The sequence below is a fragment of the Somniosus microcephalus genome, chromosome 3 (assembly GCF_052327205.1).
Source record: "Somniosus microcephalus isolate GS21.2 chromosome 3, FLI_Smic_1.0, whole genome shotgun sequence".
NCBI classification, from domain to species: Eukaryota; Metazoa; Chordata; class Chondrichthyes; order Squaliformes; family Somniosidae; genus Somniosus; species Somniosus microcephalus.
In genome coordinates this window covers 338,144,493-338,216,581 of record NC_140989.1, presented here as the reverse complement: position 1 = coordinate 338,216,581, position 72,089 = coordinate 338,144,493, and positions in this window count along the sequence as shown.

Genomic DNA, 72,089 nt, shown 5'->3' with positions numbered 1-72,089 from the left:
AGATTGCAGGAATATGGGCTCCGAGCTAACCACCCCAAATGCGAGTTTTTTAAAAAACAGATCTCATATTGTGGCCACGTTATCGATAAAGAGGGGTTACATAAGTCCCCAGAGAAGCGTGAGGCAGTAGTCAAGGCTCCAGCACCGGAAAATGTGTCACAACTGAGGTCGTTCCTCGGGCTAGTAAACTACTACCATAAGTTCTTGCCAAACTTGTCTACAATACTACACCCACTGAACACCCTACTGCAAACTGGGGTGCCATGGAAGTGGAGTGGCGAATGTAGACGAGCTTTCCAGAAGAGCAAAACACTAATCACATCGAAAGAGGTATTGGCCCATTACAAGCCGGCATTACCAATTCGGTTGGCATGTGATGCGTCACCCTACGGCATTGGAGCGGTGCTGTCGCACAAATTCTCGGACGGCTCAGAGAGGCCAATAGCCTTTGCATCACGATCACTAACCTCAACCGAGCGTAACTACGCCCAGATTGACAGGGAGGCCCTCAGCCTAGTGTGGGGAGTGAAAAAGTTCAATCACTATCTGCACGGGCAGAAATTCACCTTGCTGACTGATCACCAGCCTCTTGTCTCCATTTTTAATCTGAAGAAGGGCGTTCCGGTGATGACTGCGCAACGACTACAAAGATGGTCACTTTTTCTAGGGGCGCACCACTATGAGATTGAATATAAGGGCACGAAACAGCATGGAAATGCTGATGGGCTATCACGCCTGCCACTGCCTACTGCGGAGGAAGCACCAGCAGTGGATCCTGTCGAAATATTCCATTCGACTATAGTTGAATACCTACCGGTAACTAACGCTTGTATCGAAAAGGAAACCCGAAATGACCCGACACTGTCTCGGGTATATGATTTGACGGTGAATGGATGGCCAGCACATGGCGACTCACTGTTGCCAGCATTCTCGACAAGGAGAGAACAGCTGTCAGTGTGCCGGGGGACCTTGATGTGTGGATCCCGAGTGGTAATTCCACCCAAGTTAAGGTATAGAGTGCTCAATGAGCTTCATGAGGGTCATCTGGGAGGGGTAAAAATGAAAAGCCTAGCCAGGGCTTATGTGTGGTGGCTGGGAATCGATAAACAAATCGAGGACCTGACCAAGAGCTGCTCAGGATGCCAGAAAGTCCAAAATGCACCACCACAGGCCCCTCTACACCCATGGGAGTGGCCCTCATCTCCCTGGCAACGGGTGCATATTGATTTTGCTGGTCCATTCATGGACTCAATGTTTTTAATAGCCGTGGATGCGCACTCGAAATGGCCTGAGGTCATCAAAATGTCCTCCACCACAACGGAGAAAACTATTGCAGTCCTATGGACCATTTTTGCCAGGAATGGCTTGCCAGAACAGATTTGCTCCGACAACGGACCACAGTTTGTGTCCGAAGAGTTCTGGAGGTTCTTGAAAAAGAATGGGGTAAGGCATTACACATCTGCCCTGTATCATCCAGCCACAAATGGATTGGCTGAGAGGTTCGTACAAACCTTTAAGAAGGCAATAAAGGCTATGTACAATGACAACATTCCGCTGCAGCACAAGGTGGACAATTTCCTGTTCGCCTACCGGAATGCGACACATGCAGTCACCAACCAGGCCCCAGCCATGATGTTCTTTAACCGAAGGTTAAGATCTCGCCTGGATTTGCTCAGACCAAACGTACGAAGAGATGTTGAGAGTAAGCAATTCCAGCACATCCATGAGAAGCCAACAAGGAGCTTCAATGTAGGGCAACCAGTCTTGGCCCGCGACTACCGAACAGAAAAATGGCAGCCAGGAACGATATGCACATGGCAGGGGCCACTAATGTACACAGTGGACGTTGGGGAGAGCATCATGAGACGCCATGCTGACCAGATCCTAGAGTCACAGGAACAAGTCAACCCCATGCCTCGCCCATACGTACCTGGTGATGAACCCGACGTACAGGTCGCATCTACCCCAGAAACAGTAGCATCGGAAGCTGATGAACCAACCGACGACAGGGGGCCAGAATCACCTCCGCACCAAGAGCAAGACACTCGGGAAAGGTGCTATCCAGAAAGGATCAGGAAGCCTCCCCAAAGACTGAATATATAAATATACTATTTTCAGCTAATGTTGCATGTTAAAAGTGTTAATTGTAATTAGTTTGATATTTAATTGTTAAATGAGTGTTATGGTACTGTTAATCTAAAAGAGGAGGAATTGTAATGTATATACCTTTAAGGGGGGAACTATAATTTACAGCTCATGTATACTGCAGTACCGGCAGTGACCACACCTGTACATAGCACTGAGTAGTAATCTGTACAGATCAGTTCCAGTGTGAGCCACGTTGAGTAAACACCTGTTGTACCGTTCTCCTGCAGTCTGTGCCTTATTATACATAGACACAACAGTTGTGAAAACCACAAATCAGTGGTTTTGACCATGGTGCTGGGCAGAGTACAGATCCTCCTGCTCTGTCCAATATGCCTTAACTGAAAGCTCATCAGAGCATCCCCTGCTGAAACAGTGAGAGTTTTCCATGACAATTGTTGGTGTTCCGCACAGTCCCTTGATGATACTGATAATTTAGTGCACATTGGCACCAAAAGTTAGACTGAAAGCCTGAATCTTCGACAAGCTTGATTATGCCATGGCTAGTTCAGTTAAGCTTCTACTCAATGGTGACCCGCAGGATATTGACAGTGGGGCACTTGCCGATCATTGTGAGTACATTGCTATGTGGCGAAATAGAATTCTTTTAAACTTCAATAACCTACCACTTATGATGCTCTTTCCCAGCAATGCTCATCTTGCCAATTCATTCCATTTATTAATTATTGCATCCTCGTTAACCCTTCCACTAAATCATACGATGTAATATCCCAACAGGTTAAATACATGTACACTTGAAAATATCCTGCATTTTTGCCTTAAAAGTATCTCTCTCATTGTTTTTTTTCCGCAAGTGAATAATTTTGAAAAGATTTCACAGTCACTCTTGATGCTCTGTGCATTGAGAATAAAAAAAATCTCTTCATGTGTCAGTAGTGAGTCAGTTGCAATGGAGTTGGAACAGCTTTTGAAATAGTAATGCTTCAGTAATTGAATCCTTAAACCTTCTGAGAGCTGATTTCATTGGGTTTCCTGTGCAGTACTGGGCCACTGAGACACAGGGATTTTAAAAAGATCTACCGTAGAAACCAAATGCATAAGTGCTGCTGTCAAACTATCATAAAACACAATGCCAGGATCTTTTTTCTTTTCCTCATTAAAACTCAAAGATGCTTTCAGCCTCTTTTCATTGTCAGGCATATTTACACAGCTATTACATCACCATCAAAGTCAGTAAACACTTGAACTACAAATGTGGTTTCTGATTTCCTGCTGTTCCAGACCTGTCTCTGTACAATTCTATACAGAAGACAACTTAAGAATCTCAGAACCTGACACAATGTCTAGTGGATGCATTTTAATGAGAGTTGTGAGGAATTGACTTTAGTAACATCCCTTCTGTCTGAATGTGTGTGTTTGTAATTAAGATGAATAGCAGTTGTAATACAATATCTCAGCCACATAGACAGCATTTGGTGAAAGGTCAAGACAATCAATCAAATTTAAAAAAAAGCTCCTTGAATTTCAAACTTTTCTGACTTTAAGAACATAATTTAAGTATTAGATTGTTTAAAAAATATTTCTACTTAGCGGATGACAAATCATTGTTCTATCAAGACAAACAAAAATCTTGATTTATGATTAAGCTGAGTCATTTGTTATAGCTCAGGTCGGTTTAGAAACTGACACTTTCACTGCCTCCAGCACTTTTTAATGCAAAACTGCAAATTGAGGTACATGCACCTCTAGAAATGTGTGGGGATTGTTGTGTCATTCCAAGTGACTTGCCCCAGCTATAGTAAATGATCATCTGTGTAACAATGTTTTCTAAATGATAAAAGAACAAGTTTATAAACACAAGTCATTGTGATTTCAATGCAGCTGCTGTGCAAGAGCAGCACCACCCTTCTGATTTCTCTAACCAGTGAAAATGGCATCACTGAGGTAGGTGTATGTGTACATTTCATTGTCAATCCTGACTCAGTTGGTTGCACTCTCACCTCTGAGTCAGGTCAGAAGGTTGTGGGTTCAAGTCCCACTCCAGAGACTTGAGCACACAAATCTAGGCTGACACTCCTGTGCAGTGCTGAGGGAGTGCGGCACTGTCGGAGGTGCTGTATTTTGGATGAGACATTAAATCAAGGTCCTGTCTGCTCTCTCAGGTTGATGTAAAAGACCCCATGGCACTATTTCGAAGAAGAGCAGGGGAGTTCTCCTCAGTGTCCTGGCCAATATTTATCTCTAAATCAATATCACTAAAAGTAAATTATCTGGTCATTATCACATTGCTGTTTTTACGAGCTTGCTGTGCGCAACTTGGCTGCTTAATTGACTGCAAAGCGCTTTGGGACGTCCGGAGGTTGTGAAAGGTGCTGTATAAATGCAAGTCTTTCTTTGTTTCTTTAATTAGCAATTTTACACAACACAACTATTACACAGGCATGCACGTAAGATTGTTACATTTGTTCGCTTGAGATAACTCCACAGCTTGACTTGGTTCTCATCCTATTACATGAAATGAATGTGATACTTATACCCCGCACAGCCGGTTTATACCTCTTGCCCAAGTTCCACAAACAGGACTGCCCTGGTAGACCCATCGTTTCAGCCTGTTCTTGTCCCATGGAACTGATTTCTTCATATCTCAACTCTATTTTTACTCCATTTGTCCAGTCTCTTCCTACTTACATCCGCGAATCTTCCAACCCCCTCCATCACTTTAACAGCTTCCAGTTTCCTGGCCCTAACCGTCTCCTTCTCACCATGGACATCCAATCCCTCTACACCTCCATCCCCCACCAGGATGGTCTGAGGGCTCTTCGCTTCTTCCTTGAACAGAGGCCCAGCCAGTCCCCATCCACCACCACTCTCCTCCACCTGGCTGAACTTTGAACAACTTCTCCTTTGACCCCACTCACTTCCTCCAAATAAAAAGTGCTGCTATGGAAACCCGTATGGGTCCTAGCAACACCTGCCTTTTCGTAGGATATTTGGAACATTCTTTGTTCCAGTGCTACTGAGGTCCCCTCCCTCACTTCTCTTTCCGGTACATTGATGACTGTATTGGTGTTGTTTCCTGCTCTCGCCCCAAACTGGAAAATTTCATTAACTTTGCTTCCAATTTCCACCCTTCCCTTGCTTTCACATGGTCCATCTCTGACCCTTCCCTTTCTTTCCTAGACTTCTCTGTCTCTATTTCTGGGGATAGGCTATTGTCCAATATCCTCTATAAGCCCACTGACTCCCACAGCTCCCTTAACTACACTTCCTCCCACCCCGTTTCCTATAAGGACTCTATTCCATTCTCCCAATTTTTCTGTCTCCATCGCATCAGTTCCAACGATGCCACCTTCCATATCAGTGCTTCTTATGTCTTTCTTTTTCCTCAACCAAGGATTCCCCTCTACCGTGGTTGACAGGGCCCTTGACTGTGTCCGTTCCATTTCCCACACTTCTGCTCTCGCCCTTTCCCCTCCCTCCCAGATCCACGATAGGGTTCCCCTTGTCCTCACCTTCCACCCCACCAGCCTCCACATACAACACATCATCCTCCGCCATTTCCACCACCTCCAGCGTGATCCCACCACCAAATACATCTTCCCCTCCCTTCCCCTTTCAGCATTCCGAAGGGACATTTCCTCTATGACACCTGGTCCACTCCTCTATCACTCCCAACACCCACTTCCCTTCCCACAGCATCTACCTGTGCAAGTGCAGGTGGTGCAACACCTGCCCTTTTACCTGCTCCCTACCCACCATCCAGTGCCCCAAACACCCCTTCCAGGCGAATCAGCGATTTAATTGTACTTCTTTTGATTTGATCTCTTCTGCCTTCCACCCTATCACAGAACATTCTCTTTTGTTCTTTCCTCCCCTCCCCCCTTTCCCTGCCTCTGTACTTGCTTAAAACCTATTAAATCTCTAACCTTTTCCAGTTCTGACGAAAGATCATCAGCCTGAAATGTTGGCTGCGATTTTTCCGTTCGATGTGGGTTGGGGGCGGAACAGCTGCCTTCCGGGTTCCAGTCCCGCCCCCAACGACATCCGATGCACAGACGCGATTTTGCGTCAATTGGCCTTGTTAAGCCTGCCCTGTGGGCTTGCCGGCCAATTAAGAGGAAGCTGGTGTCAGATGATGTCAGTTGATGATGCATCATCTGCCAGTTTTCTTAAAGGGACCACACACAATTTTTTTTGACAGCTGATTTTTCAGTGTTTTACAGCATTGAAGTGACAATCACTGTACAAAGGTGAGCCCTTGCACCCAGGCTCCCAATGACTCCCTCCTTAGGCTAGAATAGGTGGCAGCTGCAGGTGAGGTTACAGAAGCGATCTGTCACTGGTGAGAGAGGTTCTCCCAATGAGGTGGGACTACACATACAATTCAAAACTTGTCAATTACAGAAAAGTCTAAATACATTAAAAATGATTTTCCCAACATTTTCTTACCTCTGAAACTCACCAGTGTACCACTGGATCCTTCACACCACTTCTACAGCTGTCATCAATGCAGAAACATTACAGTAAACCCACAGTATGCCACACTTACTTGGCATGGTGTCCGGACATCGGGAAGCCCAGAGTAGACCTCTCAAAATTGCAAAAAGCCTCTTCACTGCCTGTTAACAACCTGTTAACAAGTAGTTAAGTGTCTATAATCTTCTTCCCGCTACTAGGTGTCGGGTCCATGCACAAATCAGGGACCCGACACCTGGAAAGATTGTCTGGAGGCGGGGAGGCGGGTTGATAGCAGGTTTCCGACCCACTGTCAATCTTTGCGATTTTGCCGGATGTCCTGCCTCCAAACCCGCCCTCTGAGCGCTGGCAAATTTTGTCCGGTTAACTCTGTTTCTCTATCCAGCGATGCTGCCTGACCTGCAGAGTATTTCCAGCATTTTCTGTTTTTATTTCCGATTTCCAGCATCCGCAGTATTTTGTTTTTGTGATACGTATACAAACTGGAACAATAACAATTCTCTGTCACCATGACAACATCTCAGTCACATTCAGGAACTTGAATATTCTGCATGGAAACTTCAGTACCACGCATTGGATCCCTGCTTTCCCTCAGCTTCAAGTCCCCTTCACTCGGTGACTCCCTCTGTCTAATATTCTCTCCAGCTGAAACTGCTTCCATCAATTAATAAAAGCAAGGAAAGCGATGGAAGTACCTGGTGGCACCAAGCTGCAAGGCAGAGAACCACATAGTCCAATTAGAGCTGCAGGGCCTTATAGTAAACTCTATTGCTTGGTCACGCACAATCAGTTTTAACTCGTGTTACTATTTTAATGTTGCATATTTTCAAGATCCAGTGCTGGCAGCAAAGCTGCAGTTCAGAATTGCAAATCTTGGCCTGTGTCTTGTGATATATTCCAAAATTGACAGTAGATTACATTTTCCATCTCTCTACGTATTTTAGAAACATAGAAAAATAGGAGCAGGTGTAGGCCATTCAGCCCTTTGAGCCTGCTCTGCCATTCAATATGATCATGGCTGATCCTCTATCTCAATACCATATTCCCACTCTCTCCCCATACCTCGATGCCTTTTGTGTCTAGAAATCTATTTATCTCCTTCTTAAATATATTCAGTGACTTGGCCTCCACAGCCTTCTGTAGTAGAGAATTCCACAGGTTCACCAACCTCTGAGTGATGACATTTCTCCTCATCTCAGTCCTAAATGTCCTACCCCATATCCTGAGACTGTGACCCCTCATTCTAGAACCCCAGCCAGGGGAAACATCCTCCCTGCATCCAGTCTGTCTAGCCCTGTCAGAATTTTATACGTTTCAATGAGATCCCCTCTCATTCTTCTAAACTCTAGTGAATACAGGCCTAGTCGACCCAATCTCTTCTCATAAGACAGCCCTGCCATCCCAGGAATCAGTCTGGTGAACCTTCGCTGCACTCCCTCTATGGCAAGTATATCCTTTCTTAGGTAAGGAGACCAAAACTGCACACAGTACTCCAGGTGTGGTCTCACTGAGGCCCTGTACAACTGTAGTAAGACATCCTTGCTTCTGTACTCAAATCCTCTTGCAATGAAGGCCAACATACCATTTGCCTTCCTAACTGCTCGCTGCACCTGCATGTTTGCTTTCAGTGACTGGTGTACAAGGACACCCAGGTCCCTTTGTACATCAGCATTTCCCAATCTAGCATCATTTAAATAATACTCTACCTTTCTGTTTTTCCTACCGAAATGGATAACTTTACATTTATCCACTTAATACTGCATCTGCCATGTATTTGCCTACTCACTCAACTTGTCTAAATCACCTTGAAGCCTCTTTGCATCCTCCTCACGACTCACAATCCCACCAGCAAACTTGGAAATATTACATTTGGTTCCCTCATCCAAATCATTGAAATAGATTGTGAATAGCTGGGGCCCAAGCACTGATCCCTGCAGTACCCCACTAGTCACCGCCTACCACCCCGAAAAAGACCCATTTATTCCTACTCTCTGTTTCCTGTCTGATAACCAATTTTCAATCCATGCCAGTATATTTCCCCCAATCCCATGTGCTTTAATTTTGCACACTAACCTCTTATGTAGGACTTTATCAAAGGCCTTTTGAAAATCCAAATACACCACATCCACTGGTTCTCCCTTATCTATTCTACCAGTTACATCCTCAAAAAATTCCAGTAGGTTTGTCAAACATGATTTCCCTTTCATAAATCCATGTTGACTTTGTCTAATCCCGTTGATATTTTCTAAGTGTCCTGTTATCACATCCTTTATAATAGACTCTAGCATTTTCCCTATTACTGATGTTAGGCTAACCGGTATGTAGTTCCTTGTTTTCTCTCTCCCTCCTTTTTTAAATGGTGGGGTTACATCCTCCCATCTGCAGGAACTGTTCCATAATCTATAGAATTTTGGAAGATGACAACCAATGCATCCACTATTTCCATGGCTACCTCTTTTAGTACTCTGGGATGCAGATTATCAGGCCCTGGGAATTTATCAGCTTTCAGTCCGATTAATTTCTCCAGCACTATTTTTTTACTAATACTAATTTCCTTTAATTCCTCCTTCTCACTAGACCGTTGGTTCCCTGGCATTTCTGGGAAGTTATTTGTGTCCTCTTCCATGAAGACAGAACCAAAGTATTTGTTTAATTGCTCAGCCATTTCCTTGTTCCCCATTATAAATTCTACCGTTTCTGACTGTAAGGGACCTACATTTGTCTTCACTAATCTTTTTCTTTTTACATACTTGTAGAAGCTGTTACAATCTGCTTTAATGTTCCTTGCAAGTTTACTCTCATATTCTATTTTTCCCCTCTTAATCAATCTCTTAGTCCTTTTTTTGCTGAACTCTAAACTGTTCCCAATCCTCAGGCTTGCTACTTTTTCTGGCAACTTTATATGACTCCTCTTTGGATCTAATACTATCCTTAATTTCTTTTGTTAGCCATGGTTGGGCCGCTTTTCCTTTTGTGTTTTGCGCCAGAAAGGAATGTATAACTGTTGCAATTCATGCATTCGTTCCTTAAATGTTAGCCATTGCCTATCCATCATCATGCCTTTTGGAGAAACAGAAATTGCAGTGTGATCATTTATCAAAAAGGTAATATAATAGAATTACCAAGGTTAAACTAGGTGACGGCTGATCAGTGCGAGGATGAATGAAAACAAGAAAAAATACATCACAACGCTACTAATCCACACGTAACTAGAGCAGGTAGTGTTACAAAACAACAAGCTTTATATTTCATTTTAAACCTGATATGTAAAAGAAATTAAAAGGGGCTGAAATCAACATAAAGAAAAAATAACTTGCCATTATATAGTGATTTCACGGCCTCAGGATGTCCCAAAATATAACTTATGTGAAGGGAATATTTACCCTTGCTTGATATAGCAGAGTGATCAATCTGGAAAAAAGCTTTAAACTGCGCCAAATGCAACAAAGGGAGGAGATGTTGGTTTAAAAGCAAAATACTGCGGATGCTGAAAATCTGAAATAAAAACAGAAAATGCTGGAAATACTCAGCAGGTCAGGCAGCATCTGTGGCGAGAGAAACAGAGTTAACGGCCGGAATCTTGCTGGTGCTCAGAGGGCGGGTTCAGAGGCGGGTCCACTGTCAAAATCTAAAAGGTTGACAGCGGGTCGGGAGCCCGCTGTGAACCCGCCTCCGTGTCAGTTTCCCAACTGCCGGGTCTGCCTGCGCTTTACAGACCCGACACTAAGCGACGGGTGAGCCAATTGAAAGAGTTAAGAAGTTGCTAAAAGGTATTTAAATAGCATTTTTTTCATCAACTTACCATTTTTCCAGCTTTTTGATGAGTTTCACAGCACTCGGGATCACGTCAGGTAAGTGGGTCGGTTTTTCAATGACTCTCCATTGCTCTGAATAGGTGACAGCTTCCAAAGTGGTATAAAAGCTACCATTTCACAGCTGTTCACTTTCCAATGTTAGAAGTTTGAGCCTTCAGGATTTGGAACACACTTTTGAGCTTTATGCAGTTTGGAAGCATTTGGAGTAAACTATCCACTGTCACCTCCTTGGAACAACCTCGCTCACCATTGACAGATCGTTTCTGTCATCTCAACTTCAGCTGCCATCTATTCCCGCAGCATCGGTGCCCTTCAAAAAACTCACCTTAGTCCTCAGATTCCCACCACGATCAGCCCCAACACCAACATGACCAGGCACACCAACATCACCAAGCACACCAGCAGCACCAACAACAACACCAACCTTCTCCACAATCACCTGATGCTGCACAGGACACAGGACATCAGCACCCAGCCACATTGCTGCCTGGGAGACCAGAGATATACACCCTGGCTGCCACTTGATGTGCCAGGTTAGCACCACCCCAAACCAGCACCATAAAGCATCCCTGCAATGCCCAAGCCACTCCTTTCACACTCATCACCATTGCGTGGGGTGCCCTTATGTCTCACCATTCACTACAACACACTGAGCCACTTCCAAAGGTGCACACAAATCTATCCAAGAAGGCAAAGAATACAAAATAAAGATTTCAATGTTTGACAGCACATTAACAGAAACTCTACATGAACATTGGCTAAAAGATCCAAGTGCCTACCCTTGTGTATTGTTAGTTGGTATGATTGGACAAGGATGAGGGTGAGTGTGAGGGGTGGCTAGTGAGATGGGGATGTGATAATGTAGATAGGGATGGATTCTTGGAGGTGCAAGGTAAGTTGGTGTGAGTGAGGATGTGCAGGTGTAGGGTAGGGAAGGCAGAGTGATGGGGATGTGATGAGTGGCACAGCAGGATGAGGTTGAGTGTGGCTTTGCAGTAACGTTTCATGATCTACTGAAATCATTGAAAGGTTTGTGCCACTGCAGCCTGGTCCTCCTGACGATATCCATGTTGGTGTCCTCCTCTGCAATATGCAACCAGGCTGTGTTGGTGTCCTGGGAAGATGTCTTCCGCCCATGGGAGGGGCCCTGCATACTGTGACTCCCTCCATAAGCATATGGAGGGAGTCATGGGAGAGCCTGGGTGCAGCCGTGCACCTCTGTGCAGTGCTTGTCAATGTTTGCAGCACCTCAATGCTGTAGAACACTGAAGGCATAACTGTCAAAATCAATGTGGACATGGTCCCTTTAAGGAAACTGGCTGGTGACGCGTCATCAAATGAGGTCATCAGACACGCTTCCTTTTAATTGGCCGAGAACATTGCAGGGCGGGCTTAGCAGGCCCAATCTGGGCAAAATCACTTCAACAGAGTGCAATTGAACCGGGAGCGGGGTCGCAGTCCGCCACCTACCTCGGCCACACTTACCCCGCCTCGGTAGGTAAAATCGCGGCTAACGTTTCAGTTCGATGACCTTTCACCAGAACTGGAAAAAGTTAGAGATGCAACAGATTTTTAAGCAAGTGCAGGGGCAGGGAAAGGGGGGAGGGGAGGAAAGAACAAAAGGGAAGGTCTGTGATAGGGTGGAATGCAGGAGAGATTAAAAGACAAAAGGGAAGATGGTGCAAAGCAAAAGGAGATGGTAATGGGACAAGTTAAGAAACAAAAGATGAGTCTAGATGAGGTGTAAATGGCAGAATCATCAACAGCTGTCATGTGAAAAAAAAATAGGGGCAGAGGTTATGGTCTGAAATTGTTGAACTCAATGTTGAGTCCCGAAGGCTGTAAAGTGCCGAATCGAAAGATGAGGTGCTGTTCCTCGAGCTTACGTTGAGCTTCATTGGAACAATGTAAGAGGCCGAGGATGGAGAGGTTAGGGTGGGAGTGGAGCAGAGAATTAAAGTGACAGGCGACCAGAAGCTCAGATTCACGCTTATGGACTGAACAGAGGTGTTCTGCAAAGCGGTCACCCAACCTGCGTTTGATCTCCCCAATGTAGAGGAGACCGCATCGTGAGCAGCGAATACAGTATACTAAATTGCAAGAAGTACAAGTAAATCGCTGTTTCACCTGGAAGGGGTGTTTGGGGCCCTGGACGGTGGGAAGGGAGGAGATAAAAAGGCAGGTGTTGCATCTATGTTGGTTAATTGGCTTGTGTCACAAATGATGCTGGAGAAATAATAGTCTGGTAGAGATGCTGATGAATGCAGGCAGTGTTTGAGACAAAAAATAGAGAGACATAGAATGTGTAAGACAGGTGGGGGTTATTATTGGTTAAAGAAAGGGTGATGTTCAGACAGTGAGAAGATGGTGGAGCGATATGGAGAAGCATATCTGTGAAAGCGTGAATGGGATGTGACACTGGTAGAGAAATAGGCAATCAAATGATCGTGTGACCCAGGAATCATAACGCAGAACCTGCAATGCACATACCATGCAGTGTAAACTCATGCTTCCACATGCAGTCACCTCTCTTTACAAAAGGTGAACTGAAAAGTGCTCTAGTGAGGCAACACAATTTTAAATCCACAAACATTTCAACATAAAATACATGAATGAACAGAATACAGTTTTCACAGCGAAATCCAACAACAAAAACCTGCATTTATATAGCACCTTTAATATAGAAGAGGCATCCCTGGGTGCTTCACCGAGGAGTAATCAGCATAAATGGATGCAGAGCCAAAGAAAGACATATTAAGAGGAGTGATAGAGAAGGCAATGGCGGGGTGAAAGGAAGGGGTATGCACAATAGATCACAATTGAAAGAATGAAGAGTTCTGGGGGAAATATAGGGCTGGAGGAGATAGGGAGCAGCAAGGCAATGAAGGGTTTTAAACACAGGGATGAGAATTTTAAATTGGAGGCACTGAGTGACTGAGAGCCAATGTAGATCAGCAAGGAATTAGGTGATGGGTGAGCTAGACTTAGCGTGGAATAGGATATATGCAGCAGAGAGGATGAGCTGAAGTTTACGGAGGGTGGAGGAGGGAAGGCTGGCCAGGTGAGCATCGGAATATTCGCGTCTAGCGATGACCGAGGGTTTCAGCAGCAGAGGTGGGGTGGAGGCAGGCAATGTTACATAGGTGGAGTTAGGCAGGCTTTTTGATAGAAAGGATATGGGTTTGGAATCTCAGCAAGAATATAAATTTCTGGCGTTGGCTGATAATTATGGCTTTGGTCTTCCCAAGGTTTAACTGTAATAAATTATAGCTCATTAAAGACTAGATATCAAAAGAGCAATTTCCTAATGCTCTTCATTCCATGTAAAATAATAAAAATGCCCACTGATCCTAAGCTAGTCTTCTGCTGTTGCAAGCAAAACATGTTCACATTTTCTAGTAGGTATCTGTGTATGTGAAAGAGAGTGAAAGAAAGAGAAAGCGTGTTCTCTGAGCCCTTCCTTAACTCTACCCGTGTGGAAGAAGTCCGCCAAGCTTCCAATCAAAGTTACCATTCCAACCAACATTTCTTCCCTTTGATATGGGAACCTCCAGCAGCTGAGTGTTTGCGGACAAAATGCCTTTCCTGGTTCAATTATCTCACAATGAGTATTCCACCTACACAAACTGGCAACAAAAATGTTGATGGCCAAGGACGTGTTCTCAAATGATTTGACCAAATGACTTCTGGGGTCCTTCCTCCTGTCTCAAAACTACAGTACAGGAAACTCTCGATTTACCGGCACCCAAACAACCGGAAATCTCGGTTAACCGGCAAAATTCAGGAGTAGGTTCAGTTAAGTTTTTCTTCATATTAGTGGCCGTTTCTTGACTCTTGGCTGTGTAATCGGGGGTTCCTGCACTTGTTGCTAAGCAACAGCGATGCTTGGTCTGTGGCCGGGGTTCCTGCAGCTGTTGCTAAGCAACAGGGAAGCCTGGATTTGTTGCTGTGTACGGAGCTCTCGTACCTTTTAACTATAACTCTCTGTAATCCGGACTTTTTGATAAACCGGCACCACGCCGGTCCCGTCGGTGCCGGATAAAAAAGAGTTTCCTGTAACATGCAAAAATAAATAGCTTTATGGCTAGCCAATCTCTCTTTGGGTAATCCATTAAATACTTCAAATCAGTCTTGTCCAACTAAAGTTAATATATAAGAAATATCATAAGTTGACAAAATTCTGTTCTGGCAATGTCGGTTAAACCCAAAATGCTCCAAATTGTAGCCCATCATTTTTTTTAAAAACAAATACACGTTAAAATTGGAAACCCTGGCATTTTAAAACATCAGAAATTAATTTTTTTCTGCTCAGATTTACAGAAAAAGTTAATTTGCAACATGTCTCATCTCTTCAAAGTTCTCATCACTACACACTTCTTCAACTCCACCCACCCTCTCCGTCCCTTCACCTTTCCCATCAACTCCTTTCTTCTATCTGTTAACACTGTCTCCTTTGCTATATAAAAAATATTTTATTTGATGTTCTTCAACCTTTAAAAAATGAAGCAATCAACAGAATTCTGCACTTTATCGACAGCACATCACCTGTGTCACTTACTGTCTGAATTATACTTGTTTACACAAATAATCACAGAAAATCTGCTTGATTTATTATTTTCAGGCTCTGCCTTCTGTTCAATTATTAATCTTTGGCTAGAATTTACACATCAACAATATTTACTGCAGCAAATTACATCTACTGTTGTGTTGTGTATCATGACATCTTGTTACCATCCAGGAGTCATGGGCTTTTAATGAGTGATCAGAACTAATTCACATTAAGTTTGCAGTCAATGTTTATTATTTTCAATTATTCTGTACATTGGCATGCAGGAGAAATTGTCAACTGCTGTGCATATTTGAATATGGTGTGGAGATGCCGGAGTTGGACTGGGGTGGACAAATGTAAGAAGTCACACAGCACCAGGTTATAGTCCAACAGCTTTATTTGAAATCACAAGCTTTCGGAGCGCTGCTCCTTCGTCAGGTGAAGTGGAGAAATGCATAAAGACACAGCTTATATAGTCAGAGAATAATGTCAGATGTTTACAGGTAATCTTGCCAACTGCCATTTATCACACCTCGGCAGAGAGATAATCACAGCAATCAAAGGTGTGAATGGTGTCCAAACAGGTCAGTCAGGGAAACATTACATCAAAGAACAATGAGGTGGGGTCACAAGGGATCAAATATTGCAGATGCTGGGGTCTGTATGAAAAACAAAAAAAAAAACAAAAAACATTTTTTTTGCTGGAAATCACAGCAGGTCCGGCCGCATCTGTGTAGAGAGAACAAGCCAATGTCGACTCAAGTCTGGATGACCCTGTGTCAGGGGGGGTTACATGTAGCGTGACATGAACCCAAGATCTCGGTTGAGGCCGTCCTCATGGCTGCGGAACTTGGCTATCAGTTTCTGCTCGACGATTTTGCGTTGTCGTGTGTCCCGAAGGCCACCTTGGAGAATGCTTACCCGAAGAACGTAGGCTGAATGTGCTTGACTGCTGAAGTGTTCCCCGACTGGGAGGGAACACTCCTGCCTGGTGATTGTTGCGCGGTGTCCGTTCATCCGTTGTCGCAGTGTCTGCATGGTCTCGCCGATGTACCATGCTCCGGGGCATCCTTTCCTGCAACGTATGAGGTAGACAACGTTGGCCGAGTCACATGAGTATGTACCATGTACCTGGTGGGTGGTGTCCTCACGTGTGATGATGGTATCTGTGTTGATGATCTGGCATGTCTTGCAGAGGTTGCTGTGGCAGGGTTGTGTGGTGTCGTGGTCGCTGTTCTCCTGAAAGCTGGGTAATTTGCTGCGAACGATGGTCTGTTTGAGGTTAGGCGGCTGTTTGAAAGCGAGCAGTGGAGGCGTGGGGATGGCCTTAGCGAGGTGTTCGTCGTCATCGATGACATGTTGAAGGCTGCGAAGAACATGGCGTAGTTTCTCCGCTCCGGGGAAGTACTGGACGACGAAGGGTACTCTGTTGGTTGTGTCCTGTGTTTGTCTTCTGAGGAGGTCGGTGCGATTTTTCGCTGTGGCCCGTCGGAACTGTCGATCGACGAGTCGAGCGTCATATCTTGTTCTTACAAGGGCGTCTTTCAGTGTCTGTAGGTGTCCATCGCGTTCCTCCTCGTCTGAGCAGATCCTGTGTATTCGCAGGGCTTGTCCATAGGGGATGGCTTCTTTAACGTGGTTAGGGTGGAAGCTGGAGAAGTGAAGCATCGTGAGGTTGTCCGTGGGCTTGTGGTAGAGTGAAGTGCTGAGGTGTCCGTCTTTGATGGAGATTCGTGTGTCCAAGAATGAAACCGATTCTGAGGAGTAGTCCATGGTGAGTTTGATGGTGGGATGCAGCTCGTTGATGTTATCGTGTAGTCTTTTCAGTGATTCTTCGCTGTGGGTCCATAGGAAGAAAATGTCGTCGATGTATCTGGTGTATAGCGTTGGTTGGAGATCCTGTGCAGCGAAGAAGTCTTGCTCGAACTTGTGCATGGACATGTTTGCGCATTGGGGTGCGAATTTGGTCCCCATGGCTGTTCCGTGTGTTTGGGTAAAGAACTGGTTGTCGAAGGTGAAGACATTGTGGTCAAGGATGAAGCAGATGAGTTGTAAGATGGCGTCTGGAGATTGGCTGTTGTTGGTGTTGAGTACTGAGGCTGTCGCAGTGATGCCATCATCGTGGGGGATACTGGTGTAGAGTGCCGAGACGTCCATCGTGGCGAGGAGTGTTCCTGGTTCAACTGGTCTGTTGGTGCTGAGTTTCTGTAAGAAGTCTGTAGTGTCGCGACAGAAGCTGGTGGTTCCCTGTACGATGGGTTTCAGGATGCCCTCGACATATCCAGAGAGGTTCTCACACAGGGTTCCGTTGCCTGATGCGATAGGACGTCCGGGTGTGTTGGCTTTGTGTATCTTTGGGAGGCAGTAGAAGTCTCCCACACGGGGAGTACGTGGGATGAGAACATGTAGGATGCTTTGAAGGTCTGGTTAGAAGGTCTTGATCAGTCTGTTGAGTTGGCGGGTGTGTTCTTTGGTCGGATCTGCGGGTAACTGTCTGTAGTGTTCCTGGTTGTCCAGTTGTCGGTATACTTCTTTGCAATAGTCCGTTCTGTTCTGTATGACGATGGCGCCTCCTTTGCTGGTTTGATGATGATGTTGCGGTTGGTCTTGAGAGCGTGGATGGTGTTGCGTTGTGCTCGGGTGACATTCTGGACTGTCTTGTGAGTGCGGCTGATGAATCTGGCGTTGATGCATCTCCTGACAGTTTGAGCATACATGTCAAGCTTAGGGCAGCGACCCTCCGGAGGGGTCCAATTTGACTCTTTCTTCTTCGGTTGTTGCACTGCGGATCCCTCTGTCTGCTGTTCCAGATCATTGATTGTCTCATTGGGTTCACTGCTGACATCTTGGGATTTGTGGAAGAATTCCCGGAGCCTCATTCTCCTGATGAATTCCTCTGTGTCTGCCGCGAGACCGATGGGGTCCATTTTGGTGGTGGGGCAGAAATTGAGCCCTCGGCTGAGAACTTCAATTTCGTCTGGTTGAAAGGTGTGGTCGGACAGGTTGATGATGGATTTCCCTGTGGTTTCAACCGTGGTACCGGGGGAGGCTTGGTTGCTGCTGCTGGTGATGCCGAGTTTCTCAAGCTTCCTGTTCTTGGTGTGCATGTAGGTAGCGTAGTTCCGTTGCCTTGTTTGTTTGGCGGTGTCTCGTAGCTGGTCTGCTGTGTCCTGAGCACAGGCTGAGAACATGGACTCCATCTCGGTTTCGAGGTTGCGGCGTCTGCTGTAGAGCTGGTGTACGAGGTGATTGAGGAGTGTGCGAGAGGTACGACGGCAGAGTCTCTCAGCGTAGTCTGTGTTGTAGGTCGACTTGAGTGGGTTCGTGATCTGTAGTCCTTTCGGGATCTTGTCTGCTTTCTTGCATCTCTGTAGAAACTTGATGTCTGTGTCGATATGCGCGATCTTCTTGGAGATCCTCTCCACTTTGAGCCGGCAGTTTGTGGTGTCGATAGTAGCCATGGTGTGGAGATGCCGGAGTTGGGCTGGGGTGGACAAATGTAAGAAGTCACACAACACCAGGTTATAGTCCAACAGCTTTATTTGAAATCACAAGCTTTCGGAGCGCTGCTCCTTCGTCAGGTGAAGTGGAGAAATGCATAAAGACACAGCTTATATAGTCAGAGAATAATGTCAGATGTTTACAGGTAATCTTGCCAACTGCCATTTATCACACCTCGGCAGAGAGATAATCACAGCAATCAAAGGTGTGAATGGTGTCCAAACAGGTCAGTCAGGGAAACATTACATCAAAGAACAATGAGGTGGGGTCACAAGGGGTCAAAAGACTACACGATAACATCAACGAGTTCCATCCCACCATCAAACTCACCATGGACTACTCCTCAGAATCAGTTTCACTCTTGGACACACGAATCTCCATCAAAGACGGACACCTCAGCACTTCACTCTACCGCAAGCCCACGGACAACCTCACGATGCTTCACTTCTCCAGCTTCCACCCTAACCACGTTAAAGAAGCCATCCCCTATGGACAAGCCCTGCGAATACATAGGATCTGCTCAGACGAGGAGGAACGCGATGGACACCTACAGACACTGAAAGACGCCCTTGTAAGAACGGGATATGACGCTCGACTCGTCGATCAACAGTTCCGACGGGCCACAGCGAAAAATCGCACCGACCTCCTCAGAAGACAAACACGGGACACAACCAACAGTACTTCCCCGGAGCGGAGAAACTACACCATGTTCTTCGCAGCCTTCAACATGTCATCAATGACGACGAACACCTCGCTAAGGCCATCTCCACGCCTCCACTACTCGCTTTCAAACAGCCGCCTAACCTCAAACAGACCATCGTTCGCAGCAAATTACCCAGCTTTCAGGAGAACAGCGACCACGGCACCACACAACCCTGCCACAGCAACCTCTGCAAGACATGCCGGATCATCAACACAGATACCATCATCACACGTGAGGACACCACCCACCAGGTACATGGTACATACTCATGTGACTCGGCCAACGTTGTCTACCTCATACGTTGCAGGAAAGGATGCCCCGGAGCATGGTACATCGGCGAGACCATGCAGACACTGCGACAATGGATGAACGGACACCGCGCAACAATCACCAGGCAGGAGTGTTCCCACCCAGTCGGGGAACACTTCAGCAGTCAAGGACATTCAGCCTACGATCTTCGGGTAAGCATTCTCCAAGGCGGCCTTCGAGACACACGACAACGCAAAATCGTCGAGCAGAAACTGATAGCCAAGTTCCGCACCCATGAGGACGGCCTCAACCGAGATCTTGGGTTCATGTCACGCTACATGTAACCCCACCTGACGCAGGGTCATCCAGACTCGAGTCGACATTGGCTTGTTCTCTCTACACAGATGCGGCCGGACCTGCTGTGATTTCCAGCAAAAAAAAATGTTTTTTGTCTGTTTTTTTGTTTTTCATACAGACCCCAGCATCTGCAATATTTGACCCCTTGTGACCCCACCTCATTGTTCTTTGATGTAATGTTTCCCTGACTGACCTGTTTGGACACCATTCACACCTTTGATTGCTGTGATTAACTCTCTGCCGAGGTGTGATAAATGGCAGTTGGCAAGATTACCTGTAAACATCTGACATTATTCTCTGACTATATAAGCTGTGTCTTTATGCATTTCTCCACTTCACCTGACGAAGGAGCAGCGCTCCGAAAGCTTGTGATTTCAAATAAAGCTGTTGGACTATAACCTGGTGTTGTGTGACTTCTTATATTTTAATATAACAGTTTCTGTTGTCCATTTTAAAAGATCTTTTGGAAAGTGGTGCTGGCCTTAGGCAGCCTGGAGGCACCAAATTTTGGTACACATTCATATTGTATAGAGTTGGTAACATGCATCCTAACTCCTCCCCAAAACAGTGGCTAAGTAGGTTAATCCATAGTTTTAGTCAGGCTACTTGGGGAGGCATGGAGCGAAACTTTCTCAGAAAGAGAGAGAAATTAGAGGGTTAGCCAAGTCAAGCTATTCTTGTGCACCGTACATCGTAGAAGAATCATAGAAATTTACAGCACAGAAGGAGGCCATTTGGCCCATCTTGTCCGTGCCGGCTGACAAAGAGCTATCCACCCTAATCCCACTTTCCAGCACTTGGTCCGTTGCCTTGTAGGTTATGGCATTTCCAGTGCATATCAATTAAATGTGATGAGGGTCTCTGCCTCTTCAATGCTTTCAGGCAGTGAGTTCCAGACCCCCACCATCCTCTGGGTGAAACAATTTCTACTCAAATCCTCTTAACTTCCGACCAATTACTTTAAACCTATGCCCCCTGGTTATTGATCCTTCTGCTAAGGGAAATAGCTCCTTCCTATCCACTCTATCTAGGCCCCTCATAACTTTATACACCTCAATTTAGTCTCCCCTCAGTCTCCTCTGTTCCAAAGAAAACAACCCCAGCCTATTCAATCTTTTCTCATAGCTAAAATTCCCCAGCCCAGGCAACATCCTTGTAAATCTCCTCTGCACCCCCTCTAGTGCAATAAAATCCTTCCTGTAATGTGGTGACCAGAACTGCACGCAGTATTCTAGCTGCGGCCTAACTAGTGTTTTATACAGTTGAAGCATAACCTCCCTGCTCTTGTATTCTATGCCTCAGCTAATAAAGGCAAGTATTCCATATGCCTTCTTAACCACCTTATCTACCTGGCCTATACCACAAAAAGCAAAGGACCCAGTACTGGAAACAGCCTTCCAGTCACAAAATGGCTCATTCAAGAGCAGGTGCTCGAAACAAGTCACCTGGCTGTTCTCTCAGTGCGGAAATGGGACAGAGCAGAGTTTTGAGGGGATTAAGGGGGTGGAGAAGTAAATATGTATAGTTTCTATTTAGTATAAAATCCAAAGGGATAAAGTGTAGCTACTTAAAGAGACACTGTCATCTGACAAGGAAGACAATTCATAGAACACACAAAAATAGTGTTTCTTGTCAAAGCTTTTACAAATAGAGTAAATATTATTGAACTTGCAACAGTGCCATCACTCACTGAAGCCATTTTAGTCCCAAAAGTAAATAAAATGGCATAAAATATCATCCAGACACATTAGATAATGTTATGCTAGTCAAATCAGTATGTAAGTCACCATCATAAATTTACTAAGTTTATTGTGAGAATAACTATAGCTAGAAATGACATCTAGTGATTCAATAATGCAATTTGATATTCATTAGTGGATTACAATGCAATGTCTGATTAATTAACAGATGAGGACCACTGCAATGCAACTGCAGACATGTGGGGTAATGCAAGTCTCTTCCCTCATAGACTGTTAAGGGTTCCGGTGAAATGAGTTTGGGTAAACATCGTTGCTGCCACTAAACTGCATACAACTCATAAGCTTTCTCACCAACCCACCAACAGCTTCTCCCAACTCACTGAATACCTGCTTCCATCTTTTCTCTAATAAAAACAGAACATGCTGGAAATTGACAGCAAGTCAGGCAGCATATAAACTAGGGTGTCCCAGGTGTGACCCTTCATCAGAACTGACATTTAAATTTATTGTGAGAACATGTTCTATTTACCCATAAATCACTCCTATTTCCTCGCTGTCAGTTTGACACTGGGATAATTTCTCGTTGTTCATCTGCGTCTCCAGTGGTTTTCTCGTAGATTTTTTTTGTGCATCTATAAAATGGGGAAGGGAAAGTTAATAATGAATTCAGAGGCTGACTCGGGTTAAGCATCATTTGATATCTCTGTGTTGAAGCATGCTGTCAGGGGGGCCCTGCCCATTCTGCAGACAGCATCAGTCATCCGCTCCCTCCCCCTGCCATGAATTGGGCTGGGCTGTGACCTGCAGGGTGTGACCAGTGCTCCGAGTGCAGTTACTGTCCAATTTGTCTTGGTTGCGCAGTGTGAGCACTGAGCAGGAGATGTCGCTGACACTCGGGGGCAAGCAGGCCTGAGTGGCTCCATGCCGCTCCATTTCCAATAGTGAGTGACACTCGACCCTGCTCCAGTCCGAGAGAAGGAACCAGGCAGCCCTCTGAAAATGGACTGTCTGTGAACTTGACACGCCTGTGCAGGACTTGACATCTGGAGCCAGTCTGAGAACCTTTTCATCTTCCTCTGCGGAGGCTTGGCGGGGCCGGCGCTCTTCTAACAAAGTTTAACCCTTTTGAGGAATTAATAGGATATACGGCACAGAAACAGGCCATTTGGCCCAACCAGTCCCTGCCAGCGTTTATGCTCCACTCGAGCCTCCTCCCGTCTTTCCTCATCTAACTCTATCACCATAACCCTCTATTCCCTTTTGCCTCATAAGCTTGTTTAGCCTCCCCTTAAATGCATCTATACTATTCGCCTCAACCACTCCCTGTGGTAGCGAGTTCCACATTCTCACCACTCTTTGGGTAAAGAAGTTCAAAATGAATGCGCCACACAATCAGCCTTTGTTTCCAATATGTAAGAGATTTGTTATCACTGGGGAACTTGCTATTAGTGGCTCATAACATAGAAAACATAGAAACATAGAAGATAGGAGCAGGAGTAGGCCATTCGGCCCCTCGAGCCTGCTCCGCCATTCAATGAGATCATGGCTGATCATCCAAATTCAGTACCCTGTCCCTGCCTTCTCCCCATATCCCTTGATCCCTTTAGCCTTAAGAAATATATCCAACTCCTTCTTGAATATATTTAACGAATTGGCCTCCACTGCCTTCTGTGGTAGAGAATTCCACAGGTTCACCACTCTCTGGGTGAAGAAATTCCTCCTCATCTCTGTCCTAAATGGCTTACTCCTTATCCTTAGACTGTGAGCCCTGGTTCTGAACTCCCCGGCCATCGGGAACATCCTTCCTGCATCCAGTCTGTCCAGTCCTGTTAGAATTTTATAAGTTTCTATGAGATCCCTGATATACCTATCTATTCATCCAATGAAAAGCGACGAGTTAAGATAGTAACTATAGGTTTTTATTGGCTAAATAACAGAGCCCACCCTCGTGGGTGATCGGGTCCAACAAGGAGGAATACCAGCCAGTCGACCACCTTTATACCTGGGCAAGCAGGCGGAGCCATGGGCGGAGTCAGCTGTGGTCAGCCCAGGTATAACAGCGTGACAAGAGGTGACCTTGTGTAGTGATACAACAGTGTAAACAGTGATAACCATAGTGTAACGATATAAACAGTGATAACCATAGTGTAACGATAGTGAACGATAAAAGTGGTTTACCACATTCACCCCTTGTTTAGATTTGAGTCCGGCGGGGTGAAGTGTACTACCAGTTCGGGTATGTCAGTCTGTCCGGAGGCCTCGTAAGTCTTTCTGATCGGCGCAGCAGCGGCGGCGGTGGTGCAGTATCCGATGTTAATGCTGGTGTCTGCGTGGTCGGCGAAGGCTCGTGGGGTTCCGGCATGCCGTCTACCTGGGCTGGATTTGGGGGAGTGGTGGGGGGTAACGGTGGTGTCTCAGGGGTGCCCGAGGGTGCAAGGTCTCGTAAGGAGACTGTGTCCTCCCGCCCGTCTGGGTATGCCACATAGGCGTACTGGGGGTTGGCATGCAGGAGGTCCACCCTCTTGACCAGGGGGTCCGTTTTATGGGCCCTCACGTGCTTTCGCAGCAAGACGGGCCCCGGAGAAGTCAGCCATGTTGGTAGCGAGGTTCCCGTAGTCGACTTCCTGGGGAAGACAAACATTCGTTCATGGGGGGTGGCGTTAATGGCCGTGCAAAGCAGTGACCGGATGGAATGCAGCGCTGCCGGGAGGACTTCCTGCCAGCGCGAGGTTGGGAGGCCCTTAGACTTTAAGGCTAAGAGAACGGCCTTCCAGACAGTCGCGTTCTCTCTTTCCACCTGGCCGTTCCCTCGGGGGTTGTAGCTGGTGGTCCTGCTTGCAGCAATACCTCTAGCTAGTAGGAACTGGCGAAGTTCCTCGCTCATGAAGGATGAGCCCCGGTTGCTATGTATATAGTTCGGGAACCCAAACAAGGCGAAGAGGTCATTCAGGCATTTGATGACCGTGGTACTGGTCATGTCTGGGCAGGGGAAGGCAAAGGGGAAACGGGAGTACTCATCAATGATGTTGAGGAAGTACACATTACGGTCAGAGGACGGGAGGGGCCCCTTAAAATCGATGCTCAAGCGCTCGAAGGGGCGGGTGGCCTTGATCAGGCTTGCTCTGTCCGGCCTAAAGAAATGCGGTTTGCATTCGGCACAGGTTTGGCAGTTCCTGGTCATGGTCCTGACCTCCTCGATGGAGTAGGGCAGGTTGCGGGCCTTAATGAAGTGGTAAAGTCTGGTGACCCCGGGGTGGCAGAGGTCGTTGTGGAGGGTCTGCAGTCTATGAATTTGCGCGTTGGCGCATGTACTTCGTGATAGAGCATCTGGGGGTTCGTTCAGTTTACCAGGCCGGTACAAGATATCATAATCATAGGTGGAGAGCTCGATTCTCCACCTCAAGATCTTGTCGTTCTTGATTTTGCCCCTCAGCTTGTTATTAAACATAAAAGCGACCGAACGCTGGTCGGTGAGGAGGGTAAATCGTTTGCCTGCCAGGTAATGCCTCCAGCGTCGTACTACCTCCACGATCGCCTGGGCCTCCTTCTCGACCGAAGAGTGTCGGATCTCAGGGCCCTGGAGGGTCCTTGAGAAGAAGGCCACAGGTCTCCCCGCCTGGTTAAGGGTTGCAGCTAGGGCGAAGTTGGATGCATCGCTCTCCACTTGGAAAGGGATCGACTCATCCACCGCGTGCATTGTGGCCTTAGCAATGTCTCCCTTTATGAGGGAGAAGGCTGCGCACGCTTCTGCCGTCAGGGGGAAGGAGGTGGACTTCATGAGGGGTCTGGCTTTGTCCGCATAATTCGGCACCCATTGGGCATAGTAGGCGAAGAGCCCCAGGGTTCTCTTCAGCGCCTTTGGACAGTGGGGGAGGGGAAGCTCCATAAGGGGGCGCATTCTTTCGGGGTCGGGGCCGATGACTCCGTTCTCTACTACGCAGCCGAGGATGGCAAGACGCGGGGTGTTAAACACACATTTCTCCTTATTGTAAGTGAGGTTCAGCCGTTGGGCCGTACGGAGGAATTTCTCCAGATTAACATCGTGGTCCTGCTGGTCGCGGCCGCAGATGGTGACGTTATCTAGATAAGGGAACGTGGCCTGCAGCCCGTTCTGGTCAACCATCCAGTCCATCTCCCTTTGGAAGACCGAAACCCCATTGGTGACGCCGAAGGGAACCCTAAGGAAGTGGTAGAGGCGGCCATTCGCCTCGAAGGCGGTATACTGGCGGTCCTCAGGGCGGATAGGGAGTTGGCGATAGGCCAACTTAAGGTCGATGGTAGAGAATACCCGGTACTGTGCAATCTGATTGACCCTATCAGATATGCGGGGAAGGGGGTATGCGTCCAGCTGGGTGTACCGGTTTATGGTTTGGCTGTAGTCAATGACCAGGCGGTTTTTATTGCCGGCCTTAACGACTACGACCTGGGCACGCCAGGGGCTGTTGCTCCTCTCGATGATGCCCTCCTTCAGGAGACGCTGCACCTCAGGGCTAATAAAAGCTCTGTCCCCGGCGCTGTACCGCCTGCTCTTGGTGGCGACGGGTTTACAGTCGCGGGTGAGGTTAGCGAACAGGGAGGGGGGCGGGACCTTGAGGGTGGATAGGCCGCAGGTGGTACGCGGTGGGCGGTTTAAAGGCTGCTGGTTGTCGACTGTGAGTGGGGGGAGGGGTCCACCGTATGCCAAAGTGACACTTTGAAGGTGGGATTGGAAGTCCAGCCCTAGTAGGACGGCAGCGCAGAGCTGGGGCAGGACAAGGAGTTTAAAATTTTTATACTCCATGCCCCTAACCGACAGGGTCACAACACAGTAGCCGCTGATGTCTGTAGAATGGGACCTCGACGCCATCGAGATCCGGTTGCGCGTTGGCCGGACAGTGAGGGAGTAGTGGCTCACCGTGTCTGGATGGATGAAACTCTCCGTGCTTCCGCTGTCGAACAGGCAGGTCGTGGCGTGGCCGTTTACTTTGATGTCCATCATGGACTTGGACAGGTGATGCGGGCGAGCTTGGTCCAGTGTGACGGAGGCTAGTGTATGGCTGAGCGAGCTGCTGTAGTCTGCGGGTGAGGCGGTGTTCGGGTCTGGAGACAAGGTGGCGGTTGAGTGTGGTGGACAAAATGGCGGCGCCCACGACGTTGAATAAAATGGCGGAGAAGATGGCCGCCCCCACAACTCACATGAGGCACTGCTGGCGTCGGTGGCCTTGATCAAAGATGGCCGCCCCCACGACTCACACGAGGGGATACTGGCATCTGTGGCCTTGATGAAAGATGGCCGTCCCCACAACTCGCATGAGGCACTGCTGGCGTCTGTGGCTCTCCCCCTGCAGGCCTTCGCGAAGTGGCCTTTCTTGTGGCAGTCGGAGGAAGTCGCGTTTCTTGCAGGGCAGCGCGTCCTCGGGTGTTTCGCCTGGCCACAGAAGAAGCAGCTGGCGGCCCGATCGCGGGGCTCCGATGTCGCAGCCGGTACCGGGGGTGGCGGTCCCGATCGGTTCTGGGACGCCGACGCTGAGGTAGGTCCCGGAGGCGGCGGTGCGAGGGGTATTGCGGCCGGGGTCGGGCCCGAGTCCCAGGGTCGCGCAGCACAGTACCTGGAGTACGCCTCGAGGTCCCGATGGGCCACTTCCAGAGAGCGAGCGAGGGCTGCCGTTGTATTCAGGTCGAGGTCCTTTGATTCGAGTAGTCTTTGCCGTGAGTAGTCGGACCGAAGGCCTTTCACGAAGGCATCGCGGATATTCCCTTCAGTATTTTCTGCAGCCGTTACAGCTTTAAAGTCACAGTCCCTGCCGAGAGTTTGTAGCGCCCGTAAAAATTCATCTACAGACTCTCCTGGCTGCTGCGAGCGGGATCCTAGGAGATGTCTGGCATACATAGAATTTACCGGGCTCCGGTGCTGCTCTTTCAGCAGGTTGAGGGCGTCCTCGTATGTAGCAAGGTCCCGGATGAATGCAAATACTTTAGGGCTCACCTGGGCAGTCAGAACTCTTAGTTTGGATCCCGGAGGCACGCCGGATTCTCCCAGGTAGGATTCGAAACAGCTCAGCCAGTGTTCGAAGTCGAGGGCTGAGTTCGCTGCCTGAGGGTTTAGATCCAGGTACGGCGGTCGGAGGGCTCGCAGCCAGGCTGGCTGCTGTGGCTGTTGTAGCTGGCCGTTTGGCTGGTCGTTTGGCTGCTCCGATCCACTCATTTCAAAATTTAGCCAATAAAATTGATATACCTATCAATTCATCCAATGAAAAGCGACGAGTTAAGATAGTAACTATAGGTTTTTATTGGCTAAATAACAGAGCCCACCCTCGTGGGTGATCGGGTCCAACAAGGAGGAATACCAGCCAGTCGACCACCTTTATACCTGGGCAAGCAGGCGGAGCCATGGGCGGAGTCAGCTGTGGTCAGCCCACGTATAACAGCGTGACAAGAGGTGACCTTGTGTAGTGATACAACAGTGTAAACAGTGATAACCATAGTGTAACGATATAAACAGTGATAACCATAGCGTAACGATAGTGAACGATAAAAGTGGTTTACCACAATCCCCTCTCATTCTTCTAAACTCCAGCGAGTATAAGCCCAATCGACCCAATCTCTCCTCATACGTCATTCCTGCCATCCCAGGTATCAGTCTGGTGAATTTTTGCTGCACTCCCTCCATGGCAAGAACATCCTCCCTCAGATAACCAAAGAAATTGCTCAAATCTTGGGTAAGGCAGAATATGGGGAGCAGTAGGATATGGTGGGCAGATTTGAATGGGACGGAGGATATGACAAGGGCAAGATGCTATGTTGGAGAACATCACAGGCTATGGTAGTAATTTACAGGCTAGCATCAGAGAAAACAACCATAAAAGCTGTCGGATTATTGTAAAAACCCAACTGGTTCACTAATGTCCTGCAGGGAAGGGAACTGGCCACTCCTACACAGCCTGGCCAGCATGTGGCCTTAGTCCACACTACCTGAATGACTCAATGCCCTCTGAAGTGGCCTGGCAAGTCACTAAGTAATATAAGAAAAACAATCAGTAGAAGGTCCACCACCACCATCTTCACAGGGCAACTAGGGATGGGCAATAAATGAGTCCTTTCTAATGATGCCCATATCCGAAGAACCAATTTTTATTAATTTGAGTTAAAACAGGATACTTTGATACAGGTTGTGCATGAATTAAAATATGATAATATTCTGGAAAATGTTATAAATTATAATTCTGAACTACAACTTATTTCTGTTTCCCTTTTCCATCTCACTGCTGCGAATACCATTCCACAGCCAAAAGGATAGGCTGGAAAAGTTAGGACCCGATGACGTCTTGGGAACCCGACATACATGTGTAAAGGGCTCTGCTGGCTTTGGGCGGGTATCCTTGTCACTTGCTCAGTAATGCGGGTTACATTTGGAATGGTGACTCCCTCGCGGCTTTCTGGCAGTAAATCAGCTGGGCAATTTTTATTGCCGACCCGTCCAGATTGCGCTGGGCGGGTAGGGTTAAAATCATTCCCTTGTGGGAGCTTGCTGTGTGCAAATTGGCTGCCGCGTTTCCTACATTGCAACAGTGCCTACACTTCAAAAAGTACTTCATTGGCTGTAAAGCGCTTTGGGACGTCCGATGGTTGTGAAAGGTGCTATATAAATGCAATCTTTCTTTTATTATATTTTGTTTAATTTATTTAAGCATTGTTTTTCTAACATAGCTAAATAAACTTCTTATTTCTTATTTAGCTGGGTGTTCTGCTGCATCCAAAGTCAGTAATAAAAGGGAAGGTGGCCTGTGCCGAGTCAGTGAGGCTGTGAGATCTCTGTCAACAGTAAACATACATGTTTGCCTTAATATATCTCTTGTATTGCAGTTGTCAACGTTTCCTTCATTCCTGGATTGGATGCAGTGCTTCCAAGGAAGACATGCCGACAGCTGATCATAATCAGCGGTCTGAGGCAAGTGAATTTGAGTCGGTGATGGCTCTAGGAGCCTCTTCAGGTCAGCAGTGTTATTTCCTCAACAATCATACTATTGCTTTGCTTAGCTGCAGATGGATTGTGTGGGTAAACAGCTGTGACCTTGTGCTATGTGGGTGGTGCCTTAGCAAGCAAACGTGAGTGGGTTGACGGGAAAACAATCGAACTAATCAGCGCTTTTACAACAAATGTGAATTGTTTTGGTTTTCTGAATTTTTAATGAGGTGATTTGAAAGACGAAGGACAAATACAGCAAGCAGAATCAGCAGGTCTGCCCGAATGCAGCTGCAGTTATATTAGAGCGCCTGAGAAACAAACAAGCGGAGGGAGCCACCTTCAATCTTTGGATGACCTATCGCTGCACAATTTCATACATGCAATTATTTACTAAGCAGAATAATTGTCAGTAAATGCCCACCGCTCAATGTTCTAAAGTGGAGCCAGAGAAATATGCAGAACCACCTCTTTATTTGCAACCATCTCCAAAATTGTGATATTGCAGCAGCGTTATTTTTTGGGAAGGACTGTCCTTCTTTCGTGCGTGCTTGTAAATGCCTGCCTAAAAAGTTGCAATTTGCAGAGATCAAAGAAAAAACAGGCCCAACACACTAACAGCAGGAGAATCTCATTGACTAAGGTCACTGGAGCATAGCCGTCTCACCGTTTGACTAATGAAGTGGAGGGCACAAGGGGCTCTGAAATGCAAATATATTAAAAATGAAAGGATATAAAGAAAGAAAGGAGTATTTTAAAATATCTGGTACAAGTCCCATGTATAATTCAAATAGGCAGAGCAACTTATATATTAGTGTCACCTAATTGTATTACCGAAAAGAAAGCATCCAATGGTAAAGTGGCCTATATACAGATACAAATCAAAGCTAGATTTTATTGTAACTAATTATCATTCATAGTTACTGCTGTATAAAAGGGAATAACAAAACAAGCTTTGTATTTGGTGCTAGCTGATAGCAACTTTACTACTACACTATCAAAGTGTTGACCTTAGCACTTTCAGGAGCATCCAACATTAAATTCTAATATTGATTCTCAGCAAGGCTATTTGTAGGGGTGACAAAGAGGATGCCACCAGAATGCTACTGTAAAGGACACAGACCTCTGGGGACATGTTATCGGTAGAGAGGGGGTAGGGAAAGCCAACTCCAACGGTACCCTCCTGCTGACGAAATGCTTAGAACATGGCCTTGTCATAACCAACACCTTGTTCCGTCAAAGAGACAAGTACAAGGCTTCATGGCAACACTCTCGCTCCAAGCACTGGCATCTGCTGGCCTACGTCATTGTCCGAGCGAGGGACCGCAAGGACGTCCGCAGCAGCCGCGCCATGACAGGAGCCGACGACTGCTGGACAGACCACCGCCTAATCTGCTCTGTCATCTCCACCAACGTAGCCCAAAACAGCGGCGGCAACAGAAGCAATGCCGCAGGAAAATCAACGCTGGAGCACTCAAAGACCCTGCTAAGAAAGCCCTATTCAGCCTGCGCCTCACAACCAACCCGACGACTCCCAGTGATTCAGAGACACAGAGTATCCACAGCGCCTGGTCTGCACTCAAGGTCTCCATAATCAGCACCTGTGAAGAGATGCTCGGTCACTCGACCAGGAAACACCAAGACTGGTTCAATGAGAATGACCGGGAGATCCAGGAGCTAAAAAGCCGCAAGCGCAAGGCATTCCTGATCTGGAAACAGCAACAGAACTTGAGAGCAAGAAAGCAGCCCTACAGATGCCTGAAGGCCGAGGTCCAACAAAAAACTTGCGACCTAAAGAACAGATGGTGGGTGGAGAAAGTGCAGGAGATCCAGCAGCTAGCCGACAAGCACGACGTGCGTAGATTCTTTAGCACAGTCAAGATCACCTATGGCCCAAGCACCCAAGGTCCTACCCCACTGCGGGCCAAGAACGGAGAGGTACTCGTCAAGGACAGAAAGGCAGTCAGTGCCCGCTGGAAGGAGCACTTTGAAGATCTCCATAACCGAGACTCTGTCTTCGACGCGAGTGTCCTCAACTCCATCCCACCGCATGCTACCCACCACCACCTCCGCACAACCCCAGCCCGGCATGAGGTTGAAAAGGCCATCCGACAACTGAAGAACAACAAGGCCTCAGGAGCAGATGGAATCCCCGCCGAGGCACTAAAACATAGTGGAGAAGCACTACTGGCGCGAATTCATGAACTCATTTCCCTTATCTGGAAGGAGAAGAGCATGCCAGGGGATCTCAGGGACGCCATAATCGTGACCATCTTCAAGAAAGGTGACAAGTCCGATTGTGGTAATTACAGAGGAGACTCCCTGCTGTCTGCCACAGGGAAAGTCATCGCAAGAATCCTTCTCAATCGCCTTCTCCCAGTTGCTGAAGAGCTCCTCCCAGAGTCGCAATGTGGATTCCGCCCATTAAGGGGCACAATGGACATGATCTTCACTGCGCGCCAACTACAAGAGAAATGCAGGGAACAGCGCCAACCGCTGTATATGGCCTTCTTTGACCTCACAAAGGCGTTCGACACTGTCAACCGTGAGAGATTATGGAGTGTCCTCCTCAAATTCGGCTGCCCTCAAAAGTTTGTCACCATCCTCCACCTGCTTCACGACGACATGCAAGCCGTGATCCTGACCAACGGTTCCACCACAGACCCAATTCACGTATGGACCGGGGTCAAGAAAGGCTGTGTCATCGCACCAACGCTCTTCTCGATCTTCTTGGCTGCAATGCTCCATCTCACCCTCAGTAAGCTCCCCGCTGGAGTGGAGCTAATCTACAGAACAAATGGGAAACTGTTCAACATCCGTCGCCTCCAATCCAGATCCAAGGTCGTCCCATCCTCTGTCATCGAATTACATGCAGACGATGCTTGCGTTTGCGCACACTCTGAGGCCAAACTCCAAACCATTGTCAACACCTTCACCGAAGCGTACGAGAGCATGGGCCTTACACTAAACATCCGTAAGACAAAGGTCCTCTACCAACCTGCCCCCACCACACAGTACTGCTCCCTGTTGATCAAAATCCATGGCAAGGCCTTGGACAACGTGGACCACTTTCCATACTGTCAACAAGGGCAGACGTCGATGACGAAGTCCAACACCGCCTTCAGTGTGCCAGTGCAGCCTCCGGTCGCCTGCGGAAGAGAGTGTTTGAAGACCAGGACCTCAAACCCAGTACCAAGCTCATGGTCTACAGAGCAGTAGTGATACCCGCCCTCCTGTGTGCTTCAGAGACATGGACCATGTAAAGCACTGGAGAGGTACCACCAATGCTGCCTCTGCAAGATCCTGCAAATCCATTGGCAGGATAGGCGCACCAACGTCAGTGTTCTCACTCAGGCCAACATCCCCAGCATCGAAGCTTTGACCACACTCAATCAGCTCCGATGGATGGGCCACATCGTCCGCATGCCCGCTACAAGACTCGCAAAACAAACGCTCTACTTGGAGCTCCGACATGGCAAGGGAGCCCCAGGTCAGCAGAGGAAATGCTTCAAGGACACCCTCAAAGCCTCCTTGAAAAAGTGCAACATCCCCAGCGACACCTGGGACTCCTTGGCCCAGGACTGCACAAAGTGGAGGAGAAGCATCCGGGAAGGCGCCTAACACCTTGAGTCTCTTCGCCGGGAGCGCACGTCAACCCAAGCACCCCACCCACCCACCCCTTCAATCACCGTCTGCCCCATCTGTGGCAGAGACTGTAGGTCCCGCATTGGACTCATCAGTCACCTGAGAACTCATTTTTAGTGTGGAAGCAAGTCATTCTCAGTTCTGAGGGACTGCCTAAGAAGAGAAGAAGACTAATGTATAAAGATAGTTTTATTGTGGCGTGATGGAAAACAAACGCCTCTACATATTCCATAGTTTCCTACATTACAACAGTAACTACACTTCAAAGGTACTTCATTAACTGTAAAGCACATTGGAATGTCCTGAGGTCATGAAACGCACTATATAAATGCAAGTCTTTCTTTTTTTCTTTCACATGGGAATTATATACTTTTTGTGCAGGGGCCATACTCTATTTTGTACGAGAGATGTACACTTATATGATTACTGTACCTATCCAAGATGATGGACAAATTAATGCCGTTACCTCTATCATCATATCAGCTTCTGTTTTCAAATATCAGTTTCTAGTTGAATAATTTGCCATGTATACAGTGTATACATATAGAAATTAGTACTGAAACATGTGGGATATGGGTTATAGACCAGCAAAAGGAAGTGGAATGCTTTTTTTTTGCCTTGTTTCTTTGTCCACCAGTTTTCCCCTCCAATTTCCCTCCTTGCCCCCTCTCCCCCCCCCCACCCCGAGTATCTCACCAAAGGGGACATCCTTCGTGTGTGGTCTGGGCATCAATGAGTGTGGGTGATCTGTCCTCACTTGGCTTTTCACACATGTACTTCCAGCAGGCGTAGTGACCACCAGCAGGAATCCCGGCCAGTTTACCCCCTCTTTAGCAGGAGACAGTTAGATCAATTGCATGTCATCACCTCTGAACTGTTCCTTTCTAAAGAGAGCACTGAAAACGATGCCAATATTTATGCATTCACATTTTAGCCTCTAATGTCAAAATCATTTTAAATTAAACTTGTTACTTTCAGGATCAGTTCAGGATGAAAAATTTGTAGCAACAACTGTAAAACTACTTTGTATTCGGGCTTTAACTGAATTACCTAGTTACAAGTTTAATAGCACAGAGACTAGTGCAATCCTGCCAGAATACAGTCCTGCCATCTTGGGAGTCTCTGATGGAATCCAATGGGCAAATTAGGGGGCGCAGTAGGTTAGAACATTATCCTTTCAAATCTGGAATCAAAGTTCAATTCTTATAATAATCAGGAGTGCAGCTTGGAACAGAGTGTACACCTGCGAGTTTGGTGAGTGAGGGAGTTCAGGGAGGGAGGTGCTCCTTTCTTCTTTTTCTATCTTTTTCAGCTTCCAGGAGACCAGGAGTTAAAAAGCTGCACAAGAGAGGACAGAGAACCAGCGGGAGTTCGGCTCTGTGACACCCCCCAACAGCATTTGGAGAAAAATAAAACATGACATCACAGGGAAAAGGTTGGTGAGTATTTTGCTCACTTCGCTTATCTTTTAAAGCCCAGGAAATTTATTAGTAATTGTAAGGTTTCATTAGTATTAGTAAAGTTTACTAGCAGTAATAAAACTTATTAGGTGCAGTAGGGTTTATTAATTATTAATTAATAAAAATTAATTAATTAAGGCTCAATAAAGATGGCAGGGCAGGTGATGTGTTGTGACTGCAGTATATGGGAGCTCCTGGACACCAGTGTGATCCAGGATGAACACGTCTGCGGCTTGAGGAGCTTCGGCTCAGAGTTGATGAGCTGGAGGCCGAGCTGCGGACACTGCGATGCATCAGGAAGGGGGAAAGTTACCTGGACACTTTATTCCAGGAAGCAGTCACACCCCTTAGGATAGGGTCTTCTGATTTGGTCAGTGGTCAGGGACAGGAGGATGTGACTGCGAGTGAGGCAGGTATGGGGACCCAGGAGGTGGAAGAGCCTCAGCCTTTGCAATTGTCCAACAGGTTTGAGGTTCTTGCGGCCTGTATGGATGAAAGCGGTGGCTGCAGGGTAGATGAGCAAACTGACCATGGCACCGAGGTACAGGAAGCCATTCAAGTGGGGGGCGTTAATAGGAATGTCGTGGTAATTGGGGACAGCATAGTCAGGGGGATAGATATCATTCTCTGCAGCCAAGAGCGAGAGTTCAGACGGCTGTGTTGCCTGCCTGGTGCCAGGGTTCGGGACATCTGCTCTGGGCTGGAGAGGAACTTGCAATGGGAGGGGGAGGAGCCAGTGGTCGTGGTCCATGTAGGTACCAACAACATAGGTAGAACTAAGAAAGAGGTTCTGCTGAGAGAGTATGAGCAGCTAAGGGCTAAATTAAAAAGCAGAACCTCAAGGGTAATATACCTGAGCCACGAGCAAATTGGCCTAGGGTAAATAAAATTAGGGAGATGAATGCGTGGCTCAAAGACTGCTGTGGGAGAAATGGGTTTCGATTCATGGGGCACTGGCACTAGTACTGGGGCAAGTGGGATCTGTACCATTGGGATGGTCTTCACCTGCACCATGCTGGGACCAGTGTTCTGACGAGTCATAAAACTAGGGCAGTAGAGAGGGTTTTAAACTAAATAGTGGGGGCAAGGGATCAAATTTGGGAAGATGTGGTAAATCAAAGAGTAGAGACAAGGCAAGAGAGAAAGGTATTTTAAGTGTATGTACCTTTAAGAGAGAACTACTTTTACAGCTCCTGTATACTGTAGTACCGGCAGTGACCACACCTGTATATAAGCCTTGAGCATGCCTCTGTACCCCAGTCTTGAGAGTACCCTACTCCAGTAAACACCTGTTGATTGTTAAGTTACAGCATCCGTGTAGTTATTGAAAAACATCATACTCTCAGAATCACGGATCTAACAGTGGCGACGAGTGTCGATTCGAATCTACCTGCAACTCTGCATTTCCCTTCGAGGATTCGCTCCAGGAGGGCGGTGGAAGAAAGTCGAGGCCAGAAGCACGGGCGTCGACCATGAGCAACTGCCCAGTCGTCCGGCAGAGAGTGAACATCGCAGGGGAGGCTGTGGAGAGCCGGGCTTGGTTCCCCAGCCACGACGATCAGCTACAGACTGACGACAGGTACAGCGCAGACCTTTCCCAGACAGTGGTGGCTGGAGCCGACCGATGGCAGAGAAAAAGCCGAGCAGCGTCGACAGGGTAAGATAGAGGGTGAAGCGCACAGGGCGCAGCCAGGGGTTGAAAACCGAGCGGCGTTGAGGAAAAACAATACGGAGAGAGAGAGGGTAAAGCAGCAGCCGGGTTCAGGACCGAACGGCGGAAACGGGAAAGGCGCACAGAAAAAAAAAACGCGCAGAGCACAGCCAGGGCTCAAGGGCTGAACAGTGTCCGCGGGGAGAAGAAGGGAGAGCGTGGGAGACGCCATTGAGCCACGGAGAAGAAGGAAGAGCGCGGGAGATGCCATTTTGTGCCAGCGGAGAAGAAGGGAGAGCGCGGGAGACGCCATTTTTGACAGTTAAATCACACCCAGGGATGCCGAAGAGTGGCAGTATCTCTACGTTCGACAATGAAGTCGAAGATTGGGTGACATATGTGGAACGTATTGAGGTGTACTGCAGGGCGAATGAAGTGCCAGATGCTAGGAAAGCACTGGTTTTGTTAAATTCCATGGGTGCAAAAACTTATGGGTTACTGCGAAACCTAATAACCCCAGAGAAGCCCGTGAATAAGAATTTTGAAAGCATAGTAGAAATCCTACAGGACCACTTAAACCCCACACAGCTGCTGATAGCAGAACAATTTAAGTTCCATAAAAGGAACCAACACAAAGATGAAAGCAATGCTGAGTACTTAACGGAACTGCGCAAGCTATTGAAACACTGCCAGTTTGGAGTGGGACTAGCAGATACGTTAAGGGACAAGTTTGTGTGTGGGCTTCAAAGTGAAGGAACCCAGAAATGGCTTCTATCAGAAAAGGATCTTACGCCGGACAAGGCTTTCAGTATGGCAGTATCACACGAAGCAGCCGCAAGGGGCGCTGCAGAGATACAACGGAGACCGCAAGAATATGGCACCAATGAAATGTCCTATGGAACAGGGAAGTGTTATCGCTGCGGCGAACAACACACGGCCAGAAGGATTGTTGGTTCAAGGACCAAGTGTGCAGACAGTGTGGAAAAGCAGGACACATAGCAAGAGTCTGCAGGTCTGGGAAGAAAACCAACAGCAAGAAATCTCCACAGGAGAAGTACAAAAAGGTACATAAGGTGATGGAGAGTAGTTCAGATGAACAGAAAAGTGATACAGACTCCGGAAGCAAGGAGCTGGGTTGTCTGAAACTACATAAGGTAACCAAAATGGAGGATCACCAGACTATCTGGGTTACACTCAAGATAGACGGAGTCCAAGTGAAAATGGGATTGGACACAGGATCAGCCCTAACAGTCACAAACCAAAGGGACTACAAGCGGCTATTTTCACATATACCCTTGAAAGCTACAGAGATTGTCTTGAAGATGTACACGGGGCAAAAAGCCTACCCCAAAGGAAAAATAAGGGAGAAAGTGATATACAAAGGCCAGGAAATACCTAAAATGGACCTATATGTATTACCAGATGGAGGACCACCATTGCTAGGACGTGAATGGATCCAGAAGGTGCAATTAGATTGGCATTCCATACAGGCACTGAAGGTTGAGGCCAAAAAGGATGACGACGTCACACCTGGACGACTGTCAAAAATGCTAACTGACGCAAAAGAAGTGTTCCAGGAGGGACTCGGAACACTAAAAGGCATAACAGCAACGATTAAAATGGAGGAAAATGCAAGCCCAAAGTTTCTTAAGGCCAGACCAGTGCCTTATGCGATCAGACCAGCCGTCGAAGCAGAGCTAGAAGGGTTGGAACGTTCAGGAGTACTGTCCAAAGTAGACTGGAGCGAGTGGGCTACACCCATTGTTCCTGTAATGAAGAGGTCATTGAGTAATACGCCTGGGGAACCAAAGAAGGTCTGCATCTGTGGGGATTTTAAGGTGACAGTGAACCCAGTCCTTCACACGGTACAATATCCGCTTCCACGAATTGAGGATATTTTCGCCTCGCTATCTGGAGGTAAACGCTTCACCAAAATTGATCTAGCCCAGGCGTACTTGCAAATGGAGGTAGAAGAAGCCTCGAAACAATACCTCATGATCAACACTCATAAAGGTCTCTACCAATACAACCGGCTGGTGTTCGGGGTAGCATCGGCTCCGGGTATTTGGCAAAGGGCGATGGATCAAGTCCTGCAAGGGATTCCAGGGACCCAGTGTTATTTGGACGACATCCTGGTCACGGGCGAAAATGACAGTGATCACCTCGCCAACTTGGAGAAGGTGCTCACCAGATTAAAGGAATATGGGCTACGAGCTAATCGCCACAAGTGCGAGTTTTTCCAGAAGCAGATCTCGTATTGTGGCCACGTTATCGATGAAGAGGTGTTACATAAGTCCCCTGAAAAGATTGAGGCAGTAGTCAAGGCTCCAGCACCGGAAAATGTGTCACAACTGAGGTCGTTCCTCGGGCTGGTAAACTACTACCATAAGTTCTTACCAAATTTGTCTACGGTATTACAACCACTGAACACCCTACTGCAAACAGGGGTACCATGGAAGTGGAATGACGAACGTAAACGAACTTTCCAGAAGTGCAAAGAATTGATCACATCAAAAGAGGTGTTGGCCCATTTCAACCCAGCACTACCAATTCGTTTGGCATGTGATGCATCACCCTATGGTATTGGAGCGGTGCTGTCGCACAAATTCCCAGACGGGTTAGAGAGGCCAGTAGCCTTTGCGTCTCGGTCACTAACCTCAGCCGAGCGCAACTATGCCCAAATTGACAGGGAGGCCCTCAGCCTAGTATGGGGAGTAAAAAAATTCAACCACTATCTGCATGGGCAGAAGTTCACCTTGCTGACTGACCACCAACCACTTGTCTCCATCTTTAATCCTAAGAAGGGCGTTCCAGTGATGACTGCACAACGGTTACAAAGATGGTCCCTGTTTCTAGGGGCGAATCAATATGAAATAGAATATAAAGGCACGAAACAGCATGGAAACGCTGATGGGCTATCACGCCTGCCACTGCCTACTGTGGAGGAAGCACCAGCAGTGGACCCTATCGAGATATTTTATTCATCAATAATTGAACGATTGCGAGTAACGAACGCGGATATAGAGAAGGAGACCCACAATGATCCGATGCTGTCTCGGGTATATGATTTGACGGTGAGGGGATGGCCAACACATGGCGACTCGCTGTTGCCAGCATTCTCATCCAGAAGAGAACAGCTGTCAGTATGCCAGGGGACAGTGATGTGTGGATCCAGGGTGGTGATTCCGCCCAAGTTAAGGGAGAGAGTGCTAAATGAGCTTCATGAAGGTCATCTGGGAGGAGTGAAAATGAAAAGCCTTGCTAGGGCTTATGTGTGGTGGCCGGGAATCGATCAACAAATCGAGGACCTAACCAAGAGCTGCTCAGGATGCCAGAAGGTCCAAAATGCACCACCACATGCCCCTCTACACCCATGGGAGTGGCCCTCCTCTCCATGGCAACGGGTGCATATTGATTTTGCTGGTCCATTCATGGACTCAATGTTCTTAATAGCAGTGGATGCTCATTCGAAATGGCCTGAGGTGATAAAAATGTCCTCAACCACTACAGAGAAAACGATTGCAGTCCTACGGACCATATTTGCCAGGAATGGCTTGCCAGAGCAGATTTGCTCCGATAATGGACCACAGTTTGTGTCCGAAGAGTTTCGGAAATTTATGAGAAGGAATGGGGTAAGGCATTACACATCCGCCCCGTATCATCCAGCCACAAATGGATTGGCTGAGAGGTTCGTGCAAACCTTCAAAAAGGCGATAAAGGCCATGTGTGACGATGAAATTCCACTGCAGCATAAGGTGGACAATTTCTTATTAGCCTACAGAAATGTGACACATGCAGTTACCAACCAGACCCCGGCCATGATGTTCTTTAACCGAAGGCTGAGATCTCGTCTGGATTTACTCAGATCAAATGTGCGAAGAAATGTTGAGGATAAACAATTCCAGCACATCAATGAGAAGCCGACAAGGAGCTTCAACGTAGGACAACCAGTCTTGGCCCGTGACTACCGAACAGAGAAATGGCAACCCGGAACGATATGCACAAGGCAGGGGCCATTAATGTACACAGTGGATGTCGGGGAGAACATTGTGAGACGCCACGTCGATCAGATCTTAGCGTCACAGGAACGCGTCAACCCCATGTCTCGCGTACCTGGGGATGAACCCAACATACCGGTAGCCTCTACCTCAGAACCAGTAGCAGTGGAAACTGATGAACTAACCGACGAAAAGGGGCCAGAATCGCCTCCGCACCAAGAAGAAGAACCTCAGGAAAGGCGCTATCCCGAAAGGATCAGGAAGCCGCCCCAAAGACTGAATCTATAAATGGACTATTGTTGTTTAATGTACATGTTAAAGTGTTCATTGTTATTTGAATATTATGGGTACTGCTAATCTAAAAGGGGAGGAATTGTAGTGTATGTACCTTTAAGAGAGAACTACTTTTACAGCTCCTGTATACTGTAGTACCGGCAGTGACCACACCTGTATATAAGCCTTGAGCATGCCTCTGTACCCCAGTCTTGAGACTACCCTACTCCAGTAAACACCTGTTGATTGTTAAGTTACAGCATCCGTGTAGTTATTGAAAAACATCATACTCTCAGAATCACGGATCTAACAGTATTAATATGGGAAATGATAAACAGACCATGACAGGAAGGGATAGAGAGTACAAATCTAAGAGTAAATTAACAGATAAGGTGAGAGATTACAAAGATAATAAAAGGACAAAACCAAAGGCTCTACATCTGAATGCACGTAGCATTCGAAACAAAACAGATGAACTGATAGCGTAAATAGAAATAATTAAATATGATCTGATAGTCATTACAGAAACATGGCTGCAGGATGACATAGATTGGGACCTGAATATTGAAGGGTACATGACATTTAGGAAGGACAGGAAACTAGGAAAAGGTGGAGGGATGGCTCTGTTAATTAATGATGGTATTAGCACAATCGAGAGGGATGACCTAAGTTCAGAAAACCAGGATGTAGAAGCAGTTTGGGTAGAGATGAGACATGATAAAGGCAAGAAGTCACTTGTGGGAGTGGTGTACAGGCCCCCTAACAGTAACCACACGGTAGGATGGAGTATAAAGGAAGAAATAATGGGAGCTTGTCAGAAAGGTACTGTAATAATCATGGGGGATTTTAATCTACATATAGACTGGAAAAATCAGATGGGCAAAGGTAGCCTAGATGAGGAGTTCATGGAATGTTTTCGGGATAATTTCTTACAACAGCACGTTCTGGAGCCAACCAGAGAGCAGGCTATACTAGTCCTGGTATTGTGCAACGAGATAGGATTAATTAATGACCTCATAGTGAAGGCACCCCTAGGTAGCAGCAATCATAATATGATTGAATTTTACATTCAGTTTGAGGGAGAGAAGAGTGGGTCCAAGACTAATATTTTAAACTTAAATAAGGGCAATTATGAGGGCATGAATGCAGAGCTAGCTAAAGTGAACTGGCAAATTAGGTTAAGGGATAGGTCAATAGAGTTGTAGTGGCAGACATTTAAGGGGATATTTCAAAATACACAGAATATATACATTCCAACGAAAAAGAAAAATTACAAGGGGAGGACCCACCATCCGTGGTTAACTAAAAAAGTTAAAGATGGTATCAAACTTAAAGAAAAAGCATATAATTGCGCAAAGATGGGTGGTAGGTCAGAAGATTGGACAGAATATAAAAAACAGCAAAGAATGAGTAAAAGATTAATAAGGAGAAAAATTAGAGTATGAGAAAAAGCTAGCTAGAAATATAAAAACAGATAGTAAGTGTTTCTATAGATATTTAAAAAAGAAAAGAGTTAACAAAGTGAGCGTTGGTACTATAAAAAGTGAGTCTGGGGAATTAATAATGGAAAATAAGGAGATGGCAGTTGAATTGAACAGGTATTTTGCATCGGTCTTCACTATAGAGGATACAAGTAACATCCCAGAAATAGCTGTAAATCAGGAAATGGGAGGGAGGGAGGAACTCAAGAAAATTACAATCACCAGGGAAGTGGTACTGAGCAAATTGTTGGAGCTGTAGGCTGACAAGCCCCCGGGTCCTGATGGACTTCATCCTAGGGTCTTAAATGAAGTGGCTAGTGAGATAGTTGATGCGTTGGTTTTAATTTTCCATAATTCCCTTGATTCGGGGAAGGTTCCATTAGATTGGAAAATAGCGAATGTAACTCCTTTATTCAAAAAGGGAGGAAGACAGAAAGCAGGAAACTACAGGCCAGTTAGCTTAACATCGGTCATAGGGAAGATGTTAGAAGCTATTATTAAAGACGTTATAGCAGGGCACTTAGAAAAGTTCAAGGTAATCAGGCAGAGTCAACATGGTTTTGTGAAAGGGAAATCATGTTTAACCAATTTATTGGAGTTCTTTGAGGAAGTAACAAGTGCTGTGGATAAAGGGGAACCGGTGGATGTACTGTACTTAGATTTCCAGAAGGCATTTGATAAGGCGCCACATCAAAGGTTATTGCAGAAAATAAAAGCTCATGGTGTAAGGGGTAACATATTGGCATGGATAGAAGATTGGCTAGCTAACAAGAAACAGAGAGTCGGCATAAATGGGTCATTTTCTGATTGGCAAGATGTAACGAGTGGTGTGCCACAGGGATCAATGCTAGGGCCTCAACATCTTACAATTTTTATAAATGACTTGGATGAAGGGACCGAAGGTATGGTTGCTAAATTTGCTGATTTAAAGACATTATAGCAGGGCACTTAGAAAAGTTCAAGGTAATCAGGCAGAGTCAACATGATTTTGTGAAAGGGAAATCATGCAGATTCAACATGGTTTTGTGAAAGGGAAATCAAAGATAAGTAGGAAAGTAAATTGTGAAGAGTACATAAGGAGGCTATAAAGGGATATAGATAGATTAAGTGAGGGGGCAAAGATCTGGCAAATGGAGTATAATGTGGGAAAATGTGAAGTTGTCCATTTTGGCAGGAAGAATAAAAAAGAAGCATATTATCTAACTGGTGAGAGATTGCAGAGCTCTGAGATGCAGAGGGATCTGGGTGTCCTAGTACATGAATCGCAAAAGGTTAGTATGCAGGTACATCAAGTAATTAGGAAAGCTAATAGAATGTTATTGTTTATTGCGAGGGGAATTTAATACAAAAGTAGGGAGGTTATGCTTCAGTTATACAGGGCATTGGTGAGACCACATCTGGAGTACTGTGTACAGTATTGGTCTCCTTATTTAAGGAAGGATGTAAATGCGTTGGAAGCTGGTCAGAGAAGGTTTACCAGACTAATACCTGGAATGGGTGGGTTATCTTATGAGGAAAGGTTGGACAGGCTAGGCTTGTATCTGCTGGAGTTTAGAAGAGTAAGAGGTGACTTGATTGAAACATATAAGATCCTGAGGGGTGTTGACAGGGTGGATGTGGAGAGGATGTTTCCTCTTGTGGGAGAATCTAGAACTAGGGGTCACTGTTTAAAAATAAGGGGTCGCCCATTTAAGACAGAGATGAGAAAATGTTTCTCACAGAGGGTCGCGAGTCTTTGGAACTCTCTTCCTCAGAGGGCGGTGAATATTTTTAAGGCAGAGATAGATAGATTCTTGATAAGCAAGGGGGTGAAAGGTTATTGGGGGTAGGCGGGAATATGGAGTAATCAGATCAGCCATGATCTTATTGAATGGCGGAGCAGGCTCGAGGGGCCAAGTGGCCTACTCCTGCTCCTAATTCGTATGTTCGTATAATAGAAAAGTTGAAGGTTTGTTCTCTCTAATGGGGCAATAAGTGTTGCTGTGAGTTAGAACATTGAACTGTTTTCTTCTGTGACTGAGTTGTGATCCAGCCTGAGCAGAGGGCAATAACAATGTCTTCTTTTTAAAGGACTGAATAACGTAGGATCATTTGTTCCGAGTGTTGATCAGTTTGCCATCCACTTATCATCATTACACATCAGGCTTTACTTGCAAGTTTTTGTGGCACAATTGAACACTAAACAATGCTGAATTCCAAAATGGAACCATTATATTTTATAATGCATTCCAAATGGTTATAGCAGCTCTCTACTTTATTTGTACAGAAAAACAACTATTATTCATATAAATAGGTAGCATCTTCTGAAAGGACAGTGCCTTTATTCAAGTTTAGAGGAAGGTTCTAAAGAAAGTTCTGAATGTGAAATGTTTTACCAAAATGTTCTGTTTAAATAGGCAGTTGCGGAGATATTTTGGTAAGGAAAGGAAGATGCAAATAAGAAAAATTAAATTAAAATCTTACATATTTTTTGGCCCTCACTAGTAAATGCCATACCTTAAACAGATGGACAGTTAAGAGGTTTACCCCTATATTATACACATAAATTTACTTATTATCTACCTGCAGTGGGTAAAGAAAACACTATGGCGCTGAATTTCAGTGAGCGTTTCACCAGACTCCTACCCTAACTCTGGCAACAAGCCAGTGGAACCCCCAGGAAATAGTGGGAATGGCTATTTCTATTGTTTACCTGGGGTTTCCGCTGAAATTACAACAGGACACTGGTGAGGTCCCAATGGGATTTGAGCCCCTATTTATTTTCTATTAACCAAAAAAATCATATTTCATGGTCTCCGGGGAGATGTCCTACAACTTCTTTCCAAATTCTTTTACTGGAAATGGTCAGCTCTCCCCCTTACAATAGAGTAATCTCTGACTCACCATAAACAATGGCATCTGATATTTGCTAGTTTTAATAAATTATTAAAGGGCAGATTGCTGGGTCCATATTCTGGTATTTTTCCACTATCACTCTAAATCAGTCAAAATATGTTTTATTGCTTTTTTTTCTTTAACTGGACTAGCTGCACCTCGTTTAGTTATTCAAAATGAGTATTTCCTTGAAAGATCCATCATTCTCGCTGTGATATTGGTTAAGGCATCATTAGTGTTTCGATTTAATGACAAATTCATTGTTCTTTGGGGCTGGCATGTTTATTTATTTTTCTAAAACTGAGGAGAAACAGCCACGTTACAAAACTTCAATCTCATGTAGTCTGCGAGTGGCAGATTGTACCCATAAAATATAATTCAATGGCATACATCAACTGTAAATGTTTCCCTTGTTTATATGTGACTAGTTTGCAACCCAAGAAAGAAACAAATTTGTATTTATATAGCACCTTTTATGACATCAGGACGACCCAAAGCACTTTACAACCAGCGGATTACTTTTTTTGAAGTGTAGTCCCTGTTGTAATGTAGAAAACATAGCAGCCAAGTTGTGCACAGCAAGGTCCCACAAACAGCAATGAATTAAATGACCAAATAATCCATTTTAGTGATGTTGGTTGAGTGATAAATACTGGCCTGGACACAGAGGAGAATTCCCCTGCTCTTCTTTGAAATAGTGCCATAGGATCTTTCACATCCACCTGAGGGGGCAGACGAGATCTCTGTTTAATGTCTCCTGAGAGAGTGCTGCTCTGAAGTGTCACCCTGGATTATGTGCTCAAGTCTCTGGAGTGGGACTTGAACACATAACCTACTGACTCAGAGGTGAGAGCGCTACCAGTGAGCCACAGCTGACACCTACTAGTGCAAAATACTAATGTCCCACTTTTACAATATCAGCAAAATTAGAGCAACCCCGGCGAGTAGCAAGGAGAGCCAGTCTTACACAATCCTGATTAATGAAGTATGTGGTGCCTTGATGACCACCTGTTGGGAGTCTGAGGACAGAGCAACCAATTCCAGAAACAATTTCTCTTTAGTACACTATGACTGGGTTTATGGCAGCCAACTTTGGGAGATTGTCACTGCTGATTTGACATGTTGGGGAATCAGCTCAAGAGAAACATGATGGCAGGCTTCACACCCCTTAGTGGTATCCGACCATCTGCTCACATACAGATCACTGGTCATTCAGCAGGGGTGCCCAGTACTCAGGGCATGGTAGGAGAAGGATCAAATGGAAATAGCTTCCTCTCAGAGCAACTGCACACCCCTCCAACCCAGCGCACCTTGTCAAAGGATTGAAGAAATGAACAAGTGCTGGCAGCCGCTTCCCTCTCAAATGTGGCTACAGTTACAGCGTATGACTACTTTCGTATGACGGGAAAAGGTTATAATGGGATGTCTAGTTTGGCTGATCAGTCGATGGCCTCCTGAGATGTCGAGTGGAGAAATGAGGTGCCTCCTGCAACAGATCTGAGTTGGCAGTTTGATGTGATGTGTTCCATGGTCTGGGGCTCATGGCTACAATTGCACTTCAGGTCATCTCTCATCATCCACCTGTGGAGCAGGTGACCAGATTGTCCATGCTCTGTGCGGAGTCGCTTGAGCGCTGTCCACTGTCTTCGAGGAAGGTCAAAGCCAGGGACCTCTGCTGTTGTTTCAGTGATGAGGTGTTGTTTCTTTATGTTGCATGCTGTAGCATGACCCTGCACCAAGGCATACAATGGCCCAGTAATTCCGGGCACAACGCGTGAGTACGGACGGGGTACTCACGCGTGTGCCCGGAGGAATTGCCAGTTTTCAGCATGCACAGCGCATGCGCTGAAAACCGGCATTTCCTGTCCTCTGACCCAAGGGGTTAAGAGGCAGAGCGCGCGCGACTGCACAGGCAGCGCGTGCGCAGTGAAATTCCTTTTTTTTTCAGAGTTGCCCGAGTGTAAAGGCCTCCGGTCTTTACGCGTGGAAAAACCAGACGTAAGTATTTAGTTTTTCAGGTAAGTGGGCTTTTAGTACAATGTAGAATTTTTTTTTCCACAGGTTTGTTATTTTTAAAGAATTTACAGTAAGGTAAATTTAGTTTTAGACCCTATTTTTAAAAAATTTATTTTTTTCAAAAAATTGATTAATTGTTTAAAACATTTTTTTAAACTTATTTATAGTTAATATAATCAGTGGGATGTTTTTTAAAATTTTATTTAAAGTTAAAGTAGTGTTTTGGCAGCCCATACTTTTCATGAGTTTGACAACTCTTACTGTCAAACTCATGAATGAGTTTCCCCTCCCCTGATTGGCTGCACAGTGCTCACCTGATCCCAGCCGGCACATCGCACTAACTACGCCGCTGGATCAGGTAAGCACAGCGCGCCGACAGCTGAACCGGGCCTGTGACAGGAAATGCAAGCAGGCCCGGGCTTCAGATGCCGGTGCGCAGGGTGAGTGCACATCGGGGGCTTGCACGCGCGGCAAGCCCCTGATCCTAATTTCAGGGCCAACGCCTTCTCCATCCCTTAAGGTCTATAATGTACAACAGTAGCCTGCCATCACACTTTGCTCCTCACACTGAGAGAGCATTTAGATGCAGTAGGAGGTTAGGCAGTAGGAATGGCGCACCTTGCAAGATCACCAAAGGGAAGCATGGTGATGAGATAGTGTAAGATAGCAGTTGAGGCACAGTAAATAGAAGTGTGAAGCAGCTTGTTTTGTCATTATTGATGACAGCCTGGTATATCAGTCTTCCTGACTGCAACACTGCGTCCTCCATTTCTTCATTCTCTGATGGAGCATGGGCTTTCTCTTTTTCTTGCTAGATGCTTACTCTTTATATTAGCAAATTACAGAGCAAACAACACATTATGATTATTTTGGATTCTTTTGCTGAGCTATAGAGGAGCATGCTGGCTGAGCAACGGGATTTTTGCTATAGCATACTGGCAGTAATTCTGGTTGACGCGTGCCTCATTATAATTACATTCCGGTGCTGTTTAGGGCATTCTCAGTAGGGCCATCAGCCATAGCTGCAAAGGATCATCCTTTAAGTCTGTCTGTGCCATGGCCTACCACATAATCAAGACATTAAGGCCTAGAAATTCACTATAGCCCCGTTTGGGGCGCCAGCCTTGCCAGGGCGCTAAAAGTAGCACCCCGGAAGCAGTCGCGTCCGCCCGCCGGAAATTCAGTTTGCGCACCCCAGAGGGAAGCGCGGAGCTACTGGAGGCACCCCGCATCCCTCTTGGGGCGCTGCAGCTGAATATCGCTGCGCAACATGCCGCAGCGCCACACGCTGTGGCACGGCACGCTGCGGTACTGCAGGCCTTCCTCCCCTTCTTAAAGTGGAGGGGCCTTGTGCAGCGCGATCGAGGATCGCGAGTGCCGGCAAAAGAGCCCGGCACTGAGGAGACGTGCCGGGCTCTTGGAACGCAGTCGGCACTCCGTGGGGGTGGGGGTGCTCAGGAGGCCGGGGACGGCAGCGCGGAGAGGTGCTGGCAGGCGGCCAGCAAAAAAAATGGCCGCCCGCACCTCTCCTTTAATTAGTGCCTCTACCGCCGCAGGCAGGCCCCCCTGAACCAGTCGCAAATAGCATCTGGCGTTAAAGCAGGGGGTGCATCTAAATATCGCGATCGGGGTGTTAGCGGGGCGCTGCGCACACCGATGATGTCATCGGTAGCAGCGCAGTGCTAACGGCTAGTGCCGCCATTAGCGTCCCGCTGAATTTAGCGGGAGGCGTGGCCAGTGGCTTCCGACCCACTTAGCGCCCTCTTAAGGCGCTAACGGGTGGCGCAGCCCACTGAATTTCTAGGCCTACATTTCCTCCATAATCAGCATTTACTTGCATTATGATGTTTCTGTAATCATGCACCAGCTGAACATTAATTGAATGGAAACTTGCTCGGTTCATGGAGGCAATGAGTTTGAAGGGAGGGCCTAATACCCACATGGATGCCATTTACCCTACCCTAGATTCTTGGCAACCATGCCACTTTATGAAAGTTCTGTGCCCTAACCAACTTCTTTTTTCATTCTTGTGATAGAGGTGCACTGCCAAACCCAAAATTCTGATCTGTTCTAGTAGCCATGGAATTTATGTGGCTAGTCCAGTTGCGCCTCTGGTCAATGATAACTCCCAGGATGTTGATGGTGGGGGATTCGGTGATGGTAATGCCATTGAATGTCAAGTAGAGGTGGTTAGACTCTTGCTGGAGATGGTCATTCCCTGGCACTTAGATGGTGTGTATGTTACTTGCCACTTATCAGCCCAAGCCTCGATGTTTGCCAGGTTGTGACTGCTTCATTATCTGAGGAATTGTGAATGGAGCTGAACACTTTGCAATCATCAGTGAACAGCCCCACTTTTGAACTTGCGATGATGGGAGTGTCATTGATGAAGCTGCTGAAGAATTCTGCAGCGATGTCCTGGAGCTGAGTTGATTGGCCTCCAACATCCACAACCATCATACTTTGTGCCAGTTTTGACTCCAGCCATTGGAGAATTTTTCCCTATTTCCCATTGATTTCAGTTTTACCAAGGCTCCTTGGTGCCGCACTCGATCGAATGCTGCCTTGGTCTCTATTCCACAGGGCAAGGGTCGATGATGTTACTCCTTGCAAACATTGCATCAGTCATTTGCATGACTACAGACTGCCGATCTGAGAGATCTCCCCTGTGGTGATTTTGAAGAATTTGGTAGTATAGAAACTTAAAGTTGATGTAACTTTAGCTAGAGGAAGAGCTGTCTTTGTGTTAGAAATTGTCAGCAGATTAGCCTGAAACAGATGGTGTAGCTCAATTCTGGCCTCTCTAGTGGAGTGGAGGTGGTGAGGACAGGTGTCCTTTGATATGCCCTGTTGGAGTATCAGTAACTATAATGTACATCCCAAAGTACTGAAGGGCACAGATGTATTGGCCTCAGGTGTTGGTGCATCTGCATTTAGTATCTTCTCATGAAATTCTCCTTATCTAATTGTGGATCACTATGGTAACCTTCAAAGGAACTCCCATTCTTAGCACATTTTTGGAATTGCAGCAGTAGGCAACAATACTGTGAGAAAGACTGGCACCCTCCACGGCACAGACAGTAACATAGAGAACAAAACGTGATGGTTTTTTAAAAACTGCGAGTTCCAACAGAAGCCTGGTTTTAAGAATCCAACTTCAGAAAGCTAAGCCATCAGATTAGTTTTGCACCCATTTTAAATGGTTAAGGTAAGTGGCAGGTTCACCTGAAGACTGTGAAATTCAGTGTAGAACCTGATTGCCATAAGTAGCTTATCACAAAATTGGCACTGGCCTCCAGTGCAGGCTCATTTTGCTTGTCATTTTTATTGGCTACAAACTGCAGGATGCTGCGAATCAAGTGCCATAGGCCTGTGTGCTCCATCTCTTGACTCAACGTTAACCCTGTAAGGCTCCCAACCACCCAGCAGAACAAACTTTTGGGTTGCTGAGAAAGTGATTTCGACTTTGATCGGTCTGGCGCTGTCTTGGAGGATGAGCTGAACAAAGTTTCCAATTTATTTGCAACATGCTGAATTCTTAATAGCATCACTATCCAGAGGGGAATCCACTTTGACATTATCGAAGAAAAGATTTATGCCCTGGCTATGGATGAAGCAAAACTGTTGACAGCCTGCACCACGGGTAATGCCCTAGAATTAGTAATAAAGGTTCATAGCAACCTGACTGAATGTTACTCCAATTGATAGAATTTCAATATGACCTCAGTTAACCATATTTTCTGTTTAACGTTATATTTGCAATCTCACATTATATATGACACACTGCTACCAACGAACCGGCAATAAAGCATGTACCCTATGTATTTGGATGAATACTTGGAGAGAAATTTGCAGGGTTATGGGGAAAGAGCAGGGGAGTGGAACTAATTAGATTGCTCTTTCAAAGAGCTGGCACAAGCACGATGGGCCAAATGGTCTCCTTCTGTGCTGTAAGACTTTGTGGGGTAAAAATTCGATAGCCCTCGAAAACGGGCACGGGGATCGCAATGCACGATTAATCTGCGCCGGTTCAATGTAATGCAGGCAATACGCAAACTTGGTGCTGCCTGCTAATTTAAATGATTGCAGCATGCAGCCCAGTGCTAAACGAACTACTGAGTAGCTGCACGCTTGGCAGGGGGCCCATGTACGTGCAAAACTAGCACCAATTAAAGCTAGCCTGCTCTTCTTAAAGCCAGCCTGCATCTCTTAAAGGGGAGGTGCAGTTTGATGAGACTAAGTTCTGGAAGTCATTCCAGAAGGGAGTTTCAACTGTGCAACATTCAGCAATGACACAACAGGCCAGAGAAAGGGCTCCAGTGTTCTCAGACGCAGCACTGTATGCCTTAGTACAAGAGGTGGAGAGGAGGAGAGAGGTCCTGTTTCCACAAGGGGCCAGGAGGCCCTCCAGAGAGACACTGCGAAGGCAGTGGGAGTGGATAGACATGGAACTCAATGCCAACAGTGTTGTCCCGAGGACCTAGATACAGTGCCGGAAGAAGTTCAATGACCTCACACGAGTGGTCAAGGTCAGTGAATGCATCTTCAAATGCCATATCCCACGACTGCACCACTAATCTCACACGCTGCTCAATTCACCACATCCCCATTACTCACCTACCAACAATCTCTATCAATCACGACTTATACCTCACACTCATACGCTCCATCTCACCCTCACACACTTGCCACTGCTGCAAGCCTCACACACACGTCTCACAGTTTGCACACACTGCCAGCTATTCAACCATGACCAGCACATCACCCAAACACATTGAACCACACTCACTGACACAGTTCCCTCTATCTTGTAGGACAAGGTGGCACACAACCGTAGGCATGAGCAGCTAACTGGAGGGAGACAGGCACGCCTCCTTATCCTGACTCTGCTCGAGGAGATGGTGCTCAGCATAATTAGAGTGGCTGTGACTGAGGCCATGGCCAGTGGCTGCGCTGAAACCATTGAGCATGACGGTATGCTCAGACCTAATCCTACTTCTCACATCCCACTTCCCTCTCATCCCACAATCTCTTGTGACTTAAAATCTGCAGATGGTGTAAACATGCACCTCTTGCTTTCCCCTCACCTCTGCCTCACCACAATCTTACCCTTGTGCCTTTCGCATTTCAGAGACCCAAGAAATCCAACCTGGCCAGGCAGTGGTGCAAGAGGAAGAGGAGAGTCCCGATGAAGAAACACCGTCACTCGATGTGACAGATGCAGCCACCAGCTCAGATACTGGCACTGCGCGGATTTTAGAGGGTAGCTTAGAGGCGGGATCTGCACTCGGTGAGTCACCGGGCATGAGTGGGCTGCAGCCAGGGCAGGGGGAAACGGTAGCGCAGGTGCCAGCTCCCCAGAGGGCAAGTTCGCACACGAGTTCTGCTGCACAGGACTCAGGTGAGGACTTTAATGGGGCGGCCTACAGAACAAAGCTAATGGGTATGCACAGTGAAATGCTTGGTGCATTGGCAGGCCTCCCAAAAAATCTGAATGCATGTCAAGGAGCATGGAGGAGTCCAGCTCTAACCTCGCACAGAGCGTGGAGCCTATCATTTCCAGCATGGAAGGGGTGGGCAGATCCATTAGCGCACTTGCGGACCCAACCATCATGCAACGTCTGATGGCCGATGTCTCAGCTTCCATTGCAGCACAAGCAGAAGCCACCCAATGTCTGAAAGGTGCAATGGAAGCTCAGACTGAAGTCATGGAAGCTCAGCTAGCTGCCACGCAAGCACGGACTGCTGCCATCTTGGCTGCAGTTAGCAGTTTTGAAAGTGGCTTGCAGGGTGTCACAGCAGTCCAGCAATCTGTCCTCCAGCAGATGGCTAGGAATGCTGAGGCGCCGCCCCGGGGGAGTGGCAGTGGCTCAGTGGAGGACAAACCTGCTGTCCTTTCTCAGGGTGACGGCATTTGTCCTTCCACCACTGCCACTCCGCCAGTGTCCTTGCTGTTGCCTGTTAGCCAGCCAGCCCAAACTGCTGTTGCCCATGCCGAGGTGGTGCAGTCCGAAGACAGGCCTTCTAGGTCCAGAGCTGCTTGAGGTCATTCTGCAAGGCCATCTGCAGTCTCCCCCAGCCATGCTGCAGCCACTGGGGTAGCACTGTGTAGGAGGACTAGGACAGGCAAAGGCACACGGAAGACAGGCACTAAGGGAATGCACAAGGGTGATTAGTTGTGACTTTTGAATGAAATATTGTAATGGTTTGATTCATAACATTGGATTGGAATGTTTGTTTTGGGGTGGCTTTTATTGTAGCATTGCGGCGAAGAGGACGCTTTGAGGAATGGTAAGGTGTGGGACTATTGGTGAATATGGAATTGGGGTTGCGGTTACTGGTACCACAGAAAGGGTTTTCCGAGGTTGCCTCCTCCCTTCCTCCTCCTCCTCAGCTGGTCGCCGTATGGCTGGTGGCAACTGCTGAGCCCTCATGATGGCGAGGTTGTGGAGCATGCAGCAGACTACGACGAATCTTGAGACATGCTCTGGTGAGTACTGCAGGGCTCCTCCAGAACGGTCCAGGCAGTGGAAGCGTTGTTTAAGGACGCCACCGGTCTGCTCGATCAGATTCCATGTGGCAGCGTGGCTTTCATTGTATGCATGCTGCCCACATGTGGTTGGGTTGTGCAGCGGAGTAATGAGTCAGCTGGTCAGCGAATAGCCCTTGTCGCCTAGTAGCCACCCTCTGGTTTGTCCTGGTGGCTCAAGTGCTGATGGTACAGCGGACTCAGCTTTTTACAATCTATATTAAAGACCTAGATGAAGGCACCGAGTGTAATGTATCCAAGTTTGCTGATGATACAAAGCTAGGTGGGACTGTAAGCTGTGAGGAGAACACAAAGGGCTCGATTTTGCCAGGTCCAAGGAGGTGGGATTGGAGGCGTGTGAGGTGGTAAAATTGCAAAAAATGGTGGGCGGGCCCGATCCCACCTCCATCCCGCCTCCAAGCAATTTTCCCACATGCGTGTTTTCTGATCCCGTTTCCATCCCTCCTCCAAGAGGCGGGATAGGCCCTTAAGGCCCTTAACAACCACTTAATTGCCTCTATTATCCCACTTTGAGAGGCCTTTCCGATTTTTAGACATTTCCCCCATCCTCCACGCCTCCTCTGGAACATGCCAGGTAATCTTGGCGGGCTCACAATTGGATGGCATACTAACAGCTGCAGCTCCACCATTACAGAGGAGTTTTCACCGATGATCATTTGCAGGTGACAGAACTTTGTTGTCTCAGGTCTGGGTGAACTTTTAGCAGGCCTACTCATTGTTGTCTAAGTTTGGAGCCTGACACCCATCTCCAGTACGACCTCCTGGGAAACCCCTATCCCCACTGTGACTGAGCGCTTCCTCAACTGAGGCATATACCAGAAGCATGGCGACCATTTAATTCCTTTCTTCCTGGACAGCAGATTTGGACGAAGACCAGCCGTGGCAGCAGCAGAACCACGAACAACAGCAGCACCAACAGCAGGAGCACCAACAGGAGCGCCAAGCTGCTAGTCACCCACCTGAAGCTGCACAGGCCAGAAGGCGCCAGTGCATAACAACATTGCTGCCCGGGACGCAAGGGATGCACTCATGTTGGCCAGATTTGGTTAGCCTGCACAATCAAACACTTTTGTCTCGCACCTTCTTACCAGAGCATCGACAATGGACAAGAACCTGCAGATTCCTATCACTCTGACCACCATACTGACAATTGCAAGGTGCCCTAATGTGAAAGTCCCATTTGCGAAATGACACAGGCCACAGCTTCAACAGTTTGCCATCAAATCTGTTTATAATACAATGACAATAATGGCTGGTCCAAATACAAAACATCACAGCACCCAAGTGACTACCCTTGTGACTACTTGTGCTTTATCTTCCTCTTATGTGTACTTCTACGCTGTGGCTTCAGCAGATGTGGAGGTCCCTTGCTCACTTTCTTGCTGCTCCTGTCTCGATGCCTTTGGCGGCCGTCCTCTGGGGTGGCGAACCTGTGCGGGCTCGCCAACAGTCTGCTGCTCCTGCGGCTGTGCAGGGGCTGAGATGCTCATCTCAGTTGGGTGAGGACTCTGGTGGAGCTCTGACTGAGGGCTTTGCAGTGGCATGGTTGTGTGAGTGCTTGGCGAGGAGCCCCCACTTCCTTGTTGTCTGCCACCAACATCCCTCTCATGGGTCAGCCCCACTTCAGAGCTAGCAAGTGGCTTGACAGCACCTTGCTGCACTTCAGGGGGGCCATACGGACCTGTTTCTGCACTGGAAGTCCTACTCCAGAGGACTTCCATGAAGGTCTGGTTTCTATGCTCAATAGCTGATCAAGAGATGTCATTCTATTCTGAACAATTACCATGTTTTCTATACCCTGGTGACTAAGCTCCTCCATGCCGTAGCCATCCTCTCTTCTACCATAGCCATCCTCTCCTCTACGGTAGCCAGCCTTACCATGGAGTTAGCCATCCTTTCCACAGAGGTTGTCATCCTTTCCGCGGTGATGCGTTCATGCGCCAATGCCTCCACAAAGGCTCTGCTCATGTTTGTAATGGACTCCTCCATTCACTCCACACTCACAGAGATCCTGGAGACAAAACCTGCCTGAGACTCTTGCACCTGTTCCTGGAGTTCCAGCACCGCTCTCCTTTTGGATGGACCCGGAGGCACAGGGTCGACATGCAGCTGAGCCGAGCTGGCAGAGTCCTGCACCCTCTGGCGAGGACTCTCCACTGCTGTCCCTGTCTCCACCATCTGCTGATGCTCACTTGTGAGCTGTGATACACTAGGTGCCAACACTACTCTATCTCGTGAAGATCCCACCGAGGTGAGTGTCTGCGCTGGTGCTGGGTGCACTGAATTCTGCTGATGCTGCACCCTCAGAGGTTGCAGCTTCCTCTGAGGAGACTGGAGGCTCAGGCTGTTCCTCCTGGATAGTGGGGACGGGGGCTTTCGATGGTCCTGTGGGGGAGTAAAGGAAAGAGTTAGAGATGTGAGGTCAAGGTTACATGCACATTGAATAGTGCAGATGATCATAAGTCAATCTGTTAGAGCATCATATTCATTATCAGTGACTCATGCAATGTCAATGAGAGAGATGCCAAACTATTCTGTCACCAGCTTGCTGTGATGTGCCCATCTGTCTGTCCCCCGCTTGGGAATCCTCCTCGATCCTGGCGATTTCCAGGGCCGCCTCCTCCCAGGCGGTGAGCTGGGCTACTGAGGGTGGCCCTCCTCCTGTCATGGCTCTTTCCCTCTTATTGTGGGCTCTCTTTTCCTGCAATGAGGGACACAAGTGGAGTTTGAGTGAGAATGAAGGAGTGAGTGTAGAGAATCCATAGCATAGATGCTTAGAAGGAGACAAAGGACGCTCCCTGTGTGTTGTAAGTTGTTGTCATTGCATCACCGTGATAGAGAGTGTGAAGGCTGCATGGTCAAATAGTTGAGTGAATGTGACCATAGAGAGAGAGGGAATGGGTAAGGGTGCAGGGATGTAAGTGTCAAGTGGGATGTAGAGGAAGAGGTTGGCAAAGCAGAGTGCTGGTGAGGAGAGGCGATGGGGATCAGATTGAGGGTGATGGGAAAGTCATACTCACTTTTCCTGTGTGGCGAAGGTCATGAAACCTCTTCCTGCATTGCAGCCAGGTTCTGCGGCTCACTGATATGGAGTTGACCCCCTCAGCCACTTGCAGCCACACAGCTTTAGTCTGCTGCCGTGACTTTTTTCTCCCTAAGGAAGGGAAGAGCATCTCCTTATTAGATCTTGCTCCCTGCACCAGAGCTTGGAGGGAGGGCTCATCAAAGCGAGGTGCACACTTTTGCTTGCTGGTGGACATGGTCGGTAAATGAAGTCCTTCATACAATGTCCAAAGCGTTTCCAGTCTCCAGAAGAAGCAAGGCTGCTTGCAGGCCTTAAATCCAGCAGCATTGATGATGTCATCGGAGGCGATTTTCTGTATGAAAGTACTCATTGGGCCAGGGGTTCCCACACGCTGGAAATGAGTTGTTTAATTAGGGGAAAATCACAATTTTTCCCCGCTTCACTTCGGAGTCGGGGTCCTGACACGAATCCCACCTGACACGCCCCAGCCCGCCCACACTGACACGCCCCAGCCCGCCCACACTGACACGCCCCAGCCCGCCCACACTGGCAAAATCGAGCCCTAAAGAGTCTGCAAAGGGATATAGATAGACTGAGTGAGTGGGCAGTAAGGTGGCAGATGGAGTATAATGTAGGGAAATGTGAGGTTATTCACTTTGGTAGGAAGAATAGAAAAACAGAATATTTTTTAAATGGTGGGAAACTTTTAAATGTTGGTGTTCAAAGAGATTTGGGTGTCCTCGTGCAAGTAACACAGAAAGTTAACATGCAGGTACAGCAAACAATAAGGAAGGCAAATGGCATGTTGGCCTTTATTGCAAGGGGGTTGGAGTATAAGAGTAAGGAAGTCTTGCTACAATTGTGCAGGGCCTTGGTGGGACCACACCTGGAGTACTGTGCACAGTTTTGGTCTCCTTATCTAAGGAAGGATATACTTGCCTTGGAGGCGGTGCAACGAAGGTTCACTCGATTGATTCCTGGGATGAGAGGGCTGTCCTATGATGAGAGATTGTGTAGAATGGGCCTATACTCTCTGGAGTTTAGGAGAATGAGAGGTGATCTCATTGAAACATACAAGATTCTGAGGGGTATTGGCAGGGTAGATGCTGAGAGGTTGTTTCCCCTGGCTGGAGTGTCTAGAACTAGGGGGCATAGTCTCAGGATAAGGGGCCGGTCATTTAAGACTGAGATGAATTTCTTTACTCAGAGGGTTGTGAATCTTTGGAATTCTCTGCCCCAGAGGGCTGCAGATGCTGAGTCTGTGAGTATATTCAAAGTTGAGATAGATAGATTTTTGGATTCGATGAGAATCAAGGGATAGAGAGATGGGGCGGGAAAGTGGAGTTGAGGTTGATGATCAGCCATGATCTTATTGAATGGCGGAGCAGGCTCAAGAGGCCGTATGACCTACTCCTGCTCCTATTTCTTATTTTCTTATGTTCTTATGACTGCCGCAGAATGAAGGCATCATGACTGCTGCCAGGATACCGAGCATTGACCTGCATGATGCATTGAGTTTGGTCGCACACCAGCTGGACATTGAGGGAGTGTAATCCTTTCTGCTTGCAGTACATCTCCGAATTGAGATGTGGTGCCCGCAAAGTGATGTGTGTGCAGTCAATGGCACCCTGCACCATGGGGAAGCCTGCTATCATGGCGGAGCCATGTGCTCCCTCCACCTACTTCCCTCTGGCAAGAGAGAATGAAATGTATTCAGCTCTCTTTGCATACAGAGCCTCACTCACCTCCCTTATACAGGAGTGGGCGGAGAACTGGGAGATGTTACAGATGGCACCTGCTCCTGCCTGGAAGGAGCCCGACACGAAGAAGTGCAAGGCCACGGTCAACTTTACAGCCACTAGAAATGCCATCCGCACCCTGGACTCAGGCTGCAGGTCTGCCTGCAGCAAGTGGCAGATTTCATTGAGAACCTCCTGAGTAAAATGGAGACGTCACATGCACTGTTTGTCGCTGAGGTTGAGGTAGGAGAATTGCTCTCTGAAGACCCTGGGTGGATATTGTAGTGTCCATGTGTAGATAAAGACACTGAAGACAGGAGTTGGTTCATAGGTATTTACTAAGCAAGTCTGGGGGGGGTTCTAAAAGATATACACAATACACAGGCTTATATAGCCCAAGTGGCAATTACCGGCATTACGCACACCTGGGGCTCTTAAAGGCACATACACCACAATTGCACTTAAAGGCACATACACCACAATTCCTCCCCTTCTAGCTAACTAGTACATCATATTTTAAGTAATTATTAATTACATGTTATATGCAAAATAATATACATTGCTGTATTAATTAATTATAACTTAAGTCTCTCAGGAGGTTTCCTGACTCGGTCCGGATAACGCCTCGGGGGTGTAGTAGTTTCTGGTGGTGTAGTAGGTTCTTCTGGCAAGGCTGATTCGGCTTGAAGGCCAGTGTCGGGTTCATCGGGTTCCAGTATCACCGGATCGGAGGTAGATATGGGTATCTCTACTTCATCGTTAGATGTATAGAGTGGTGGTGTAGGTTGTCCCTTTTCGGATGACTTGATGATTTGGTCAGCATGGCGCCTTATTATGCTTTCTCCGATGTCCACGGTATACATCAGTGGTCCTAGTCATGTGCAGATAGTTCCAGGCTGCCATTTCTCGGTACGGTAGTCCCGGGCCAAAACCGGTTGGCCTATCTGGAAGGCCCTAGTTGGCCTTTCATTCATGCCCTGAAACTGCCGGTTCTCCACGTCCCTTCGGATGTTGGGCTTGACCAAATCCAGCCGGCATCTTCGGTTTCTATTGTAGAACATCATGGCGGGAGTTTGGTTTGTAACCATATGTGTTGCATTCCTATATGCAAATAAGAAGTTATCCACCTTGTGCTGAAGTTTTATGTCTTCATTACCCATGGCCTTTATGGCCTTCTTAAAGGTCTGGACAAACCTTTCAGCTAATCCATTGGTGGCGGGATGGTATGGGGCGGACGCGTAGTGCTTTACCCCATTGTTCTTTAAGAACTTTCTGAATTCTTCAGACACAAATTGCGGTCCATTATCAGAACATATCTGTTCCGGCAGCCCATTCCTGGCAAATATGGTCCTTAATACTGTGATGGTTTTTTCCGTGGTGGTGGAGGACATCTTTATTACCTCCGGCCACTTGGAGTGTGCATCAACTGCGATTAAGAACATTGAATCCATAAATGGACCAGCAAAGTCGATGTGCACCCTTTGCCAGGGAGATGAGGGCCACTCCCATGGATGTAGAGGGGCCTGTGGCAGAGCATTTTGGACCTTCTGGCATCCTAGGCAGCTCTTGGTCATGTCTTCGATGTCTCCATCGATACCTGGCCACCATACAAACGCCCTAGCTAGGTTCTTCATTTTCACTCCACCCAGATGCCCCTCATGAAGCTCCTTTAGCACTTTATCCTGGAGTTTGGGTGGAATCACCACTCTGGATCCACACATCAAGGTTCCTCGGCACACTGACAGCTGTTCTCTTCTTTGTGAGAATGCTGGCAACAGTGGTTCGCCATGTGCTGGCCATCCCTTCATTGTTAAATCGTAGACCCGTGAGAGAGTAGGGTCATTTCTGGTCTCCCTTTCAATGGCAGAATTTGTCACCGGTAGACATTCCACTATGGTAGAGTGGAATATCTCTACTGGGTCTACTGTAGGTGCCTCTTCTATCGTTGGCAACGGCAGGCGCGATAAACCGTCAGCATTCCCATGCTGTTTTGACCCTTTGTATTCAATGTTGTATTGGTGTGCCCCTAGAAAAAGGGACCACCTCTGTAGTCTTTGTGCCGTCATAATGGGGAAACCTTTCTTAGGGTTGAATATGGAGATGAGGGGTTGATGGTCAGTCAGCAAGGTAAATTTTTGTCCGTGTAGGTAATGGTTGAATTTCTTCACTCCCCATACCAGGCTGAGTGCTTCCCTGTCTATCTGGGAATAGTTACGCTCAGCTGAGTTCAATGAGCGTGACGCAAAAGCTATCGGCCGTTCCGAGCCATCAGGGAATCTATGGGACAATACCGCTCCTATGCCGTAAGGGGATGGATCGCACGCCAGTCTGATTGGTAGTGATGGGTTGTAATGAGCCAAAACTTTCTCGGATGTGATTAAGTCTTTACATTTATGGAAGGCACGTTTACAGTCTTCGTTCCATTTCCAAATCACTCCTGTGTGTAGAAGATCATTAAGAGGGTGTAGAATAGTTGATAAGTTCGGTAAAAATTTATGATAGTAATTTATTAATCCCAGGAATGACCTCAATTGTGAAACATTTTCAGGTGCTGGGGCTTTTATAACTGCTTCAATTTTTTCAGGTGACTTATGCAACCCTTCCTTATTAATTATGTGGCCACAATATGATATCTGATTTTGGAAAAATTCGCACTTGGGGCGATTTGCTCGTAGGCCCCGTTCTTTCAGCCTAGTGAGCACCTGCTCCAAATTGGCAAGGTGCTCGTTGTCGTTTTCTCCTGTTATAAGGATGTCGTCTAGGTAACACTGAGTCCCTGGAATCCCTTGCAGGACTTGCTCCATAGCTCTTTGCCAGATAGCTGGAGCTGATGCTACTCCAAAAACCAGTCGATTGTACTGGTACAGGCCTTTGTGTGTGTTTATTGTGAGATACTTTTTAGAGGTCTCCTCAACCTCCATCTGTAGATATGCCTGTGCCAAGTCAATTTTTGTGAAACGTTTTCCTCCGGATAGTGAGGCGAAAATATCTTCTATCCTCGGAAGAGGATACTGTACCGTGTGAAGGACCGGGTTTACAGTCACCTTAAAGTCCCCACAGATGTGAACTTTTCTCTGTTCCTCAGTTATTTTTCAATGCTTTTTTCATGACTGGAACGATGGGTGTTGCCCATTCGCTCCAATCTATTTTGGATAATACGCCTGCCTTTTCCAAATTCTCCAGCTCTGCCTCGACTGCCGGACGTATTGCGTATGGCACCGGTCTTGCCTTAAAAAAATTTGGAATTGCTGCATCTTCCACTTTTATTGAGGCGGTGATGCCTTTCAAGGTTCCTAGTTTCTCTTGAAACACTTCTTTGGCGTTGGCCAAGATGTCTTTTAATCGTTCAGGTATGATGTCATCATTGTTTTTTTCCTTACTGGTCACCGTCAGTGCCTGAATGGAGTGCCAGTCTAAACGTATCTTCCTTATCCATTCACGTCCCAACAACGGTGGACCACCATCTTGTAGAATGTATAAATACAACTTTTGTATTTCTTTGCCGTTGTATACCACAGGCACCTTTATTTTTCCTTTGGGGTATACTTTCTGCCCCGTATATGTTTTTAAGATAATGGATGTGTCTTTTAGAGGTATATGCGAAAATAGCCTCTCGTAATCTCGTCGATTTATTACGGTTAGAGCTGATCCTGTATCTAGCTCCATTTTAACTGGGGACCCTGCTATTATGAGGGTAACCCAAATGGTCTGGTAATCTTCATTGGCAATTACATTATGTAATTTGAGAGAGCTTAGTCTCTTGTTTCCGGAGTCGCTATCGCTCTTCTGGTCTTTGGAGCTACTGTCCGTCATCATTTGTACCTTTCTGTGATTTTCCTTATTGATTCTTTTCCCGTTAGTGGATTTTTTATTTTCAGATCGGCATACACGTGGAATGTGTCCCATCTTTCCGCATCGCCTGCATGCTTTTTCTTTGAACCAACGATCCCTCTGGTCATGGTTGGATCTGCCGCAGCGATAACATCTCTCGAAACCCCGTGTCATTTCATGGGTGCCGAAGTCCTGTGGCCTTTGCTGTATCTTTGCCACTCCTATTGCACTGAAAGCCTTGTCCAGTGTTAAATCTTTTCCAGAAGATACCTTTTTTTGTGTTTCTACACTTAGGGGATCGCAGATGAATTTGTCTTGCAGAGAATCTGCCAGTCCTGCATCGAATTGGCAGTGTAGGGTATCAACAATCTCCTCAAAATTCTTGTCCATCGGTTCGGCTGGAGTGATTAAGTTGCGTAACAGCTTGTATGTTTCTGCGCCCATTAGATCCAGAAGCACTGAAGCTTTTTTTTCATCTTCTATTCCATTTGCGGTGCAAAACACCTCCACTCTTTCTACATATGTGGTCCAATCCTCTATCTTGTTATCAAAAACATCAATATTGCCAAAGTTAGGCTCTGTTTCGTTATCAAAAGCATCAATATTGCCAGACTTAGGCATTTCAAAAAAGATATGGCGCTTCCCGCGCATTTTTTTTTTCTCTCTGTAGCAACGATATGGCGCTTCCTGCGCTTTCCCGCCGCTGCTACCGATAACAACGCTGTTTTACTGTGGTTTCCGTTTATTCACTGTTGGAGACTCGTTCCCGATGGAGGTCTAAACGCTGACCTGCTTGCCGCGCCGGCCGTCTCCCGAGTGCACCCTCCCAGTCCGTTATTGCTTGCCTCTGATTTCGCTGCCTGTCTCAGCTGTAGAGCCCGCCGCTGGAGCCCCAGCCTGACGCCCAGGAAGGATTAGCGCAGTACCTGCCACCAGCTTGGCCAGCTGGTGAAACCACAGTTTCTATTACTTCCTTGAGTCTTCTGGACGCTGGAGGAATCGATGTCCTTGAGGTGCTGCCGAATTGCAGGTAAGTCCGTTTCCACTTCGTCGCCACTGTAGTGTCCGTGTGTAGATAAAGACACTGAAGACAGGAGTTGGTTCATAGGTATTTACTAAGCAAGTCTGGGGGGGGGTTCTAAAGGATATACACAATACACAGGCTTATATAGCCCAAGTGGCAATTACCGGCATTACGCACACCTGGGGCTCTTAAAGGCACATACACCACAATTGCACTTAAAGGCACATACACCACAGATATGGTCTCCTGCTGAGAGCCCTTCTCCCCTCCTCCTCTTGCCTCCTCTAGCAGCTTGTCCTGCTCTGTGCCGCCTCTGCTCATTCTCCCTGTCATGCTGCAGGCCAAGGGGGATACAAACTACTGCACCCATGTCTGGGAGCATCTGGTTTGAGCAGACCCCTTGCAAGTCAGTACCAAGTTCTTCAGCACGTCCCACACCACTCCTGGTAAACAAAAAGCACCAAACACTTCTACAAACTCAGTAACAGCTAGTAGATTTCAATCAGCAACTAACTTGTAAGTAGGTGATAGAATCTGTAAGAACCTGTAAGTAGCGCTGGTGCGGGGTCCTTCCTGCTGCTGAACGCATGTTCAGTTGTGCAAGGTTAAGAGAGGGCATTAGCTCCAGTGTTGAGGTCAAAAATGGCAGCGCTGGCGTCAAATCAGCGTTACACGCTGATTAACGTCACGATCTGTGTACTCTGCCCATGTCCAGCGCACGCTCCCAGCATTGACGCTAATGTCTTCACCAAAATGGCATCCGGTGCAACCCACACCAGAAGTGCGCGCCGCTGCTCGTACACCATTTTTGGCCTAAAACGGCACCCGTAGTGCCCAAACTATGAGCGCGACACAACCGAACCATACGATTCTATGTGTATAGAGAACAATCATAAAATTAGATTCATATTAAATGGGCCAGAAATTCGGGTCCCCACGGGTGAGTACGCGTTGGGTGCGCCTGGAACTTCCATTTTTTTGCATCTTTCTCCGGGAGGGTAAGTCTCCAGGAGCTACGCTTGTAAAAAGCAGTTGCAAGGCCTGCTTTTTACAAGGTAAGTGGTGAATTAAGTTAAATTAAAACATTTTTTCCACAGGTTTATTATTTTTAAATACTTTAAAGAAAGGTAAGTTTATTTTTAGCCCCGTTAGAAACTGTAATTAATTTTTTCAAAAATTTAAATTATTGTTTAAAATAGTTATTTCATGTCATTTATAGTTATTTTAAAAATGTGAGGTTTTTAAAAAAAATTATTTGAAGCTTTAGTGATGTTTTGGGGCTGAATTGTATTCATAGATTTGACAGCTCTTCCTGTCAAATCTATGAATACAGATTCCCTGCTACCATTGGCTCTCCATGGCCCACGTGATCCCAGGGGACGCTTCGAACTAACTGCACCCCTGGGATATGCAAGCACTGCGCGCCGGCAGTTGGAGCAGGCCCAGGATCGGAATCCCACGTGACCCACAGCACAATGGCCGGCGCGCTAGGTAAGTGCAGGTCGGGGGCTTGCACCCGCGGGAAGCCCCCGACCCAAATTTCTGGGCCATTGTTCTAAGTATAACGTAAAGTAAAAGAAAAGAACTGGGCATCAATAATGCGCATGGAATTGTGTGGGTTGGTGCATCCCAGTGTGTGTGTGCTACCAATGACCCCACTAAAGTTCGCAAGGTCAGGGGCAGGGCCATGAAAATCAGGCCTTTGGCACCTAGGGGGGAGCATCTGGGGTGTGACCCAGGTGGCTGTGTTGGGGGTAAGGTGCTGTGTTCCCCCACCCCCCCCCCATCCCCCCCATCCCCCCCAACTGCCTCGAAACTAAATGAGGTAGCCTCCGTTGTACGGGACAAATATTTTCAAAAATGTAAATAAGAACGTAACTCTCATCTTCAGGGCTCCAGGCCCCAATTCCAGCCTGGAGCCTTGAACAACAGTGGGGAGGTCTTCTTCCTCGACATAGTGACCTCTGATTTTTCCTCCCAGCCCTCTGTAGGCTGCAGATGCGGTAACTGATAACATTGAAAGTTACTGCCCTTGGCCCTACTCCCTATAACCCAGGGTCCATCTCATACTAGACCTTGTGGAATCTTCCAGTGTACTTGTAAGAAAGAAAGAATTTGCATTTATAAAGCACTTTTCACATCCTCAGGATATCCCAAAGCTCTTCATAGCCCACAGCCAATTAAGTAATTTTTTAAAAATGCAGTCAAATACAGCAGCCAATATGCACACAGCAAGGTGCCATAAACATCAATGGGATAAGTGACTAGATAATGTGTTTTGAGGGATAAATATTCATCAGGACAGCAAGAGATTTCCCGTGCTCTTCTTCAAATAGTGCCATGGAATCATTTATGTTTACCTGAGAGGGCAGACAGGGCCTCGGTTTAAGATCCGATACGAAAGATGGCACCATCGACAATGCAGCTCTCCCTCAGTACCGCGCTGAAGTGCCATCCTAGATTATGTGCTCAAACCTGTGGTGTGGGGCTTAAACCTACAACCTCTGACTCAGAGGCAAAAGTGCTACCACTGAGGCATTGCTGATATCTGCCACAGTTTGCAGGCTTGTAAATTTTCTTTTCCCCCAAACTTTTCCCATCATTGACGAAGCTTAGTTACACCGAATGTGGACAAAACCACTGGACTATTGGTGGTGGGAGAGTAGAAAGGCCTTGACTGGTCAGGTTGGAGGCAGCCATGTTTTTTTAGCACCACGTTTGATCCATCGACTATCAAAACTAACCTGCAATTATAAAAGGGCCAATTTTATTACCAGAGGAATAAAATCTGGAAAGCAGCAGCTTTTCAAAGCAGTTTTATAGAATGAACATGGTTCCAAATGCTGTCTATACTTGGCTAGGGTCTGAGTTCTAATCCAGTTTAGAAAGAGGCCACAAAGTTTGTTTCTTTGACGCCATTTCAGTGAGTTAGGTATTGGCCCTTTCGGCCTTAAACCTGTAGCTTAATCCAATTCAAACAGTGGGAGAGAAGATTTCCTTTTTCTGATGATACAGATGTAAGTTGGACACTGCCTCTCTCCTTTAGGGCTTCATATTGCAATCCAGTTCAGACAGAGGGGATGAAAATCTCTGTCCTGTGACTTCTAAATAAGAGTTTGTGTGGTTTCTTTTCAGATCCCAGTGAGGACAATTTCTGAGCACAACACTGCCCTCAGATATAGTGCTATTGAGCTATAGTGCATGATTGAATAGGCTTTGTACTTAAATAGGGGACAGCGATAGCCAATTTAATCAGTTTGAAGTCCCTTATGCCAGACATGAGCCGAGCCTACTTGAGCATGCACTCTGGCTATTAGTAATGGTTCAAGTGAAGAAACCTTTACACTAATTTGCAGTAATCATTTTTGTTCTGCTTCCCTTCTGTTGACAGTTACAAATTATGTCACTTTCCCTATTTCCCTATATTACAGTTTTGAATCTGTCATTACTCTATGCTCACCTTACTGATTATAATAGGTTGAAAACCTATGGAGCTGGTAAATGAGGGGGAAATGCATAAGAAACAGTGATTGACGAACTGGATAAATAAGCAGCCTCCGTTTCCAAACAATAGATGACTGGGAAAATTTTAGGATTTAATTTAGCTAAACAATTCAATTAGCTCAATCGGGCCGAAATTCAACATCATTGCACCCGGTTTAGAGGCAACTAATGGGCCCACACCCAATTTACATGTGCTTTCGTGCTATCGCTAAATTTGTCAGGGTCATTTTTTAGGAAGCCCTGGCACCTTCATTTCAGTATTGAAATGAGGGTCCGACACCCATTTTAGGAAATTCATTAAGACTAGATGGAGATTACGCTGCGCAAACTCCTGACTAGTTTTTCAGGCTCTGCAGTAGCCTAACCAGGGGTCCTTATAGGGACCGCTGGAGGCTGCGGAAGAAAGTGCCAGGTAAAACTTATCTTAATGTAGAGCCAGGACGGGCAGGGGCACTCCTCCAGCCTCCATATTATTACTCCAGGCCACTGATGGCCCGCGCTCGCTCCTCCCCTCTTGTTTGCTTTTTCCGCATCCCCCCAACCCCTCCCGCCCCCTCAATCCCACACTCCGGACTTACCTGTGTTTGAGCAAGCCAACATTTGAAGGACCGATTGGCACCCACAGCTCGCCGGATTTATTCCATTAAAGCCTGAACATGAATTTAGGACGGTCCTCGGGCTTCTCTCTTCCGGCACGCTGGTTTGGTGTGGTGATCATTTTGTGCCTGTTTTTGAGCACTATCGAATTTAGGTCCCAATCTCGCTGTTTTATTACAAGTCAAAGATTTTGCTGCTCTAGATTCTTCTAGTTCACAAGCCCTGCATTAGCTGTGGGGAAAAACGGGAGTCGATAATCCTGGGATCTTCAAGTGCTTGAACTAAACGACTTTGGTTGAGTGTATATGAAGTGAAACACGTCAAAACAGGCCAAATTGTACATATTGCGGAGTAAAATTTTTGCATGGTTTGCGGCCTGCTGTACGGATTAATACTATGACTTCTGTATCTCTCTAATTTTCTTTCACCCAGTTGTGCCCAGCACACCATCTTAATTGGATAATGAAAAGATGAGTGTGCCCCCTGAAAGAGTTGGGTCATAAGCCCCTGAGAACTCTTGTTAAGCTGTCAAGGAATGAATTCTGGCCAGAAACTTAGAATGCTGATTTGGCATTATAGACATATAGGGGGAAAGATTTGTTAGCGACCATTTTGGGTCACTAACATTGCCTGAATGCCCGGCGAAAAATAGCACCGGCGATCACTAAATTCAGTTTTAGCGCCCAAGAGGGAGGTGGAGTGCTAATTCAAGCGCTCCACTTATTTCTTAGAGCGCTAACCCTGAATATCGGGGTGCTGCGTTCTGCAGCGCTATGCACTGGGCCACGTAGCACTACCGCATTGGAAGGGCTCCTCCCTTCATTAAAGGGGAGGGCCCAAGCCCACAACTCTGCGGGGCCCCACCTGGACCACCGGGGAGTGGGGTGCCGTGCCAGCAGCCTGGCACTTAAGAGGAGCGCCGGGCTGCCAGATCACGGCACGGGCCCCGCGTTGAAAGACGCAACGGGCCGTGACAAGTAAGTCAGACGATTTTTCTTCCTCCACCCACCACCTCCCCTTTACTTAACGCCCCGTGAGCCTCCTGCCGCTCCGTTCTCACCCCCCTGAATCATTCGCTGTCATTGCCCGGCGCAGGTTCAGGGGGCGTGGGCCAATTTTGCAGGCGGGGCGAAAATGGGGTGCTGTGCATGGTGGTGACATGGTCATTGCCAGCGCGGCCCGCGGAACCGGTGGGTCGGCATCTGTACACTCGGCACACAACTCCCCAGCCCGCTGAAGCAAAAGTGTTTGAAGGATTTGAGACACCACCTTATGGGTGAACTTGCCTCATTGGTCCCTTAAAAATGATTTTAATTGATGCAAAGTGTTACCACTCCGGAATCGCCACACTTTTCGCAGCGTCGCTGTTGACTCATGGAGTCCCTGTTGGGCGGCTGCCAGCTCATCATTGGAGAATTCCACCACTTAAAGCCAGGTCGCCATATCTGTTTGTGAAGCTTACATTCTGGTGTTGGTTTAACTAACTGAACTTTGTACATTGTAACTAGTGTTTTATTTTGCCTGCTGCTTGTTGCTCGATCCAGCACTTCCCACGGTACACATTTTCCACAGCAGCACTGCTCGTGCGCGGCCCACTGATAACAACAATGCGCATTTCTATAGCGTTGTTAACATAGTAAAATGTCCCAAGGTGCTTCACAGGAGCGATATCAAACAAGATTTGACACCGCGTTACATAAGGAGATATCAGGACAGGTAACCAAAAGCTTGGTCAAAGAGGTAGGTTTTAAGGACCGTCTTAAAGGAAGAGAGAGAGGTGGAGAAGTTTAGGGAAGGAATTCTAGAGCTTAGGGCCTCGGCAGCTGAATCCATGGCTTCCACTGGTGGAACGATGAAAATCAGGGATGCTCAAGAGGCCAGAATTGGAGGAGTGCAGAGATCTTAGAGGGTTGTAGTACTGGAGGAGGTTACAGAGATAGGGAGGGGCAAGGCCATGGAGGGATTTGAAAACAAGGATGAGAATTTTAACTGTCCTAGCAATGGCTGTCTGGATTTGAAGAAGGAACAGAAATTTCTGTGGAGGGAAGAGAAGCAAGTCTGCTTAAACAGCAGGAACCTGTTATAGGCACAATTACTTCAGCGTGTCGGAAGAGGCCCACCTTCGCTGTACAAGATTCAAAAGGGGGTAGTCAGTGAGTGTTGTCATCTATTAGAGCATGGCCTTCAGATCGCATCCAGCAAAGAACTATCCCTGGACGTTGCAGTTAATGTTAGCATTGTGCTGAAATTTATGCTACCAGCTCATTTCAAATCACTACTATCACTACTGGTGACAGGTGCCAAAATAGTCAGTGGTCTCTATGCTGCTGCCTACGTTTGCCAGAGGTGACAGGTTTGTGAAGTGCCCAAAGGAAAGGAGGGAACATCTGGAAAGGGCTCAGCACTTCTACCAGGTAAGAACATAAGAACATAAGAAATAGGAGCAGGAGTAGGCCAATCGGCCCCTCGAGCCTGCTCCGCCATTCAATAGGATCGTGGCTGATCTGATCCTAACCGCCAATCTACTATCACAGAACCATCTCCTGAATCTAACAGAATTAGACACACGAAATAGGAGCAGGATCATGCTACACGGCCCCTGGGCCCGCTCCGCTACCCACAGGGCCATGTCCGATCCGAACCTAGACTCATGTCCAAATTCCTGCCCGCTCCCCGTAACCCTTAATTCCCTTTACTTCTAGGAAACTGTCTACTTCTGTTTTAAATTTATGTAATGATGTAGCTTCTACAGCTTTTTGGGGCAGCATATTCCATGGACCTACCACCCTCTGAGTGAAGTAGTTCCTCCTCATCTCAGTTTTGAAAGAGCAGCCCCTTATTCTAAGACTATGTCCCCTAGTTCTAGTTTCACCCATCATCGGGAACATCCTCCCCGCATCCACCCAATCCAACCCCTTCACAATCTTATATGTTTCAATAAGATCGCCTCTCATTCTTCTGAACTCCAATGAGTAGAGTCCCAATCTACTCAACCTCTCCTCATATGTCCATCCCCTCATCCCCGGGATTAACCGAGTGAACCTTCTTTGTACTGACTCGAGAGCAAGTATGTCTTTTCTTAAGTATGGACACCAAAACTGTATGCAGTATTCCAGGTGCGGTCTCACCAATACCTTGTACAACTGAAGCAATACCTCCCTATTTTTATATTCTATCCCCCTAGCAATGAAAGCCAACATTCCATTGGCCTTCTTAATCACTTGCTGCACCTGCATACTAACCTTTTGAGTTTCGTGCACCAGGACCCCCAGATCCCTTTGTACTTCAGTACTTTCCAGTTTCTTGCCATTAAGATAATAACTTGCTCTACGATTTTTCCTGCCAAAGTGCATAACCTCACACTTTCCAGTATTGCATTCCATCTGCCAAATCTCTGCCCACTTACTTAGCCTGTCTATGTCCCCTTGCAGGTTTTTTATGTCCTCCTCACTCACTACTTTCCCTCCCATCTTAGTATCATCTGCAAACTTTGATATGTTACACTCAGTCCCCTCCTCCAAATCGTTAATATAGATTGTAAAGAGTTGGGGACCCAGCACTGACCCCTGCGGAACACCACTAGTTACTGATTGCCAGTCTGAGAATGAACCATTTATCCCAACTCTCTGCCTTCTGTTAGATAGCCAATCCTCTATCCATGCCAGAATATTACCCCCAATCCCGTGATTTTTTACCTTAAGCAATAATCTTTTGTGTGGCACTTTGTCAAATGCCTTTTGGAAGTCTAAATACACTACGTCCACTGGTTCCCCTTTATCCACCCTATATGTTACTTCCTCAAAGAACTCCAGCAAATTTGTCAAACATGACTTCCCCTTCATAAAACCATGCTGACTTTGTCCTATTAAATTATGATTATCCAAATGTCCTGTTACTCTCTCCTTAATAATGGACTCCAAAATTTTACCTACCACAGATGTTAAGCTAACTGGTCTATAGTTTCCAGCCTTCTGTCTACTGCCCTTTTTAAATAAGGGTGTTACATTTGCAGTTTTCCAGTCTGCCGGGACCTTTGCTGAGTCCAGGGAGTTTTGGAAAATTATTACCAATGCATCCACAATCCCTACCGCCACTTCCCTCAAGACCCTAGGATGTAAGCCATCAGGTCCAGGTGATTTATTCGCCTTGAGTCCCATTATTTTACCGAGTACCACTTCCTTAGTGATTTTGATCGTGTTTAGCTCCTCCCCCCCTATAGCCCCCTGCTTGTCAAGTGTTGGGATATTCTTAGTGTCCTCTACTGTAAAGACTGATACAAAATATTCATTCAGTGTTTTTGCCATATCCATATTTCCCACCATTAATTTCCCGGTCTCATCCTCTAAGGGACCAACATTTACTTTAGCCACCCTTTTTCTTTTTATATAACTATAAAAACTCTTACTATCTGTTTTTATATTTTTTGCTAATTTACTTTCATAATCTATCTTCCCTTTCTTAATCAATCTTTTTGTTATTTTTTGCTGTCTTTTAAAGTTTTCCCAATCCTCTATCCTCCCACTAGATTTGGCTACCTTATATGCCCTTGTTTTTAGTCGAATACTATCCTTAATTTCTTTACTTAGCCACGGATGGCTGTCTTTTCTTTTACACCCTTTTCTTCTCAGTGGAATATATTTTTTTGGAAGTTGTAAAATAACTCCTTAAATGTACACCACTGATCATGTATCGTCTTACCCTTTAATCTATTTTCCCAATCCACTCTACTCAATTCCGCTCTCATACCTTCATAGTCTCCTTTATTCAAGCTTAGCACGCTTGTTTGAGATCCAACCTTCTCACCCTCTAATTGAATATGGAATTCAACCATGTTATGGTCACTCATTCCAAGGGGATCCTTTACTAGGACATTTTTAATTAATCCTGTCTCATTACACAGGACCAGATCTAAGGTTGCTTGCCCCCTGGTCGGTTCAGTTACATACTGCTCAAGAAACCCATCCCTAATACACTCAATGAACTCATCCTCAAGGCAGCCCAGCCCAATTTGATTTGTCCAATT